We start from the raw sequence: 72,089 nt of genomic DNA, 5'->3' as shown, positions 1-72,089 counted from the left end.
CACTATAGAATATCTGCAACCAGATTTAACCACCTTGAGGCATGGTAGTCAGTATTAAATAGCAAACCTGTTGCTACTATAGCAAGGGACTGGAAAAGTAAGTTAACTATCTTGACTTGATTGTTGGTTTTCAGATCTATTTTTAAGAATATAAATGATCAGAGAACACAAGACAAGTGAACTTGTTCCATCACTAATATTCAGAGGAGCCCTTAAAAAAAAAAAAAAAAGAAACAGGACACAAGTTTGGCAAATTTTTTTGTGTGTGTGCCCTTACAGTAATAGTATCCCATACCTTAGTAACACAGCTCCCTCCTATTCATTATTGTTCTGCTCCCCTTGTAGTAGACATTGAACCATTTTCCTATTAAGACAATAGGCTCTGAATAACAAAGATGAGATCACTTTCCGAGGAGGCTGTGGGAAGGATGTGATCTTCTTCAAAATTTAACTACTGAGATGTGAGCCTGCAGTCCCTCAAGCTCCTCAGTGTTCACACCTCGTTCCCAGCATGGAGCTCCCTTTAGAAGATTTCACTGGTGCAACTCAGACCAAATAACATCACGTACATAATGAATCCTTAGTACACATATCGTACTGAACAGAGTGTTCTTGATTAAAAATTGATAAGGGTCTGAACCACCTTTTGTGGTCTATACTAAATTGACATAATGAATTAGTAAATACACAAGTCTTAACAACATACCTGTGCAATGAAAGCAAATGGAAATAAAAGCTGTTTTTTAGTGTTGGTGTTAGAGAGCGCAGCTATGTATTCATCACCTGCAGTGAATTTATTAGACCCCTCCACAGATGAGGTCAGCATGTTTTTGGCAAGGAATATGCTGGGTATTTTAGAAACTAAAATACATTCACACATGCCAAAACTATCTATACAAAGATCTACTGGCATGTTTCCATGACTGAATGCCTAATCCTCACCCAAATCCTAACATTAACCATAAAACTAAACTTTAACCCTCATACAGTCTTTTAAAGGATTGCAGAATGTCCTCACTTACCACAAATGTTTATAGCTCTCATCAGTCCTCACAGGGGTGAACGAACAAATGCGCACACATGCACACAAAGTATGACTCAGGCCAGCCGAATGTGTTTGCAGCCTGCTCGCTTCTCATCTGGAAGCTCCAGACATGCGATAACGTGGATCCAATGATGAATGTCTGCCTGACCAAAAGGAAAAGACCCCTTGGGCTGAGTTCTTGTGCCTACTCTGGTGCATACACACATACACATACAACTGACACAAAAACAGATGTACACAAACAACCCCCAGCCAGCTTCGTGGCAATGTCCATCTAATCCCAAACAATTACATGAAGCAGTGTGTGGGTGATCCGTTGCATATGGTGGACAGGAAATTTACACACACCATCCATTCATTTACTTAGCTGTTTATCTATGATTAATCAGGGTACTACATCCTGTCACCCACCAGAAAAACAAGTCATACATCTACAGGCTAATGGTCCAGCACAGTATTGCGTAATGTTTAATGTCTGAGCCAATAGATTTATATATATATATATATATATATATGTATACTGTATATGTATAGTGTGAGGATCCCAAGTATTCTTCATTTCACAAGAATGAATTCGTACCTACAGTTGGTGCTTCAATAATAAGATATTTGCTCCTTCATGAAATGCACTATGATTTCAGGAATATTTTGGATTTAACTTGTGCAAGTAGTGCCTCAACTGCCACATGCACACAGATACAATAAGTGCCTTTGAGAGGAGTGTATTGCTAGCTATATCTGTGGGATACAATGTAAGCCTTCACACAGGAACATGTGTTCCTAAATCACACACTTACAGTAAGCAAGTATCCCATTACAGATGTATATATGTTATTTTACCCCTTTGCCATTTTCCTCCTCAGCCAAATGCAACACAGCTTGGAAACTCCACATGGACCAGTTCCCATCATTGCCATAGTTGCCATTTTCATGGTGTTGGATTTTTCCAATGTGGAGAATTTCAATTTGTTTTTACTGCTACTGTCACACACTCAGCTACCCTGCAACCCGATTCATTCTGCTGAACCTGACAGAGCTCCTTTGTATCATAAATGCTGGCACACAAAATTTACATAGCCCACACTCACACACAAATACACACATTTCCAGCGTTTATGTTAATGTGTATTGTTGTATGTTGATGAAAGACCACAAGCGCATCTCCTCAAACACATACACACACACACACACACACTCTTGACTGTAAATAGGTAAACAAGTTATTTTTCATTTTTTTCCTTCATCCTTCCTCGTTGGGGAATAATAATTAATAGCCTTTAACAGGCACAAGGGGAAATGAGAAGAAGGAGTGAATAACAAGGAGAGAGCACCCACCATGTTCGCTCACACAAAGAGTGTGTTTGAGTGCCAGCGTTGCAGATGGATGGAGCAAGTGAGTGCGCAATAACAACGCTGATGACTGATATTTCTTTAACACAGGAGCTTTTTCCTCCACATGGAAAAAAGAAGAGAGGAGAAGGGGGGTTGGTCAGTGGCTGAGGAGAAGAAACAAAAAAAAAAGAGGCAAAACCACTGTATTCACCTGATGCCAGACCATAACATTATGACCAAATCCCTGTTCTATTTACTGGTGGGGAACGCTCAGTGGTGCAGGAAGCTGCCATAACATTGTTTTTCCCTCCTGTTAAAAAATCTGAGTTCTAGTAAAATTTTGGGGGGTTTAAACCAACAGTTCCCCTCTATCTGCTTCCAGGGGAAAGCTGAGTCACCTGAGTCCTCCTTTGTCCTGCAACTCTCTCCATTTTTCTGTTTTTATTAATATTTTTTGTCTTCAAGTATTCTAACTGTACTAAACAGAAAAGTAAAAAAAAAGGGGGGGAGGGTATTAACTTTACTAACTCTTAATTAAGACTTAATGTTACCCAGAGGGGAATCTGCTTTCACACAAACATTAAGTAGGCCAGATATGTACAGTATATAGCACTGAAATACAAGCCAGGGTCTTTTGTATTTTTGCCTATTTAGTGCACTTATATAAGAGACTTTAAACACTTGGAGACTGAGGTCAAAAATAATAGTGTCCTTTTGTGAATCATTTAGTGGGTCATGGGCTGCCTTCTCAAGATGTCATCAACACAACAGAGGGATCTTTCTCCCTCACACACAGGCACAAACAAATATTATGTTACAGGAACAACTGAGAACAGAAGGGGAAGCAAGGCAAAAAAAACAAAAAAAAAAACAGGCCAAGATCATAACAAGACCAAAGCAAGATGGATCTTTTGTTGTCTGGGTGAGGACATCACAGAGCAAAATTTTTAATTACAAATAGATTAGACCACTGTGATGTTGTTGTGTGGTCTCTATGTAAACTCCCAACTATTTTGTTTTGAGTTGTGGATTCTTTCCCTTTTGTTTGTCTTCAGGAGACCCAAGAATCTCTTTCGTTACAGAGAAGAGAGAAATGTGGGGAGGATGGTAGCGCTAAGGTCTGCATCCACATGTGTTTTAAACTGGTGCATGAGAATGTCTGCCTGAATCAACTGTGTATTTAAGGTGCCAACAGAAGTTCCAGTCACTTTCAAAGCAGAGTGTTGCACTTGAACAATGGCACACAACATTAACAGGACATCCAGCCTCCTCTGGCCTGCCTCTGACTTGGAAGGCTTGTGGGCTGATGTTGTTATTGTTGTTTTCGTGCTGAAAACAAGAGTCCTGGCCAAAACACACGCCTGTTACAATAACAAGACTTGGAGGGCCCCTGTACTGCTCTGCGCTGGGCTTTATTGGTACAGGGAAGCACCAAAAATGTCTGTGGACAATCAACAACCAATTTGCTGAGGGGCTTAGTGGAAGATCAGCCAAAGACTGTTCTTTTTCTTTGTCTTTTCACAGGCAGTGAGTCTATGTAACTGATGACCACTACCGCCGCTCACTTGTGTGTCATTGACTTCCAAAAGAGACAATACGGAGATGTATGAGACTAAAGCTCAGACTGCACAAACACTGACCGAGTCAAGAATTTGGATGTGGGGAATTTTATGAAAAGACAACGTGCATACAAAACACATCACATGTGCATACTTAAACATGCACTCTATGAGCCTGTAGGTCCAACACAGCAAATACGTATGCCAACATCTTTAAGTTTATGATGTAGGTAGTGTTTACCACATATGAACCTATTTGCATCAAACATCTCAAAGCTACGGGGTGCTGTTTTTGTATTTGTGTGTTTTTTAAATCACAAAACTTTGATACCAGCAACAACTTTCAACAAAAGTACTGAGACAGAATATTATCGTCCAAAGTTAATGCTGTTTTACAAATTTAGTGCAAATAATCCTGATCTGTACCCAAATGTAATGGATTTGTCCTTTTTAGATACTTAATAATTCAACCAATGTAAAGGATGCATGACTCTAATTTCTGTATCTGAACTGAATGTAGGTATAAAATACTAAAAGTGATAAACATCTGGCTTGATGCTGCTGTGAGGAAACAATATCATGGGGATTCATCTACACCAGGAGCCAATCCACACATCCATCCATCCATTGTCTACCCTCTCCCCGGCCACATTCACCAGCTCATCCGGGGGGATCCTGAGGCGTTCCCAGGCCAGCCAAGAGATGTAGTCAGTCCAGCGTGTTCTGGGTCTTTCCCGGGACCTCTTATCAGTGAGCAGTGCCTGGAACACCTGACCAGGGAGGCGTCCAGGAGGCATCCTGACCAGATGCCCGAGCCACCTCATCTGGTTCCTCTCAATGCGGAGGAGCAGCGACTCTACTCTGACCCCCTCCCGGATCACAGAGCTTCTCACCCTGTCGCTAAGGGAGAGCCCAGCCACCCTGCGGAGAAAACTCATTTCGGCCGCTTGTATTCGCGATCTTGTTCTTTTGGTTACTACCCACAGCTTGTGACCATAGGTGAGCGTAGGAACGTAGATCGACTGATAAATCAAGAGCTTTGCCCTTTGGCTTAGCTCCCTCTTCAACACGACAGGCCGATGCAGCATCCCCATCACATCGCTCCAGTGAGAGCTGAAAATCACGGCCAGATAAAGCCAACAGAATCACGATATCCTCAAAGAGCAGAGACCCGATCCTGAGGCCACCAAACTGGATCCCCCCAACATCTTGGCTGCTCCTAGAAATTTTGTCCATGAAAGTTATGAACAGAATTCTAGACAAAGGGGAGCCTTGGCAGAGTCCAACCGTCACGGGAAACAATTCTGATTTACTGCCAGCAATGCGGATTAAGCTCTGACACTGGTCTTACAGGGACTGGACAGCTCGTACTAGGGGGTCCAGCACTCCAGACTTCCGAAGTACCCCCAACAGGAGTTCCTGGGGGACACGTTTGAACGCCTTCTCCAAGTCCACAAAGCACATGTGGACTGGTTCAGCAAACTCCCATGCCCCTTCCAAGGCCCTGAAGAGAGGGTAGAGCTGGTCCACTGTTCCACGACCTGGACAAAAACTACACTGCTCCTTCTCAATCCGAGGTTCGACTATCCGACCAGGGAGACTGAGGAGTGCGATCCCCCTGTAGTTGGAGCAAATCCTCTGGTCCCCCTTTTTGAAGAGGGGGACCACCACCCCAGTCTGCCAGTCATGGGGAACTATCCCTGATGTCCATGCAATGCTGCAGAGGCGTGTCAGCCAAGACAGCCCTACAGCATCCAGAGCCTTTAAGAACCCCGGGCGGATCTCATCAGTCCCCGGGGCCCTGCCACCGAGGAGCTTTTTAACAACCTCAGCGACCTCAGCCCCAGAGATGGAAGAGCCAACACCAGGGTCCCCAGGCTCTGCTTTCTCATCGGAAGACGTGTTGGTGGGATTGAGAAGGTATTCCCCCCACCACCTCACAACATCCCAAGTCGAGGTCAGCCGCCTCCATCCACATTGTACACAGTGTTGATGAAGCACTGCTTTCCCCCCCTGAGCCGCTGGATGGTGGACGAGAATCTCCAAGAAACTGTCCGGAATTCATTCTCCATGGCATCTCTACACTCCTCCCATGCCTGAGTTTTGCTTTAGCAACCGCCAAAGCTGCGTTCCGCTTAGCCCGCCGATACCCATCATCTGCCTCTGGAGTCCCACTGACCAAAAAGGCCCGATAGGACTCCTTCTTCAGCTTGACGGCATCCCTTTCTGCTGGTGTCCACCAACGAGTTCGGGGGTTACCACCACGACAGGCACCGACGACCTTGTGGCCACAGCTGCGGCTGGCCACCTCAACAATAGAAGCACGGAACACAGCTCATTCGGACTCAATGTCCCCCGCCTCACCTGGGACATGGTTGAAGCTCTGCCGGAGATGGGAGTTAAAATTCTTTCTGACAGGGGACTCCGCCAGACGTTCAGACTCTCACAACACGCTTGGGTCTGCCAGGCCTGACCGGCATCATCCCCCACCATCTGAGCCAACTCACCACCAGTGGTGATCAGTTGACATCTCCGCCCCTTTCTTCACCTGAGTGTCCAAGACATGCGGCCACAAGTCCGATGATACAACTACAAAGTCGATCATCGAACTGCGGCCTAGAGTGTCCTGGTGCCAAGTGCACATGTGGACACTGTTATGCCTGAACGAGGTGTTAGTTATGGACAATCCTTGATGAGCACAGAAGTCCAATAACAAAACACCACTCGGATTCAGATCAGGGGGGCCATTCCTCCCAATCACGTCCCTCCAGGTCTCGCTGTCATTGCCCACGTGGGCATTAAAGTCCCCCAGCAGAACAAGGGAGTTATACAGTTGAGTTAAATGAAAGTAAAATAACGTGAAATAAAATTATGTAAAATAAATCAAGATCAAATCAAATTTAGTTAAAAGCTAAGCTAAAAAGGTAGGTCTTGAGCATCTTTGTAAAAACATCTCGGCAGCTCTGTTGTTCTATAGCAGGCTGTTTCACAGTCAAGCAATGTAACAATGGAAAGAGGCCTCGACGTATGTTTTGGTCCTCACCCTTGAAACAACTAAAAAGCCGGTACCAGCGGACCTCAGGGTCCACAAGGTTTCATAGTTTAAAAGACTTTCCAATAAATAAGAGGGCCCAGCACCATTTATAAACTACTAAAAGAACCTTAAAATCAATCCTGAAATGCACGGGGAGCCAATGCAGCGATTTTAAAACTGGTTTAATGTGATCCTGCCCTGGTTTATGACAGTAGAATTAAAGGACTGAACAAGTTTAGCTAATCCAGAATAATTTCAAGGGGAAAGCCTATTTTCTCTAATATAATAATAATAATAATAATAATAATAATAATAATAACAATAATAATACATTTTATTTCAAGACCCCCAAGGACACTTTATAACATTAAAACAAACACATATAAAAATAAGGCAATCAGAAATAAAAACGACATACAATGCACTAAAAGAACATAGGAAAATAAAGGAATGGGTGAATGGTAAAGTAAAGTTGCCGTTTTAGTGGTTAAAATGATTAAGCAGTTTTGACCAGGTGAGTTTAAGTCTGGATTTGAAAATGACAAGAGTGTCAGAGTTCCTGATGTCTGGTGGCAGAGAATTCCAAAGCTGAAAATAAACATTGCAACAATACTTTGGCGACAAAATATGAGATCAAAGTGGAGATGTTTGATCATACTGGATGAAAACCAAGCACAGCATTTCAGCACAAACAGCTCATACCAACTGTATGTGGTGTGAGGGGGGATGATAATTTAGGCTTATTTTGCATCTGCAGGACCTGTATCTTGTGGTCATGGAATCAACCATGAATTCCTCTATATACCAAAGTATTTCTCAAGTCAAATGTAAGGATATCTGTCCAACAGCTAAAGCTGGGGCCTGACCCTTACCTGGGTCAGGTAACAAAGCAATGATCCCAACAAATTAGCAAATTTACTGCAGAAAGTCTGTGACAAAGAGAGAAAGAGGTGTCTTTTCAAAGTCCAAACTTCAACCCTCCTGGGATGCTGTGAGGTGCATATTTTCTTTTTTACACGAAAGATAGGGTACTCAATAATCTATAAACATTGTTCAAATACTTAACTCACTATATTAGTCAAAGAAATTGGCCTATCCGTTTCCATGTATGTAAATATATAATTGTTAGGATATCTGCTGGCATGTTTTCCGAAGCAGCTACTGAAGCAGAGGGCGGGAAGTAAAAGTGGAACCCCTCAGACCTTGCTGTGCCCCCATATATTGGGGAAAGCCCAGTCATTCCATCAACACTATTTATATAACTGCGGAAAAAATTGGCCTGCAGAAGTTAGCTTTTCCATTCGCACCACACAGTAGAAACGCTGTTACAATAATTGTCCCTTTATACAAGCAAAGCATATGCAGTAAAGTATTTACAGTAAAAAAAATAAAGACCAGCAGGATGGTGAGGGGCCAGAGAGGGGAGGGAAAGAGAAAACTGCTGATTGGGAAAGAGAGAGGGGTTCTATAGATTTTTCCTCCAATACAAACAAATCTTGGCTCTGTGAAGTACAGTAGCTGGTAGAACAGTTAGGTCTCTGATGGTTTGTAGGACTGGCTGGTATGGTCGTGGAGATGGCTTCCTGGTGCCACACTGCATGACCCCTCCATCCTTCAGTGGCAATCCCTGCTACTCTCACATCTGCACTTTCCCCATTCACTTGTCTGCTATTAATTCTCTTTCTCTCCCCTCCAACTTTGTTGAAAAAACAATCAGTCTTTATCCATCTGTACCTCTTGCTTCACCTACTGCCCAGCTGGCATCCATTGTTTGCAATTACTTCCAAAGCATGTTTGACAGCATGCACACTTGTATACGTGCAAACTTGCATGTTCATTTCTGAAGGCATGCGTATGTGTGTCATGGAGCACATGTGCTAAAAATTGCTAAATAAATGCATCTTTTCTGCATTTTATGATTAGCAGAAAATAAGGCAGCCTGGGAAAACTATGAGAGGACCAAGGTCTGAGCAGGTCCAATTATTGAGAACAATCCATCAATATGCAAGCTAAGTCCTGGAGCAGGCTCAGCAGAAAAACATGGCAAAAAGAAGTAAAAGCAGAAAAAATGTGGTTCGTACGAGGAGGGAGAGAAAAATCTGTCTTTACAATCCCCGTGTTTCAGCTTGCCAACTTTCTGCTGGCTGTTGGTAGTGCGGAAATGAGAGCGTGCTAGATTCTCCCCTCCTGAGAATAACACAAACCCCTCAAAGCTCAAATCAAACACACAATCCACGTCACAGGAAACCATTTTGAAGCGTAAAACCTCCCAATGGGAGCTCCATTTGAATGCTGCGGGTATGCACTGCCTTGCCTGCCCCCTGCGCCTCCCACTCCCTCCCCTCCTGCTCTTTCAAAGATTCAACCACAACCTAACCCGAACCACACCACCTCTCAGACGACAAGACTCCCCTTTGTTGGTCCTTTTCCTCACATAGATAGATAGATAGATAGATAGATAGATAGATAGATAGATAGATAGATAGATAGATAGATAGATAGATAGATAGATAGATAGATAGATAGATAGATAGATAGATAGATAGATAGATAGGAATCAGGTAAAAGGTCATTATCCAGCTCCCTCTGTCCTCTGAAGTACTCAATTGACCTCTCCTGCCAACAGCAGCCCCCAGCACCCTCCCCTTCTCATCTCAGACCTCAACCACAAGCTCTCATACCCCTATCCTGCTCTCTTCGTCTCTTTTAAGGGTTGAAACAGTGAGGTCAGGAGGGCATATGGGAGGCAATCACAGTAGTTTGTTTTGGCTCCCTTGCCCCCGCACCAAGACCTCGGCTGTGCAGAAGCAATGCCGCCACCTTGCCTGCTTGCTGCCTGGGAAACAAACACATCCTCAATCACCCAGAGGCCCTGTATCCGCCAAGGCCACACTAGTTGAGCCCTGTCTACAAGCTCAGGCCAGAAAGTTGGACTCTATCTGATGAATTCAGGCCATACAAGTCAAGCTCTGTCTACTGAACCCAGGTCACATTAGCGGCAGCCAAACAGTCAAATCCAGGTCACAATAGTTGATCATCCTTTGTTAAATAGTGTCAGTGAGAACAAACTCTTCAAGCTTTGCGTCTACTCAACCCAAGCCACTCTAATCAGCCTTTGATGGTGAAACTTTGTTGAGGGAAGTCAAACCCTGCAGAGTGAATCCAGGCCAAAACAAGTCAACCTTGTGTGGTTTGAAATCAAGTCAGAAAAAGCTGATCTATCTTTGGCTGTGTGAGCAATTCTGTCATTATGTTAGCTAAGTGATGGCTCACAGTGTCATTTACTGACGTAAGTGCTGCGCAGCTGAGGGCTGGAAGTGAAACGAGATGTAAGACAGAAGCGAGGTGCATTTCAAAATAAAAGCCAACAGCCTGCAGCCCTTTAGGCCAACGATGGATTAGATGAATTGTCTAAAACTACTCATTCTCTCTAATTTCTAAAACCAAGACCAATACATCCGACATCTCACTCCACCTCTAACCAGTTCACCCTCTCAAATACTTTCCAAACCACCCTTCATACTCACTTACTTACAGTTTAACACTTCACACGTTTCAGCCATGTCTTTTGTGTAAAATAAGAATGACCAGATTTTAATAAAATGAACATATTCAAGCCTGTTCAGATACCACTGCTGGTGGTTTCAATATATATCTAAAAAATCTAGGCAGTATTTAAGCATCTCTTCAATGCTGTAGTTCTAACAATGGGAACTAAGGCAGAGCCTCATATCTGTGTTACACTTTAAACCACAACATTCTCAGACCTTGAAGAATCTTGCTTTTGGGATTTCCTAATAACAAGTGTCACACCACATTTTCATTTGTCTGTATCAGGATGTCAGATAATCAACCTCAAGACTCTGCTCCTGGGGTGATATAAAGAAATTAGTGACCCCAGTGTTATTGTGCGTGGTGGGAAGAGGCTTCTGTTAAAGTACATAAGATCTCATTCCTTGGAGGAAATGAATTCACCCAATCTCCAAGGCTCATTGTTCCCATGGTCTCTTCTTTTTTCTCCTCTGTGTTTCAAGTCAGAGTGACCTGCAGGCAGACATAGTGGAGTGATAGAACCACTGATCTCCATTCAGCCTACTATGCAGCCAGGCGGCAGCTGGACCCCCAAGCAGGTACATGAAGTACTGAGACCAGCCGGGACTTCTAGGAAGTTCAGCATCAGGGATCAGTGTGTGTTATTGACTTGGCAAAGCCTCCCGGCAGTATGATTCCACCAGCAGAGGGGTCATTGACAAATGCACTTACATGTATAAGTGTAGACCATGGCTAAGTGCTTTGAAGTCCATATGGGTGGCCAGACCTAGTTGATTTCTCTTAAACTGAACTCATTTCCATTCCCTCCACTGAAATGCATGCATGCTGTATGCATCAGTCCAGCTGCCCTCCATTTCATTGCTCTTTCCCATGTATTTATCACTGTTATCAAGTTGTTTAAAGTGAAAATTTGTGTTGAACAGCTGGCGGGACCAGGGGCCACCCACACAGTCAAGAACATTATGTTGTCAACACATAAGTTGAAATGTTGCTTTGAAATTCATTATTCCTTTTTACACAAAAAGCCTCACACACACAAAAAAAAAAAAAAAAAAAAGAAGAAGAAGCTCCTCTCCCGTGTTTTTACTACAAACTTATCGTTTACTTCCAGCAAGTGGTCAAATTATATTAACTTTCATGTGGCTAATGTGAATTTGCCTTCAACGCATGTATCCACTCATTCTCCTGTAATCACAAACACTGTATCGCAGCAGCCACTTTACCTTCACTGCAGTTGTTTCCGCTTTCATTTTTTCAATCGCCAACCAAGTGAAATAGTGTGGAGTTGATCTGAGTATGTCAAAATATGAAATAATCATTCCTAATGGTTACGCTGTCTCTAGTGATCTAAGTGACTTGACTTGAACTAAGTGACGGTAGAAAACAGTGGCTGGACACGGCGGTAACAAGAAATTGACAGTAATATTAATATTAATATTAATATTAATATATATATATGTGGATAGATATAGATTTAGATATATATATATACACAGTATATTTTTTTAAGTTGTCTTTTAAATAATATTGATTGTTTAAAATGTTAAAGCCAACAAAATGTTAAGTAATTCAAACAAATTCTCTTTAAATTAGCTATATTAATTAAATTCTTTTCAATCTCCAATTGTTAAGATATTAAGCCAAACAAAAAATATTTTATTATATGTAGTATACTTGCTTGACTATAAAATCCTAAAATGCTTCTTAATATCTTAAAGCACGTCATCATAAAACATCCCAGGACTTCAGTAACATTTTGAAAAGTGCTTCAGCTAAAATACCCATAAATTATATTTAAATACAGCCATTCATTCACAAATATATTTCTGCTACTATTTGATAAGAACCCCATTAAATAACGTATTTATAAACAGTATTAAGGAAGTCCAGGTGTTTTCTACTGTGATTTCCAGTGCAGCTTTTTGCTGTCTTCATGATTAACAGCAACATAAAGAGTGAATTTACCATAAAATAATGACACTTTTGTAGAAATAGCTATGTGATATATTTTGACTAAATGTTAGAAAATACTTGTTAAAGTCAAATTTACAAATAAAGCACAGTTCAACAACAAGTTGATTCAAGGTGTTTTATATAAACATAAAATGCATAGAAAGATGTAAACATACATTTAATAAAATAGTTTAAAAAGTTATTTAAAGCCCTGGAATTTAATTCAACTAGTCAAATGCAGTGGCGAACATGAAAGACTATGTTTGTTTGTTTGTTTTCTTTTTTTTATTTGAAAAGAGAAGGACCCTTCAGTTCTCTGGGAGTTTGTTCCAGATATATAATGCATGAAAACTGAAAGTTTAACCTGTAATGCACAAAGATTTTTATAATCTAAGCAACAACATGTCCAGGCACCATGTTTTTTTTTTTTACAGTGTGCTCCTTCAGTTGCTGCTCCTGGCTCAAAGCCAGCAAGCGCATAGATGTGCGTACAGTGCCATATACACAAAGAGTGGCCATATCAGGGTACATTTTCTGCGTGGATGGGTGAATCACAAGAAGCCATGACCACAATCACGTGCTGTTTTTGTGTACAAAAACTGAAGTAAAGTTTTTAAAGTAAAGATGCATGTGGTGCATGGACTTGCAATAAAACAGCCACACACATGCGCATATATGCACACACTTATGGGGTGAGAGAGTGCACTGGCTGAGCTCAGATGAACCAACGGCAACCTGGGGGAAGGAGGAATGTGTATGGCCATGGTCCAAAAGAGGCCGTCAGAATCCTCAGCAAGCAATCCTGGTTGTCTTAGTGAACCCCAGTGTAAGTGTGTGGGAGTCTGTGCATCTGTACAAGAGGCCGGTAGGGGTAGTAACTGTCTAACTGTATGAAAATGTGTAATTTTGCAGAAAGTTGGCAAAAACAAAAAAGGAAAAAAAGTATAATGCACCTTAAATTTTGTATGAATCTTTCTTTCTTGCAAACACTGAAGCATAGCAATGCCCTGACAGCATAGCCATGACAATAAAAAGTCTAATGTACCTTATCAGCAGCATTGCTAAGAGATGCTTAATCGAAATTCCTTAAGGGCTACAGGATGCAATGGAGAATCTGTAGGCTAAGACTCGCCCTGCAAGTGGGAAGTTATTACAGCCAGAAAGGAGGAGATCTGCCCCTTTGGGAAGCTACAGAAGACAGAGATGACACTCATTGTACCGCCACTCATCCCAAAAATACGGAATGATGTCATTCAGATTCCAAATGTGGACTGCAGTGGTAGAAACAGGGTCATGTGTGCACTTGACTAATGCACAGCTGAATAAGGGGGGAAAAAAAAGAGATAGAGGAGTATGGAGAGGAGAGTGAAAGGCCGTTTAAAATATTCAACCTCCCTTCCATTAACTTACCATGTAGGGATGGGAACACAACCTGCAGTGTAGTTCTTAAGAGAAAGACTGAGGGAGAGGGAGGATGTACAAGTACACTGTGGGAGCAGACCTCTTATCCAGTAGTCCTTAAATCCAGCTCAGCATTTTCTTAGTGATGTCATCTCTTCTTCACTCTCACTTCTGTCTTCACTTTCTCCCTCACTTTGGCCTTCCTAAGCTCTCTGGGCCTTGCACGCACATGCTTGCCTTGCCTTCCTCTGCAATTACACGACGTGCTGTGCATTACAATATGCAATGCATCTTGTTCAGCACCCATAAATCCCTATAAATCTGGAGCTGCCTGCAATCATCCTGAGTTCAACTGAACTAGGAAGTGTGGGGCTTGCTCGCTTGTTTCACCGCAGACCTCCATCCTGCCTTTTCTTCACACTTCAACCACACTGCATCCTCTGATAGACAAGGAGAATACTGTATAAACAAACAGGGAAATGGCTGCCAGCTGCACGGACAGAGCCGGACAGAAGGGGGGATGTGTTGTGCGTGCAGCTTTTTATTGGGTATGAAAGGAGAGGCAGTGAGATAACACATGAAGGAAAGGAGGGCATCAAAAAGGTCTTTGAAGCAATTTAACATTATTCTTTATTTAGGAGTGGCAGCTGTTTTGGTTTTATTTGGAAAAAATAATAGTAATAAAAGACAAAAGAATAAAGAGCTGACTTGGGAAAATGATTGGACAGTAGTGCCAAGTCTGTATTCAACACGTCTTTGTAATTTAGTTGAGGCCTTCTGCAGAATGTAACAATATGGTGAGTATTTGTGAGCAAACACTGGCATGGCACAGTCATGGCAAAAAGAAAGGACATCTCATAAATCAGAATGTAAAGGAGAAAAAATGACTGGACCATGACCAGGTCAGCAGCAGGATATGGTGACCAGCCACTGTGCATGCAGTGATGATGAAGAGCAACATGGATGTTTCTCAGCTGACAAAAGAGTTTTTATCCAAACCACTAGGAACCACCTGAAGTCTGAGTTGTTTTAGAGGGTGAATAATTCACCTTTGCTCCACTGTCAGAATTCCTTCATGATGCTCCAGACTGAGAGTTGCTTTCTGAAGGTAAGATGCTGACTACTCATAAATACTTTAAATAATTTGGAAAACCCAGAAATAGCACTGTAAAACATTTTAAACAAAATCCACTTTTGGGTGAGATGTGAGACTTTTCAGGTTTGGTCATATAAAAGATGCTGATGACGAAACAAAGTTGCCAGAATTGATCCAACTGCTCTCTTTTTTTGCATGTTGGGAAATATCCACTGATAGATCAGCCAAAATAAATTCCAGCACAGGTAGTTTGGACCGACTCTCCATCCAACAGGTAAGTGTCTCATTCCCTAAGGGGTCATGACCGAGGCCTGTCTAAGCCAGGAGCAAGGATGCTCATCTAGCTCCTAACTGCTCTTGCTCCTAGAGTCTACCCTGCTTCATCAGGTAATCAATCCAAATAAGCGACCTCAATGATTCAGATTCATCTCATTGGCCACACGAGTTAACAGCAGCTCTCCTTTCGCTAACTACAGGTTTACTATATTAAAGCAATTTAGCAGGGAAAAAGTGGAACAGCTCTAAAATAATTTGTTTTCATATAACCAAAACTTAAATTAATTTCCAATCAAATTATAAAAAATCAAAACAGGTAAAAATCCATCAAAAATCTGTAATTATTATGAATTTACCTATTCTTAATCAAGTGCTGAGGCTGTGTATGTCCATTTAAATCGTGAGGAGAGGTTTAAAAAGCAGTTTGGTTGGAACTTTCTCTTAATCATTTTGTGCCAAAAAGAATCCAAGTCCTTTATACGGTGTGTGGTACTCAGTACAAAGTCTTTAAAATCCACAAGTCTTTGCATTCCATGACATGAGTTGAGCCGGAGAGCATCAAGAGTCTCATTTTAAAGTCTTGGAAATCACATCTGTACATCTACAATTATCTCATATGTGAAGAATCCTAAATCTCAATTACTTCCTCATCATGTTAATTTCGACCTGGTTACACGTTCTATTCTCATCATGATCATTACTTCTTACTCACAGCTAACAGCTATTTTTTATTAAATGTGGCAAAAACAGACTTACTGTGTGAGAGGCCTCAACCTCTGGGAAGACCTTTCTTCCTCTGGGATTGAGATGGCTCTGGGGATCCCACACTGCCACCATTCACCTATCTTTTTTTCCACACTGGCTCCAGTTGGAGGCAAAATAGGCTGCAGCCCTCTAGCTACCAGTCCATCACACCAGTACTTAAATGTAAAGCCATATTTCATTCACCAGTTAACCCCCCCCCCCCCCCCCCCCCCAGTCACAAGGAGAACATACAAACTCCACATAGGACAGTATTTCCTCTGGTTCAGCATAGCTGTTTTTAAAAAGGGGACAACCAGGTGCTCTGCCTCGCATCCTGTGACACTAGATTAGGCTCCAACTGGCTGTTTAGAAAGCAAATGGATGAACAATAATATGGATTAAGGAGTTGAAACTGAAAATTTGTGATTATGTGAGAAGATTTTATCTAAGATCTGAGTCATGCATGGTCTGCCAGTCAGTTCTTTTGTAAGAAAATCTCAAAGGGCCGTGACAAGAAAAAAACATCTGATGATTAACATCATCCGCCTCCCGTGTGTGTGACTCTTTAAAGGCATTTTATTTAATAATAATAATAAAAATAAAATTAAAAGGCATTGATTTTAGTTCAGGAAATTTGATGGAAATGAGCAACACATTTTACTCATTTGAATCATTCAGGTTATACGTCATTACTACCATAAAACATTCTGAAACAAGTCTTTTGAGTAAATAGTAATCACTGCATGTCTCACTCTTGTTGTTTCTGTATTTACTAGTTAATTGTTCATATTTATATTTACTTTGTTTTGTGGAAACTTAAAAAGACTCAGACATTTAACTGAGCAAGAGATGAGCTCTTTAATCAAGTGTGTCTCAATGTTCTTTGTGTACAAATAAAAAAAAAATGCCAAATTGCCACCAGGCCTTAAATAGTGATTTAAATGCCAGTTTAATGAGAAACAGTCGTGCTAGATATGCAAGAGTTTGCGTCTGATTTTTCGGATGAACAGGGTATCCCCGTCACAGAGAACAAGAGGACAACAGGAGACAGATTATTGCTTGGCAAACACCACAACGTGATTACCCAACTTTCATGAGGGGTCTGTTCAGGCCGGGAATGAGACAAAAGGAATTCAGTCTCCCCCTCAGTTGGTTATTCAGCTGTTTCTCTGAGGTCCGAACTGGGCAACAGTGAGAAGGAGAAGAGAAAGAGGAAAATAAGAAGTGAAACAGTGGGAACAAGGCAGAGAGAAAAGCAAATGAGTGACTGTGTGACTGGAGGCTTGTTTTGCTCCAAATCAGATTGCTTTATAGCAACGCAGGGGGCGAGTGGTTCCAGGCAGCAGACAATGGGCCTGCAGGATCAATATTGACATTCTCCTTAGTGATAGATGAGTTGGTTGGGTGAGGTCAGGGACTGGATCTTTGTGTTAGCCTGCCAGCATTAGTGGTCATGGCTGGGGGACACTTACTGTAACCTTGGCCATTCAGCAAAATGGAGGGTCTACCATGCAAACCCAGGAGAGGTGTCCGTTTTATGGGCTTTATAACGGTCTGTCCTTCGCTGGCTCGATTCAAGCACAGATTATTTCTTTGTGAAAACAGCTAACAGACCATGTTGGCAACTGCACAGGCCAGCTTGTGTGGCAAACGGCATCTCAAAGTGCCAGTGAAGTCGTGACAGATGAGGAATGGAGGACTCAAGAAACTGTAAGCAGAACAGTGACCATTTATTAGTTCTCATTAAAACAACTTTCGAGTTCTACATGCTAGGCAAAGATACAAACAGTGGGTACAGTCTCTAACCAGAAGTGCTACCACAAAATACTGTAACATAACACCGCTGCAATTTCCATGTTACTGCTTTGCTGAAACAACATCTCAATTGTTTAACTAAAGTGGTCAATTAATCCAAGGCAAACTCATAAAAGAGGAAATGGTGTGGGTTGTTCAGGTAGCTGGATCCAACAAGCTGGGAGTTGGAGCTTCTAGGGATACCATACTCTACCACTCCCTGGTGTGGCAGTGGAATCTAACAGATGAGAGGAAAAGGGATACAATAGGAGACAAACAACAAGGAATATATATATATATATATATATATATATATGTATATATATATGTATATATATATATATATATCTTAAAAAAAAAACACAAAGAAAGAAGAGGTGCAGAGTAAATGATGCTAAAATGAAGGAGAAAAATGAGAAGGAGGTGCCAAGAACGGTGTGAGGAGGAAGGAGAAGAGGTCATCTGAGGTGATAGAGATTTTGTGTGGTGGGCTGTTTTCATCGAAGATGGAGCTGGGCCACTCTTCTCCTCTTCCTCTGATTCAGTTCTGGCTCGGGTAACTGGACTGAAGCCTCGCAAACACACTAAACACATGTCTGCAGTCTCCCACACACATGCTCGCTCTTTTCTTCGCTTCACACTTGTGTTTCTTACAGAAGTAGAAGTGACATCACAGCAGTTGCATTTTTAATCAATACATGTTGCTCCCAGTCAAACACACACACACACACACACACACACACACACACACACACACACACACACACACACACACACACACACACACACACACACACACACACACACACACAGGCGCATTGAATTCGCGGTCAGTGGGCTGCTTCACAGTCCAAACCACTCGGTGACCCCTCCTCTCCTGGGGTCGAGTTTCTGTCTCTGCTTTTCGTCCTCCATGAACTTGCCCTGCATCTCCTCCACGGAGCCCTCCGCCGGCGTCCGGTCCTTTTCCGGGAAGATGTCAGGAAAGGTGAATGTCTGGCCTTGTGCCTGATGGGGAGACAAAGAAGATAACAGAGAGAAAAATGAGCTGGGAAAGCTTTTGTTTTTCTGTTTTAATAAAAACTGTTTTTTGGAAATAAAAATCATTTCATAAAACAAATTTCATGACGGGAAAAAAAGAACAACCATGAATCTGCATCTTCCTCAAACAAGACAAAAGACAAAAGAAACAAGACACTAATTTGGAATTCAGGACACTTTCTTCTATATTCCTCTTTCAGTTACACAAATCCTCTCTTTTTCCAACTCTCTCTCCCACATTTAATCTGCCTCTCTCCATTTCTCTGGTCTTGATTTATTCAGAGGGAAAGGATTGTATCCATTATTTATTTCATACCAACCCATCTCTGGCCACGGCTAATGGATTACTGGCCCAACTGTAGTCTGTGGCAAGCCGCTATAGTGCACAGTACACTGCACACATTCAAGCTTGCATGCACACGCACACACACACACACACTAAAACAAAGCAAAAAATATATATATATTGCAGATAATAGGTCATTGAGTGCAGGCATGTGCACATATCTGTAGCCTATCCCTCTCAGCCTCTTCCATGGACACCTGGCAACAAGAGCTCACTGTTATTGGTCTCGACTGGAGGAAAATCATTTCCATCCTGAAACCATTCAGCCTCATATAAACCCTGCTTATAACTTTTGAAAAAGGAACTGCTCCTGCATATGTCATTTTTATCACCATGTTTTCAGGTTTTATGCAAACTAATAATTCTTGTAAATGTCTATAAAATTGTTAAAGATCACGAACATTGTAGTTTACACCAGCAGCTTCCACTTCATAACGGCAGTCAAATGAAATTAAATAGAATTAGATGAATGAAATGAAAAATACTTTATTTATCCCAGAGGAGAATTGCAATGTTGCATGTGCTTTGTTCCGAAGGGCGATGGCTGCTGGCAGGAATGATCTCCAGTACTTTTCTGTCCTGCACTGGACTTGACAAAGCTTCACGCCGAACACATACTGTTGTTTCTTCACTGTGTTGTGTAGAACCAGCACAGAACCAGCCTTCTGGATCAGTTTGTTCAGTCTCTTAAGTCTCTGTCTCTGATGCTGCTGCTGCCCCAACAAATGCTCTAAGCTGATTGCACTTTCCATAACAGACTATAGAAGATATGCAACATCTTGGTGCAGACACTGAATGATCTCAGCTTTCTTAAAGGAGCAATAAGGGGAAATGAATCATTTTTAGATTGAAAGAATTTTTTTAAATTGATATGTGAAGAACTACAGGTGTAATTTCATTTAGAGTATAGCATGTCATCACACAGCGTCTCTGTGTTGATCTACAGCCTCGTGTTTACCAGCCGGTACAGTCGCATGTTCATGTACATTCATGTGAATTGCCGCCTCCTCTCTCCTGTTCAAGCCCTTGGTCCTCCCTCCCTATAAAAGGCTTGAGCAAGCGAGAAATGGCAGTGCGTATTTTTGAAGCAGAATGGTGGAGAGTGTAATGAAACATTCACCTGCAGATGACTAGGATCTGACATTACCGCAAAAAAAAAGAAAAACTATGGTTGTTGGTGAAGAAAGGGACATAAGCCGGATTAACACGGGTCTTGTATTTACAAAGAAGAGAGCTAAAGAGGCTACAGTTTGACTCAGAGCTCTTCTTCTCCTGGACAGGTAAGTAACAACACAAACGTTATTTGTCATGTTTCACAAAATAGTGATATTGTTTTGCTCAGTGTGTTTGCACTTTGCATGCAGATGAGGTAAGTTAGGGGTGGTGGAAGAGGTAGAGCGAGGTGTGGTTTAAGACACACTTTCTGTTGTTCTACAGGCAGTAGCACCTCAAGCTCATTCATTTTGCTAGCTAGCGATCTCACGTTACCCATCAGAAAAGTTGGAAGAAATGGTTTGAATTTCTACCATTTTTCTCTCTGCCTTACTCCTGCCCTGCACCCTCGTTACTTCCTCTTCAACTCCTTTGGGATTTAATGTGTTATTTTGGTGATAATCTTGATTTTGGAGAGCTTCATCAGTTGATCCTGCTGGTAAACAACTCTTCCATTGCCATGGAAACTCATTACAGCAAGTCCAAAGTACATGGACAAATCACATGACAGCACGAACCAGCATCAAAAAATCTTCATGAAAAATTGACTTGATGGTAATTATCTTAAGAAAAAGTAGACTGTATTTTAAAAATCATGATAATATGGCTGGAACTACTACAGATGGCTTGCTGCAGGCATTCTAAAAAAACATTTATTTATTTCATAAGTAAAAGTTTATGTGACTCAAACATTTTAACTATTATAGAGAGGCTGTCAATCAACTATTGGTTTTGAATAAGTGAAATATTTTGTTTGGGGTCAGTGTGTAGGCGTTAAGGAATGGTCTGGCTCTAATGTGAATGAGACTTTGTCTGTCTCCAACCCCCAAAATACAGAGAGAAACATGCATATAATTACCACATAGCATGGTTTAATTCCCAAAGGGGAAGACAACATGAAGCCCAATCTGCCAAAGATGCAGAATGGAAAAGACTTTGTCTCCTGTAAAAAGTGCTGGAGTGGAGGAGGAGAGGGTGATGGTGCAGACAGGCATGTATTTTTATCTTCTGGTATGATCATGGCCAAGAAAGAACATAAAAAACATGAATGCATCTTCCAAGATGAAATCCGATTTAAACTGCCTCTTTTCTTTCATAGGAGTCCTAACAGTCCCTCAGCAGGCCCAACAGTGCCTCCCATCCTGTAGTGAGCGACTGGGCAGTTGAGCCCATCCTCTCCCGCCCTCCCACTGACAGACAGCTACTGCGAGTGCGTGCGTTTCTGCAGCCTCCTCCCTCTCAGTCTAAACAGGATGCTAAGAGGGCTACAGTTCCTCCACTTTTCAGTGGTGAACTGAGAGGCACTCACCCAGATAAATGAAATAAAACTTTATTAATAAAGCACTTTTCATGCACAAAGTGCTTTTACATAAAAACAACTGTTTTTGCAATCACACGCCCAAGTTCATTACAAAACAAATTTAAAGCGCACACACACCTAATCATACTCTGTCACACACACACACACACACACACACACACACACACACACACACACACACACACACACACAAACTAAACGGACGTAGTTTAGTCAGAAAAAACTCGTCTCTAACTAAAAGAATATACTGCTGACAGAGCAGTGTTGGAAGAGGAAATAGCTTCACTCATTGGGAAGAAAGCAATAATGATGGTCCCCCAGAGCCTGTAAAAATCTGTTGCCAAAATATGTCCTAGGTGATCCGATCGGAAGCGACTAGCTCAAAGTTACTGTGTTCAAACAGTTAAATGAGTCACCTAACACACCCTAAGTGACCACATGTGACTGCTGGTTGCCCACTCTGTCTGCAAATACAGCTTATGTCAGAGCCCACTGCCAGCCGAGCAACAGAAACAGGACATCAGGAGCCCTAAAAATGTTCCTGATTTATTATTCAAACATTAATACGTTTCAGATTTGCATGAGTTATATTTATTACAGAATTATTTATGAACATTTCAGTAAGCTCAGTTATGTAATAGACGCAATATGAGAGGAGGATAGAATAAATGATTTGTCATCTTGCAGAGCTTTGTAGGTGAATCTCTGCTGATAAAGACACAATCAAAAAAAATATCGCTGTTGAAGAGACTCACCAATAAAGCCTGCTGTTAATCAACCGATCAATTATTTCTTTCAGTAAAAAGTTTAACTCAGTCTATTCCCAAAGTTTTTATGTGTTTTTTTTTCAACCTAAATATCAGTGTGCTACTTGCTTGCAGTAACGTCTGGTAAACAGATGGTCCCAGAACACTCCTTAATAGGGATGACACGATTACTTAATTTCACAATTAATCCCAGTATTAAATCGTTCATATTCCTCATTACCGTCACTTTCCATAAAAGATCATGACAACACTCGTACAAACAAAATCTGTAACTGAGACATCCCTAATATGCATTTTATTTATTTTACTACACGAATGTACAGAAATGCATCTTGGACCTTTTAATAACCTTTCAATATTTTATTTTAATATTGTCTAACAAAATTAACCTGAATGAGTTCACACCTGTGTTTATAACTGTTTATAACTGTGGTCAGATAACCCAACACAGCAGGGGGCTTCTCTGGCGTTTGGTGTATTTTTCATGTTGTAAATTACAAGTGGCTGGTCCAATCTAATACCAGTGACCTGATATCCAACTAAATCTAACTAGGCCTGTCACGATAACAAATTTTGCTGGACGATAACTTTTCTTAGAAATTATCACGATAAACGATAATATTGCACAAAGCGATAATGTTGTATTATTATTATTATTATCTATTTTCAACTAATATAATGACAATGCCATAATAATGCAAGTACACCCTTTCAAAGATAAATAAACTTTCATTTTTAAAGAACATTTTACACTGGAACTGGAAGACATTTTAAATAACAAAACAAAAACAACAAATAAAATGGACTCTCAGTCTCATTAACAATTAATGAAAACCAAACACAACCAAACACAATAAGTATGATGGATAATAAAGTCTGTTCTATAAACAAAATTGCCTTTAAACAGCACAGTGACTACCAGTAGCCTATATATAGACCCACTGACTGATTACAAGCTTGTAGACACCTGTGATGCTAATTAGTGGACACACCTTGTATTAACATGTCCCTTTGGTCACATTATTTTCAGTCTTTTCTAAGGGTACCATCATTTTTGTCCTGTTTCATGAGTTTATTTTGTTAAATAATTCTGTTGAAGCATGGCTGAAAAGCAATGTCTGACTTTCATTGGTTAAATTTCATAGAATTTTATTTATTATTACTTTAGTCAGATTCAAGTTATTTCTGTGGCCATTATGAGTTTTTCTTTCATTAACCAAAGGGTACCAACAATTTTGTCCACATCTGTATAATGTAGTGCAGACCCAGTTAGGTATAGAAAGCTGAGTCAGGCAATGGCAGAGAGCTACCACACACACAAAAAAGCACCTGGAAAAAGACAGCACAGCCAAGGCACTTAGTGTCTCTCCACACTCATACACACTGCCATCGAGGAATTCAGAATCCAGAACACAAACACTGGATCAGGCCAATGGAGTAAGAGGAGGAGTCATGGGCAAGAAGGAAGCAAAGAGAATGACGATGATTGAAGATGCGAGGAGGTGAATGAGCAGAGAGGAGAACATGGGTGAAAGAGGAAGGGATCTACCCCGGTGCTGTAAACACCAGACCTGGCAACAAGACGAGTAATGAAGCAATGACCAAAACAATACTTCACCCAACTTGAACCAATCATTGTCGCATGACAATTTCTAGTTAACAGAGCAGCCTTGGACACCTTGTGTATACACTTGGTGAAGATTAATACTGGCCTCAGAGAGCACGATTCATAAAAACAACAAAGCTCCGAGACTAACATCAACAAAGAGCTGAGACTTGCAAAACAAGTCTTGTTGCTGGCAGCAGGCCGCACCGTGTGTGAGTGTGTAATGTGTGCATGTATGTCAAAAGTTTACTGAGCACATTTCTGTGATTAGAATAAGCGCTGGCAGAGAGCATTCGTATTTTTGTTTGCTCCACAGCAGAGGCAAAGGCCATGTCGCCCTCCATCTTCAAGAGCTGTGGGCTAAAACTATCCTTCCTGTGTGTCTGTCTACTTCTGTGTGTTTACGTATGATGCCGTGTGTACAAGTGCACATTGAGTGATTTATGAAAAAGACCAAAGCCTGGCCAAAAAGGACAAATATAGAGAAAGACGTGCCTTTCTGTTGCCTACCATGCTTTCTAGATGACAAATTAGAGCTGTGGATATTTTCTCTTCCTCTGCCATCACCTTCACTGTGCTCCCAATTAAATCAAGCTGCCATCCAGGGATATTGGGAAGAGAGCCCATACAGCTAGCCATGTAAACATACTCCTCTTACGCACATGAGCAATCCATTTCACCCAGTTTCCCTCTAGATGGGAAGTGCAGGAAAAAGAGTGATGGGGGTAAAGGAATGGAGGATTAAAAGGGAAATGTTGTCATTGACTCTCTACCAAACCCCTTTCACATTTCCCTCATTATTATTGTATACATACATACACACACACACACACACACACACACACACACACATATATATATATATATATATATATATATATATATATATATATAACATTAGGGCTGCACAATTAATTGGATTTTGATCGTGATCACGATTTTGGTGGCCACAATTAAATGAACCTGATCATCAATGATATTTACATTCAAAATGCGAGCTCTGCTGCATGCATCTCTGATCACACATGTTCTCAACCATTAGTCTGCCACCAGGGGGCGAATGCAAGGCCAAGGCTTTATTAAGCTGCCTAAAGGACAAGGGTGCACACCTTCTGCAGTCGGCAACTAGTTGTGTTGCCAACTTAGCGACTTCGTTGCTATATTTAGCAAGTTTTTAATCGCCTCTAGCTACTTGTTTTCAAAAGAGCAACTAGCGACAAATCTAGCAACTTTTTTCTGGTGATATTTACGGTGGCCCAGAGGTGTCACAGCAAATAAAAGCCGCAACACAACAAAATAAGTCACAACACTACAACATAAACCACAACACAATAAACCACAACACTACAAAATAAACCGCAACACAACACAATTAGGCACAACACTACAAAATAAACCGCAACACAACACAATAAGCCACAACACTACAAAATAAACCGCAACACAACACAATAAGCCACAACACTACAAAATAAACCGCAACACAACACAATAAGCCACAACACTACAAAATAAACCGCAACACAACACAATAAGTCACAACACTACAAAATAAACCGCAACACAACACAATAAGCCACAACGGAAGTTGTCTTTTTTTTTTTTTTTTTTTTTTTTTTTTTTAAGATTTTACCACCGGAAGTTAGCTACACCAAGTTTCAGTCCAAACAGATGGGAAGTTGGAGATTTTAGGAGGCAGCCGGAGAAGTAAGTAAAATACTGTTTGTTAATAACGTTTATTAATTTCGGCATGCGCTTTTATGAATGCTTTTAACTTTTTATGTGTAGATTAAGAGTCATTGCATGTTCGATGTATGCACACGGACGAGGTACAGTCCGTTGCGACAAAGCAAAGCTGCAAGACAGTGCTTTATTAAATGTAATTGTTAGTAACTTAAACCTCTGTTTCTCTCCCTCTTAAGATAAGTAAGGCCTTTCCGTTTGGTGTTTGTCTATAGAGGGTTTTCAGGCTGCGTCATCAGCGTGTCACCCAACCGGAAGTCGCCATCTTGGAGATACTCGGCAACATCAACAAACGCGAACGCTGGAGCAAATCGGACTTTTTCCGTTAGAAAAATGGTAAATTATTGCCGTGTTTTCGGCTGTACCAACCGATCAGACCGACAGAAGCACTTGGAGTTTTATAGACTACCAAAGGTTATTAAAAATCAGGGAGAGGAATGCCAGAAGTTGTCAGAAGAAAGGAGGCGTCTGTGGTTAGCAAAGGCTTAATGTTTCCACAACCTTCCTATCATATGCATTCAACATATCAGTAGCCACTGCTTCTAGGATAGTTACTGATGTAATTGATGTCATGTACATTCGTATGAAGCCACTTATCATATGGCCAGAAAGAGAGCATTTGCAAAAAACCATGCCAATGCAATTCAGAAAACATTTTGGGAAAAAATGTGTGGTTATTATTGACTGTTTTGAAGTTTTTATTGAACGACCATCTAACCTTAAAGCCAGAGCAGAGACATGGTCTTCTTATAAGCACCATAACACAGTAAAATTCTTAATTGGTATCACACCACAGGGCACAGTGTCTTACATTTCAAATGCATGGGGAGGAAGAGTAAGTGATAAATACATAACTGAAAACTGTGGCTTTTTGGACAACATAGTTCCTGGTGATCTTGTTCTTGCTGACCGTGGTTTTAACATTCAGGCAACTTTGGGTTGAAGAATGGCTCATGTGAAAATTCCAGCCTTCACTCGAGGAAAGTCACAGTTAGCTCCTGCTGACTTAGAAACCACAAGAAAAATTGCCCATGTCAGGATTCATGTTGAGCGTGTAATTGGAAGTGTGCGCCAGAAATATACTATTTTGGGGGGGATACTACCAATTGATTTCTTGATGTGCAAAGATAGTGATGGATATTGTACTATTGACAAGATTGAACTTGTCTGTTGTGCTCTTGTGAACATTTGCCCGTCAGTTGTTGATTTTGACTAAAAGAATTTGTATATACCTCGTAAATAAAAAATATCAGGATGTTTGGACTTTTGTATAGCCTAAAATTATTTATAAATGATTGTGTTTTTACAACTTGGTAATTGTATTATTATTGTGAAAGAGAACACAGCATAATACCATCATCAGAGCAAATATTTATTTTAAGAAAATCACAAAACACTTAGCTTATAAACTTAACAGCAACATAAATTATACAGTATTATGTGCCACTATAAAATGCTAAATTAACTATACACATATACTACAGTGAAGTCAATCTTTCGGCATTCCTTGTATTCCACCTTTGACAGTGCAGTAGGTAACAGCCAATAAGCCTTTTCTTGCGTCACTGTCTTTGAGTCCCTCAACTTCACTGTTTCCTCAATGAGAAACAATAATGCAGCAACATGAGTGCACGTCTCTCCGAGGCCAGCTTTACATGTGCAGTGGGCTCCAAGTATCCGTCCAGACTTCTCAGCAATTATCCAGGGTTCCAGTGGTGTTTCTCGGATTGACTGAGAATGGAGTACCTGATTTAAAGACAAGACAGCCAAATGAGACTACAAGAATAAGAAACTATTAGAATAAGAAACTATTTTGTTATCAAATAAATAAATAGACAGACTGTAGTCTATGGACTCCATATCACACTGAGGAGGTTGTAATGAAAAAAGAGCTAAGAATAACTTGGTCTACAGTCTGAGTATTGAAATTATAAGAAGAAAGATTAAATATGTTATTGCATTACTTACTTTGGCCTTCACAACACATCTGTCGTTGATGACTTGATATTGCAGCTCTCTCACCCATCCACACACCATTTGGTTATATGCCTCCAAACCTTTGTAGGATTTAAGATCTTCTGCTGTGTATGGGCTTGGCGAGAAAACCAGGTAGTTAACGATGTCGGGGTACGCAATCGAAGGAAGGCTCTCCGGATCTTCATTGCTCCAAGACGTGGGAGCTAACTCATATGGATCGGCACCACCAACAAACCCTAGCTTTTCTGTATATCTTCTTTTTGCTTGTGGATCGAGTCCTTCTCTATATGTCCTCTCTGCAAGACATTTTGAAGAACTTTGCTGTGGTTTGTTCATCCTTAATCCGCAAATGTTTGCATTGATACAGCGCTGTGTTTACGTCGAGTATCTCCAAGATGGCCGCGCATCCGGGTTACTGGCGAAAACGTGACGTCAGTGAAAACTCTCTATTTATAATGCACGTTAACGTGAAAAAAATATTTAAAACAAAAACACACCAAAAAGAGAGTGAGAGAAATATGTATTTATGCAGACTGATGCGAGCCCCCAGCACTGTCTTGCAGCTTTGCTTTGTCGCAACGGACTGTACCTCGTCCGTGTGCATACATCGAACATGCAATGACTCTTAATTTACACATAAAAGTTAAAAGCATTCATAAAAGCGCATGCCGAAATTAATAAACGTTATTAACAAACAGTATTTTACTTACTTCTCCGACTGCTTCCTAAAATCTCCAACTTCCCATCTGTTTGGACTGAAACTTGGTGTAGCTAACTTCCGGTGGTAAAATCTTAAAAAAAAAAAAAAAAAAGACAACTTCCGTTGTGGCTTATTGTGTTGTGTTGCGGTTTTTATTTGTAGTGTTGTGACTTATTGTGTTGTGTTGCGGTTTATTTTGTAGTGTTGTGGCTTATTGTGTTGTGTTGCGGTTTATTTTGTAGTGTTGTGGCTTATTGTGTTGTGTTGCGGTTTATTTTGTAGTGTTGTGCCTAATTGTGTTGTGTTGCGGTTTTTATTTGTAGTGTTGTGACTTATTGTGTTGTGTTGCGGCTTTTATTTGTAGTGTTGTGACTTATTTTGTTGTGTTGCGGTTTATTTTGTAGTGTTGTGCCTAATTGTGTTGTGTTGCGGTTTATTTTGTAGTGTTGTGGTTTATTGTGTTGTGTTGCGGTTTATGTTGTAGTGTTGTGACTTATTTTGTTGTGTTGCGGCTTTTATTTGCTGTGACACCTCTGGGCCACCGTAGATATTGGAGACTTTTGTAGACTGACGTGAAAGAGCGCATAGTTTACTCTTCAATGAGGAGGGGGTGCTGCGCCGACCCCTCCCCCGTCCAAACCACTCAGAAGAGGCTTATTCCTCACGCGGCAGAGCTGCGTTCAGAGCAGGAGATGATCACCTCTGTTTCATGACCAGGCTGAAAATGAAACGTACATAGCTGCTGCTGGCTGATCCCCCACTGGCTTAATGCCAGATATTAATGTTTATTAATGAAGAGTGTGGACATAAATATTTAAAAAGTTAAAAGTGTTGTGACATGTTGCACTTAATAAAATTAAACTTAAAAAACAAATGTTGACTGAAGAATTGAATTTTATTAATTTTTTTGCTGTTTTAAACATTTTTATGTTGTCTTTTCATCAATTCTTGCCTTTCTCACATCCCTCTCCATGGTAGCATCCATTACAACTATACTGGTGATGGGATGTTCGGTTCTTTTGGCTCCCAATTGGCTCTTAATTTAGCATCTTTTTTAGCCCCATAATTTATATTAACTTCTCAAAAATTAATGGTAAATGTTTTGTTCTTGCATTATTTATAATCAATTCTAATTTAAAGTTTAAATTTTCACTAAAAATTGTTGTTTATAGGCATAGTTTGTTTATAATTGGTGCAATAAAAGTACATGTTTTTCAAACACGGTGAATGATCGTGATTATTATTTTAGTATTTCTACTATTACTATTACTACCATTACTATTTCTAAATATCTGTAATGCCTTTGTTTTATGTAAAGCACTTTGAATTGTCCTGTACATGAAATGTTCTATACAAATAAACCGCCTTGCCTTGCCTAATATACATATATATATATATATATATATATATATATATATATATATGTGTGTGTGTGTAAGGCAGTCAAACATAATGTGTTAACGGTGGTAACTGATTTGTAAGATATTTGTCAAATACATATATTTCCTTGCTGAGCTTGAGTGTCTTGTTCCAGGAAGTGTGCATTTAGCATGCCGGTCTGCCCTGTGTCACATATGGGAGACCACTGTTAGACTTTTAACTATTTGATTGGGGACAGCTGTCAAATTAGGCGAAACAATTGGTGTCTCCATATTGTTTTCATAGCAGTTGCGATACAGCAGTAACTGAACTGCTTGCATGTGGTTAGCGTAAGCCTCCCAGGCACAAATACGCTTGAGAGAAATGTCTTCAAATCTAACATGGGTTTGTGTGTTGGAATGCAAACGCATACAGAGTCAGGCACATGGCCTAAGTAATCCTGTTTGGAGCCCCAGAGGGAAAGAGGAGAGTGAAAAGGGAGAAGGCCAGGTGAGACGTGGAAAGAGACAAACACAAAGGACAACTGTATTTGCTCTGATTGACCAACCAAGCAAGCAGTTAAAACTCAAAAACATATGCAAGAGCAAAGTTTTGATGTGTGCCTTTGTATTTTCTTTTTTTTTATGTAATAATTTTCCCTTAAGAGAAGAAAAAAAAAATAAAGATGTCAAAACAATGGACAAAAGTCAACCTCAGAATACATGTGAAATCAATCCAGGAAAAACTGAAAGGCATGACTTTTATTATTCATAAGAAAGATTAAAGTAAAAAGTCTGAAAGCCATAGTTGTTCAAGCTTAACGTGTTAAAATGCCTTTGATGAAAACAGGAAGGTACACTGGGCTCCCTCAGACCTGGTGCTGAATAGAACATTATGACACATTCACCAGCAACAGACCCAAAAGGCTGATTCAACCCGCTTCTCTGAAAATGAGAACAAATCGAATGTGAGCATGCTGAACCAAACCAGGGCAAAACAAACATTATCATCATGCCTTTGAATGAGCAATGCAGGAAGAAATAGCATGAATATGCTCCTAATATTAAGAATAAAAGAAAAAAGAGGCTTTTAGAGATGATTACTCAACCCTGCTGAAACAGGTTTAACTTGATTGTTCAATATAACCAATACAAAGGATAGCATGAATGCTGGACTTACGACTTTTAAGTCTCTTCAAAACACAGAAAAACTACTTTCCAGGTTGAACTGTGGCCTCAGTTAAGATAATAAGAGTAAACTTCTTTTTTTTTACTTGTCATGTCCAGCATCGTAGCAACAAGCACAATGCTGACTGCTGGTGAACAAATTTGTTCAAATAATTATACCTTTATCTAAACCTGACTGAATGTAAAGATCAAGATGTATTGATGTATTAAGACATCTGTGGTTACTATATGACGATGCGGTGAGATACTGTGGCAAAAGCCAGAAGCATCCTGAGTACCGGTGGAGAATGTGTGTGTTAGTCAGAGAAAGTGATGTTTACATTATGGTAGGATCCACTATGACCACATAGCAGGAGAGTCTGGTGGATTAACCAGAAAAAACCCCTGTGGTACCAGGTTTAGCGTTGAGGGCAACCCCCTGTAGAGTATGTGGGACATCTGTGAGTGTGTGCGTGCTTGCAAAGTCGACTTATCTATGTTTACTCAGCATGCATAATGCAGTAAAACACTCTGACAACTAAGTAATGTGGAGCTCGCCGCTCCACCAAGACGAGCCAGTTCAGAGGTATGTGTGCCGTTTGTTGGTTTGTCGGCAACAGTTGCACAAAATCCACAGGACCTAATTTTATAAAACTTGGTGAACAGATGGGGCTTAAGTAAAGGAAGGACCCATAAATTTGGGTACATACAATGACCCTGGCTCTGGTAGAGGATTCCCTCTCCATGCACCCCTTCTGTTACAAATCTTTTATTTTGTGTTTTTGCAATCATTTATGGAAATCATACCAGCTAAGAAAGAACCAGCTGACCACAGAATTAATTCTGGCTGCAGATTGCCCCTAGTTCATTATGGTAAGCTCAGTTTTCCAAGTATGGGTAACTGCTGGTCATCCCATGCCAACGTCTGTTTTTAGGAAAGAAATCCATGGACAACACTTTAGGACCAAATTGTACCTCAGCTGAGTCTGGTTTGCTGCTATTTGTCGTGATTGTATCTGGCAAACATCAATGCAGGGAGGTGTCCCCTCCCTACAGAAACAATATTTAGGTTGTGTATGTTTGGTGAAGTTTAAAAAAGATGTGGTCTTGTGTCCACTTAAAAAAAGGGTTATGTTTTGGTTCCAGCAACCTGTGGTGTGGCACAAATGTGACGTGATACAATAATAACTGCAGCAAATAAGAAAATTATCCAAACTGGCTGCAAATACAACAATTTCACAAAAGATTGTAGCATTCATTCAACAGGACTGTATCTCTGTATCCAAAGTACTGATGTGGACATGCACTGTAAAGAAAAGGAAATGTAACTAATATTTGATAAGATATTGCTAAAGATTTTGCTGTCAAGAAAGAAAACAGACTATTTCAGTTTCTATAATCTCTCCTGTTCTGCACTTTATCTCTGCTGTGCTGTTTGTCTTTGGAGAGAACAGAGAGAAATAGCGGAAACTGTGGTTTTCCTAATTCATTAAATGCCGCTACACAAGGGGCAGCATCAGCAGGCTCACTGCACAGTAACGTCATCATAGTAGATGATGCTACATCACATGCAACTCATTGCAATGTAGACTCAAGTCAATTCATAAAAGTTTTTGCTAACCATTAGAAAAATTATTTTAAGAGACTAATACAGTTGTTGTTGCAAGCCTTACTGAAAAGTGACAAAGTCTCTAATTATGAGTTTCTGTCACCTTTAAATAGGAATGTGCCCTTATAGATCACATGTAGTTAATAGTGTCATATTGCATTATCATATTGCATTATCTAGAAGGGCTCACAGGAGTGAAAAGAAAACTAGGAGAGGCAGGAAACGCTGAGGAGGGTAGGAGGGGAGAAGAGATACAGCCTGATGATTGCAAACAGCCGACATCGCCAGGCCCCAGGGTGGGTCACACATTCACTCTCACTTTATCTCATGGACACACAAACGCACACTTTTCTGCCCAGTTGTGCCTGTGTCTAAACTTTCTGACAGAATAAGAAGAATGTTCCAGGAAGGGATGAAGAATTTCATCACCAAAAGACAAATTCTGCACTTTTGTTCTCAGAGAAAATATGAAATATGAATAAAAATTCATCTATTTACTAAGTATGAACGCTACGTTCAGGGAGCTAAAATTACATTCAAGGATCAGGGGTTCGAGGCAAACTCTTGACATGACTAAAAAACATTTAGAAAAAAATCATTGCTGAGAGGGAAGGAGAAAAGTGAATCATCTCTCTGTAAAAGACCAATAAGTGGCAGTGAAAGTCACCCGCTAACCAATAGCATCCTGTTATGGGTTCATTCAGGGTCATGACACCAGCACTCCCTACAATTACAAAGACATCTCTACATTACACCAGTGGTCAAATATCTTGGTGAGTTCTGGCAAGAAGCAGAAGCAGATTCACATCCAAAACCAGCCCACTTCATATTTATGTGCAGGAAACTGGATAAATTAAACTGTCCTGTTCTTATGATGCTACATATTTTATTAATATACCTTATTTAAGTTTAAACAAGTTTTACTAGTGGCCCTTTCGCACTAGCACCCACTTAACCCTATCTCAATTCAGCCGACACCACACCACACTGGTTTAGATTGTTCCCATTACGGTAAAGAGCAATTGAGGCCGCATTCAATGTGGACGGGGTCGTCTTAGCAAGGCGGCTAGTAAGTATCGTAAAGTCATTTGTTTGTGACACACATGGAACAACAATGGAGGACGAGCTTACAATTTTTTCGTTGGCCAACAAGTAGAAGGTGGTCTTCATCTCTGTGTTGGATCCATAGTGATTGTTTTTGAAACACCATCTCTGCTGCCGCTGCTGCAAGTGTTCTTTTTCACAGTCGTGGCTTCAGGGTTTTAAAGATGGCCGGTTGCTCTCATGACTCATCCCATGACGTTAATTTCTAAGCCAGTAGTGGACTGTTACCTTGACATGTCACGATTTCGGCTCGGCTCTGCATCTACACAACCCCGATGGAGCAGGTGATAGAAATGTATCTACTCGCCCCGGGAAAATCCTGATGGGAGCACCTACAAATTGGGCTAAGTGGGTACTAATGGAAAGGGCCATATTTCTCCACCACTCTAGTTGCTGGTTTCTTTAATTTCATTGTCTGATTGTCAGTGGACATGATGGTTTCGTTTTCAGTTATCGTTAGCATGATAGCCTCTCAGTTCTTGGAACCAGTGAGATTCAAACAATTTAAAATATTGTTTAATGTTTAATAATATATCAAAATTTGCAATGCATTCATACTCTTAATATTTATAAATAAAACTGAATGGGCTGGACCTCATGATTCATTTGCTAAAGCTCTGTCCTCTCCATTCAATCGCCACATTAACATAGAGTCTGAACATCTACATGACACAAAGCTGTGTTTTATGGGGGCATTCTCCTCTGATAGGGTCTCCTAATCAAACTGATCTTAGGGAAAGATTCAGATTAAGAGCAATGTCCATACAGCCATTTTAGGCAACTGCCATAAGACCATCCATCCATCCATCCATTTTCTACCGCTTATTTGGAGTCGGGTCACGGGGGTAGCTGCCTTAGCAGGGAAACCCAGACTTCCCTCTCCCTGGCCACATTCAACAGCTCATCTGGAGGGATCCCGAGGCGTTCCCAGGCCAGCCGAGAGATGTAGTCTGTCCAGCGGGTCCTGGGTCTTCCTCGGGGCCTCTTTTCGGTAGGACGTGCCCGGAACACCTCACCAGGGAGGCGTCCAGGAGGCATCCTGACCAGCCACCTCATCTGGCTCCTCTCAATGTGGAGCTACTCTGAGCCCCTCCCGGATCACCGAGCTTCTCACCCTATCTCTAAGGGAGAGCCCGGCCACCCTGCGGAGAAAACTTATTTCGGCCGCTTGTATTCGTGATCTTGTTCTTTCGGTCACTACCCACAGCTTGTGACCATAGGTAAGGGTAGGAACGTAGATCGACCGGTAAATCGAGAGCTTTGCCTTTTGGCTCAGGTCCTTCTTCACCACAACAGACCGATGCAGAGTCTGCATCACTGCAGACGCCACACCGATCCGCCAGTCAATCTCCCGCTCCATCCTTCCCTCACTTGTGAACAAGACCCTGAGATACGTGAACTCCTCCACTTAGGCGAGGACCCTTTTGCAGACCAGGAGAGAGCACTCCACCCTTTTCCGGCTGAGGACCATGGTCTCGGACTTGGAGGTGCTGATTTTCATCCCAGCCGCTTCACACTCGGCTGCAAATCGCTCCAGTGAGAGCTGAAGATCATGGCCCGACGAAGCCAACAGAACCACATCATCCGCAAAGGGCAGAGACCCAGTCTTGAGGCAACCAAAGTGGATTCCCTCAACACCTCGGCTGCGCCTAGAAATTCTGTCCATAAAAGTTCTGAACAGAATCGGTGACAAAGGGCAGCCTTGGCGGAGTCCAACCCGCACTTGCCGGTCATAAGACTAAATAAGATTAAATAAAGTGAGTAAATGTTTTACTAAAGATGATTACAAGAGAAAATCTGACCAATGCATTGGTGCAAGTTTTAAGGCGATTAAATCTAGTCTTATATACGACAAATATAATCTAATAAACTGTCTAATAGGTCTCGGTGACTCAACAAATGTTCAAGTTTTTTTTGGGGGGGGGGGGGGTAACACCAAACTAAATCAAAGTATGCCCTAATAGGAACTGCACCCGCATGGCACTGCCTGCACCATCTTGTCTATATTCATTTGTGAGAATCCTTTTATCATGCAAAAACAATATCAATGAATGTTCCAATGCATAAAAAGTGGAAATTTATAGCCCCATAGAAGAACAGTGTATCACACAGAGTTTGCTTCCCCAAAGCAATATGCAGTCCTCACTTACATATGCTTTTGCTGCATGCAGAGGAATTATTTACCTGATGTCATCAGACTCTTTTACAGGCACTTAGCCTTTTCAATGATAGGTAACTGGTTTGCTTGGATTTTTGGGCTTACAGGTTGTACCTGGTTCCAAACCAAAATAATCCCAGAATTAGAATTATACTGATACAGTCTAAAAAGACAGAAGTTTTTTGTCTATAAAAACAAAATTTGTGCACACTTTCCTTAGTTTTTTAGCTGATATAAAAAATGTTTAGTTAAATATCTCTAAAAACCTATTTTCAGTAATTGATCATATAAACTTGAACTGGCAGATTCATTCTTCATTTCTTAAAGACAAATTTAACACATACCTTTTGTCTGTTTTGTCCCAGTCTTGAGATTTATCAAAGGAGCAGGGGTATCTAGATTTATCAAACATCACCCTGAGACTAATGCTATCAAAGGCCTAGCTAAATTGGGTCATCAAACAGATCTTTCTGTCAGTAACATGAGTCTATGTCTTTATATTCTCTTCTTCTGCAACATTAGCTTCTGCCTGTTTTCTCTCTGGAACTGTTTGTCTTTGTAGGGAAGAAAAGAAAAATGGTGGAAACAAAGTACGGAGATGGTTTTATATTAATTTATCACGAGATAGACGAGAGACAGTGTTGGCATTAAATGGCTCGTCAATGGCAAATGTATTGGACTCCTACTGTCCTGGATACCTGCTCCATGTAGATGCTAACAGCTGCAGCACTAGAGAACATGGACTGAGCATTTTTAAGGTGGAAGGCAACAAGAGGAGCGAGCAAAATATGGATGCAGAAGAACTTGTGGCTAAACCAAACAGCATGTTAGTTATTAGGAGTTACGCTGGTTAGAGGAGAGATGATGCACTACAAACACAGGTACTCTGCAAGACATGTAGAATATTAGTGCCAACTAATCCACCGTTACTGATAAGGACATCTTATCTGGTGTTATCAAAGTTGTTAACGTAAACTATGAGTCATTTGAAAGAACATGACTATCCACACTAGAATATAAAACACATCTCCATATAATTTATCAAAAGTTGGTAAAGAAACAGCTTCAAACTTTTGCAAAGGCTGTCAATTTTCTATTTTATCTCTAGAGACTTTATACAAACTTTAACGCTTGCCACAAGCTATAAAGTTCAGCAGTCATCTGTTTATTCGAGTTTTGCCAGTGGAGCTCCGTATGAGAAAACATCAAAGTGGCAGATTTATTTTATTTATCACTGATCACATCGTCATCGTAACTTTCAACTGTGTCATCGCATAATGCATGTTTTCCTGATATTGTGCAGCCCTAGCCACAAGCACATGCTGCTGATTGTAATTTAGACTCAAGTAGCTGCTGATTAAAATTAGTTGCCAAGTAGATTTTTTTATTGCAGCCCAACCTAAACATGAGCTTCTTCACTGACATTCATAGCGAATCACATATAGTGCACATATGGACATACAATGATGACTTCTCTTATCTACCGGTGAGTTACCACAAGATCCCAGTGCTGGTATCCACATGATTAATGAGAAAAAAAAGCAGGACTTAGGGAGATGGGTAAACACTGCCTCTGCTGTTCGACTGAAAATACTTGATGATGTATCACAGGAATCCCCTGACATATTAGTGAGGGGCGACCAGTGGTACACAGGCACATACTTCTGCCCAGAGACAAATGGAGGGAGTGAGTGAAAAAGTGTGTGAGTCCAAGTGTGTGTGCATGTGTAGATTTCATGTCTGGGCATGCCTGATCCCAGCCTGCTACTGGAGACATTGGACCCTGGTAACAGAGCTCTCAGGAAAAGATCATCACCATCTAAATACACACCCAGCCACCCACAAAGACATTCACATCCATCTGGTCTTGAACTGGACACACAGAGGATAACAACAACAAGCTGGCAGGAGCAGTCAATAATAACATGGACAAATCTATCTACATTGGCATAAATGACCAACAAACTGTAAACATACTGCCTTCAGTGGTACTCATCCAGCCTTGATACCTTAAAGCCGAATCCCACCTAAACCTAGTCTGTCTTTTCAGTCCATCCCCATGATACACATGCATAACCATATACATAAACAGCTGTTCTCTATCATTATCCCCTTCATGTATGTCATTCACCCCCACAACCCCCACAATGTACCCCATTTCCCTCTTGCCAACGCATGTAAACAACCCTCACATTACCCTCCCCCTCAATTTCAGACATCCCCTCCACCATCCCCTACCCCTCTCTCAGCTTCAGACCCAAACATCTAGGCTACCAAACACACACACTGTTGTATCCTTGCACAAAATCTCACACACTCAACCCTACATGCTCAAGAACATAAACATCCAGGCAATGCCCCTGCCCCCTCCCCGACTCTGAGAGGAATGCGAGGACCAGCTGGTGGTGAAAATAAAAAACGAAGAAGCATACCAAAACAGGAAATGCATCAGCAAGGGCCTATCAGAGGATTTTATCAGGCCAGTGGCAGCCCTGCTGAGAACATGGGTGGCGCCGCATGCTGATTGGCTGATCAAAGTGGCAGCTGTGTCAAAAGGTCAAGAGGTCACGGGTAATCAAGAGGAGGTTACATGCATGTGCGCTCGGGTTCGTGCGCTCGCCTTGATGTGTATGTATGTGCCCTGCCATCACTATGTAAATAATGGGAAACTGGAGGAAATGTGGGAGGAAATGAGGGTGAGGATAGAAGATGCTGTAGACAGAGATAAAACGAGAATCAATAAAAAAAAAAACAAAGAGGAAAGATGAAGAACGTATGGAGAAAGACGGAGACTGCAAGACTCCTGACTCCAGCAAATGGATTGTCATCTATGGCTTTGACATTAAACTGCCTTTTCATACTTTTCTGCAAGACACACACACAACTGCCTCAGTTTGTTTGGTTTGTTTTTTCATTAACAATAAAAAAATTTATAAATATCTGCAGTAGAAATATGTACAGCATGGTGATATCCCTCCAGCCTGAAATATATAAACAAAATTTGAAGTAATTTGACAAAGAGTCAAAAAGTGTGAAAGAAAGGAATGCAAACCTCCAATGAATCCATTGAAAGAAAAGGTTTGCGTGTGGGATTCCAAGCAGGATGGTTAAGACCCTGCTCTGCTCTCTATAATTCATGCTCTCTCTCCACCAAGCCTCTTTTGAAACCTACACACACACTGTAACACAGCAACGCACACACCCATACACACACACTACTGCACAAAAAAAGAAAAAAGAAAAAAAAAAAGCATGTAACATAACTTCAGAGTAGAATTTCCAAATGAGGAGATACAAAGACTAATAGGGTGAGGGGCTTTCAGAGAAGCTTGATTACCAGGAAGAGCTTCTCTTTTTATTGGCTCCACTACCAACTTAAAGACATACATACATGCACATTCACTCATTTGTGTGTCAGCCCATTCCTTCCTTCCTAAGATTTACACACCTTGCATGCTGACAGATACATCTGAGTGAAAGTCGGGCTGAACTGCAAGATTTATTTTCTTTTTGTCTTGTGTTTTTGAGCTGTTATCACATTTCTGCCTCCTGTTTGATCAGAATAATTCTTCCCAGAACAAGAGAAATAAAGTTGCAGCTTAGTTGCTTGTACAGGAGTCTTCACAGCCCTTCTGCTGGCCCCATCACCTGTGCCTCCCTCCCTGCAGCGAGGATTGGGCAGTTGGGTCCATGCCCAGCCTCAGTTACTGATCACTACCCAGATTTTGTTTTTTACAACCTACTCCCTTCTATGCAACACTCTCCTCAACGTCGTAGGGTGAAGAAATAGCTTTACTTCTAAATAATAATCACTCAGAAGCACAGCAGAGCTCTCTTCTCTTTGTGTATGGTGGTTTAAAACAAACTGTCAAACATGAAAGGAAATTATATAAAACCATGTCCTACTCTACAAAATCACCCCAGTCTTTCTAGTGTAATTTACATTTTCAAATAAACTTATTAATGTTGTCTTATGAAAATCTCTGTATTTATTATCATAAACTGCAGAAAAATGAAATACTTCAGTTTTTCTCAGCTCTAGAATTAGTTCTGTTGGTTGCTTTTAGAAACATGACACAGCTAATTAACTCTGAGTTGTGTTTTACAAAATTCTATAATCAATGTTATCTTCTCTTTATTTCAAGCATTAACTTGGTTTATTTGGCAATGTGACCACTACAGATGTGCCTATTCAAAATATTATGCTGGTCTACACTGCATTGCTTAATATTATATTATTAGAAATAATTTTTACTGGATATGAGCTTTACTTTTTGTACACAACTTAGCTAGATAAACAACAGTCTACTCATATAAAGACATTAACATAAATATATGTTATATATACCTTCAACGTGGTCCCTGAACGAAGTCCTTACCAAGTTTAAAATCATCTGCTGGACATTTGACAGCCCATCCATCTTTTTCTCTATTTGTCTTTTAGATATACAAATTTTGTAAAAATTCTGTTAATTTTTTTTCCTTTTTCTGGTTTCTGGGATTAATTAAATTTATTAAAAAAAACATATGATTAAACATTTAGATGATTCAAGTACTGATATTCCTTTCTTTCACTTTTGTTCCTTAAAACCTTTTTCCAGGTAGTCATAATGCAACATACATTCATTAAATGTAATCCCTAAATGAACAGAGGTTCCGATCATGTGTTTTTATTGTTAATGCTATTCATGCAACTGGGTGGTTCATTAAAATAAAAACATTTGAAAGTTTTTTTCAATAAGGCCACCAATTTGTCTGTACTCAGAAGTACTTTTTAAATATCAGTTAAAGATTTAAGGAGTTAAAGATTCCTGGACAGATAAATGGCCCATTTAAGTGCATGATCTGACTTTAACTCATGTACTGTAAAAACATGTTTACTAATGTTTACGGTATATGAATTAAAGTTAGTCATAATGTTCTAGGTGACTGAAAAGTAGTATTTAACAGAAGAAAAAACACTTGAGTTATGATTTAAATTTTGAATTCTAACAAGATAAATAATTCGCCCTTAAGTAGAGGGGAAAAATAGAGAGACACTGACGGGGAGGGGGCACACAGAAAAATGGCAAACAGTAGAAATGTTAATTGTTGTGATAAGCAAGGGTGAGGCAGCAAAGGGAAGGGAAGGAAGCAAAGCGGCAGACAGGCAAGTCTGTCTGAGGAAAGCCTGTGTTTGCGTGACAAGGTGAAAAGGGAAAGGGAAGAGGGAGGGAAGGAGAGCAAGAACGACTATGATCCAAATAGTTGAAAATAATAAAATTCCACACAGATAAGCAAGATTTCCCGCTCAGCCCTGATTCAGCACCTCCAGCTTTACTTCCAGCGGCCTTACTCACAGCGGAGATTAAGAGCGGGAGTAAAGAAGTGTACTGGAGGAGACAGGGGTTTGTAACCCCTCTCCATCATCACCCTTAGCCAGCCTAGCTAGATACCCAGTCACACATATCAACTACCCTTGCATGCCTTTTGTTAGGCAAAAAGGAGTCAATAACAGATAGGAGATGAAGGGAGGCTAGCAGAAGAGGCTATAAAGCAAAACGTTGCCATCTAGTGTCAGTCAAACAGAGAGGAGAGCCAGGCTTGGCTTCCCTCTCATAATCACTCTCCCAACAGCTGTTTTTTTTTTTTTTTTCCTCCTTTTTTCCCCTTTTCAGCTGTGTCACAACTCCTCCATGTTTGCCATTCAGCCTCTAACACTGCTTGTTTGTCTCCTTTTCTCCTCTCCTGTTCTCCTTCGCAACAAGTGAAACCATCCCTGTGGACTGAGCGGGGGTGGAGAATGCAACAGAAAGAAACATGGGAAATGAGCAAATTGAATGAAGCTACTACTTATTTTACATGTGTTGGCCCAACCCTATATCTTGTTTTGTTCTGTGGTTGTTGGGTCAGGACATTGCTTAGGGGCAGAGCGAGTGTGACTCGTGCATCTGGTCTGCTGTACTGCTGTCAATGATCAGGGTCCCGGGAGAAACCTTGACACCTTAATAATTACCTCCCTGCAATCGGGCCAGCAGGCACACAGGAGAGACATTACTGGCAATGTAAGTTGGTTTTAAGTAAGAAACACCTCATATTTTAGATTGTGGCTATTATCAGAATAATGACATCACTAATTTGTACAAACAATCCAGCTCCTCATTTCATGACAACCAAAGGTCAATATTGTGATAATACTCTTCTTTTTTCTGAAAAGTCATTTAGTTCCACTTTTTTTGCCTTATGCAGACCCTCCATTACCTGTATGAAGAGAGCTTTTGTCTACAACAAAGCTGAAAATTGCACCTTCACACACACAAAAAAAAATCACTAAGTTATCAGGCTGCCACGATGATTGAAGATGCTGATGGAGGACTAATGTACGACTTGATTGGGTGTGCCGTGTAAGGAATAGCTAACAGCAGGTACCGAGAAAGGGTGTAACAGACCTTTGAACTCAGATGGCCGATGCAAATGCAAAATGTAGAGTCTGTAAGTGTTTAAGGCCATAAAACACAGAAAGGAATTTGCCTGGAAATCAACAGGTAACGCTCTAATATCAGCGTGGTTAATGCACACCCGTGTGTGACTTATCAATAAAGGACAAATCAATAAAGTTAAATAAATATGGTTAGGTACAACACAAAGGCTGATTTTCCTATCCCGTCAGTAAGCTGTCAACAACACTTTGCACTCATCTGCTAGCTCACCACCTGGTGAAGCAACGGAAGCAACACAGAAAAGCAAAAGTTATCTGGCTGCCTGCTACTTGGAAACTTAACACCAAGATGAGGTTTACAAAAAAAATCACAGATGAGACAACCAATTAATGCAAAGCAAATAGTATGCCTTTTTTGTTTGGAGAGGTGTTACAGAAACACATGATGGAGAATAATATTGGGAATAATATTAATTTGTGGCAGTTTAAATATATTTAAAGAATGCATGTGTCATTCTGAATTGGACTGTTTTGGAAAAGGCCGCAGCCCTACGACACATGCATAAGTATAGCATACGCTCCATGAGGTGCCAAACAATTAAAAAACAAAAATCACTGCTATTTCCTTAAGACCGACTGAGAGAATCATCTTGGAAATGTTTAAAATCATCTTTTCTAAAATTATCATTACTATTTCAAGAAAATAGTGGAAGCTTGACTTTTACAGCAGGCAAAAATTTTAAATTTGATCTGATCTTAAGTATGACATCAGGGTCCTGTTCATTTTTGTTTTTATTTATTTATTGGATGATTGGTATCAGATCAATGATCACACTTCAGTTTCAACCTATTGTTCCTTTCCAGCTTTGCTGAAAAGTTTGCCGTTTATTATGAAGCAATTACCACATGGCTAATTGGCATATCCATGTAGAAGCCTTTCATGAAGCCATTTCTCAAAGGCTGTTGATGTACTTAAATAAAGACTGTCTAGCTATTAGGAATAACACATTATTACATACTCTGGTTATTCTAAATTAATTTCATAATCAATTTTTGCCATTTCAAGCGATTAAACATTTAAAGTGGTTAAGTCTCTAAAGTAACCACTCATTGTCAATGTTTGTAGAAACACCAAGGTAACTGTGGCTGCTAATATTAATCCAGTCTATACATACATTTGGCTCCAGTTACTACGGCTAATGTTGCTTTCTGTTCTATGAAATAGAACTGCAGGAGGAAAAAAGACCTAGGTGTCAATGTGGGGGGCGACTCGCCAGCCTGTAAAGCAGGACATTAAAAGTTGCAGAGCGAGAAGAAAATACATCAAATACGTTTCACCACCTGCATGATAACCAGCAGCTTTTTATACTAAAGTAAAGGTTTGGATAAATGATGTTAATGTTCATCTAACTAACATTGAAATGAAATTATTGTTTAATTTCCAATTCTGTAACTATGTACGACTGGCTGGGTTTGCAACATGACTGGTTTAACAGTGTTCACTGAACGGTACATTACACAGATGAGGAAAAACTAAATACGTCTTTGTTGAGAGTTTAAACATAACCGGTTCATCATGAGGTCGACGTTTATGAGTCGTCAGTGTTCAACAGTCTGAAGAAGAAATGGCATTTATTTCCAGATAAATGGTCTGTTTAACTTCACAGTCACAGTTTTATTTATGTCTCAAACAGCAGCTTTTCTGCTAAATCAATTAATCAATCAATAAAATTTTATTTATAGGGAGCTTTTCATGCACAGAGCAACACAAAGTGCTTCACATCATGAAGACAAATCATGCATATTAAAAACAAAATTTTAAAGCCTTCACACACCAGAGTATATAACAGAAAATTAACACACCTCATAGTAGTCTCTTTCACAAAAAGAATCACACACACGCACTCACACTCATACGAACAAAGCGCATGCACACTCCCCCCACCCGCCCATACCCCATTCTGTACAAACATGAGCTCCCATCCCTAGTTACTGTCTCTTAACTGAATGTAGGTATAAAAATATCAATAGAATGAAAACATCTGGCTTGGTCACCCAGGTCAGGGCAGACCAGGGTCCACACCACAGCCACAGGGCTGCAGTGCAGGACCCAGACAAGGGCAGTAACCATGGCAACAACCCAGACAGCTGAAAAGGACGGCTGGAAGTCAAAGCTAGCTAGAGTTTTTTTTTTTGCTGAGTTTCTAAATTCTTTACTTGGGTTCAAAAGAAAGTTCAAAACCATTTTTATAATGTAGTTTACATGAAGAAGCCTCCCAGGTCCAGGTAGAGCTCATGAAACCTTTCTCATCTGTTTTCCTAGAGATATCCAGAGTTAATGTGTAGTACTAATTTATTGTTTACAGAACACAGGGGATTTAGTTGTTTACTTTACTTTCTTTCTATATTGATTTGTGATCTTGGCATCAAAAGATGGAAATAAATAAAACTTAAAGACCTATAAGGAGTGTTCATGTGATTTTACACATTCATTTGTAATGGGTTATTGTAAAATCGTGATTATTTCTTTGACAAAAACCCTAATCCTGACACAACAAGTTCTCATATGAAGAACCGGCAAACTGTAGACAAACCTCTTAAGATATGGTAACCTGTGTCTGGCTGCTAACATAAATACAATGCAGCTATCAGATGCATTTTTTCATCCTGGAAAAGGCTGACAACTACTGCATTTATTGCTCAACTCTTGAAGTAAACTACCAAGTAATAACTTTACTGAATGAGACTATATGTGAATGCAACAGATGGTTCTACAAAAAATTCTGACAAGTCTGTGTGGAAAAAAAACTTTGTATACTGATACTGATGTGTTTTTCTTCCTTTTTTTTATTGGTTTAATATTCTTTTATAGTTTGTTCTAGGTTTTAATATTCCTTTTGTTATGGTACGTTATGGTATGGTATGGTATGGTATGGTATGGTATGGTACAGTATGGTACGGTATGGTATGGTATGGTCCAGACCTAAATCTTTGTACATTTCCAAAAAATTCTCTGTGTAAAAACAGCTTAGCTAACATTCATAGTAATATTACCTTCGCCAAGGTGGAGATTAAGTTTTCAGTGGCATAGGCTCGTCTGTCTGTCTTCGTAGCAACATTACCCAAAAAATTATGGACGGATTTATTTATTTCTTTAATAACTTCAAGCTTATTATACCCATTTGCTTTAGCTTGGTGTCTAAGGGTATGTTTTCTAGGTTCAAGGATTTAAATAAGATGTGGAATCATTCCTGATGATGAAAATAGGTGAGTGTTGGCATGGGGGTGATAACTGGGTGGGCTGTTGGGTGTTTTGGGGGTGTTTCTCAGGTGAGTGACTCTATGGCTTGGAGTGCTTCTAGTATTAACCTGGAATGATGTTAATGGTCGCAAGTTCAACATACACTCTAAGTTCTACCATTGAGTAGCAACTGCCTTTAATTTCCACTTTGAGTCCTCAACCCACTGATGTGCTCCAGCTGGCATCAGCCAGGAAAGCTTGCTTGCATACAAACTGCCACTCCAAAGAGAAAAAATAACTCTGCCTCCACCAAAACTCACCACAACCTTTTCATTTACATGCCAGGCAGATTGCTTAATTGTAAATGTGCAGCTGTTGCAGAACAATGACAGAAAACAATAAAAAAATTACTATAATTTGAGGAGTTGGGTGCTTTCTCCTGTATGTGGTGCAACCAAATTGTGTTTACAAAAGTTTCAAATAGAAGCCATGTTGAGCTGGAAATGGTGGCATAGCATATTTCCATCAGTGAGATGGGTAAAAATTTACAAGGATAAAAGAGCAGGGCTGACATATCATGAACATTTGAGGATTCAAAAAATTTTTCTAGTCTAAAAGTTACATCACAATCTTAATACTAGTACACTTAAAATCACGATTTGCCAAACAAATGCTATAAAAGTAAGCTAAAAAACAGAGATGCTGTTATCTTTTTAAATAAATGTCACAGTTCCTAAATATCCAATGAGAATTTTGTTGCACAAAATACTGCAAACCAGACAAGAAATCTAATTACACCAACTGTACATGAAGTAATGTCTACAACTGAGGTCAAAAAGTGCAATCCAGAATCAGATTTTCCAACATCCACCCTTTACAGCATCAGACGGAACAATATGAGTTGACTGCGAAAATCTGAACCAAGTGTTACCATGAGCACAGCGGTGCATAAAAGCAGTTTGAGTAAAACATACTGGTCCCACTGACAGGAAGTCAGGCCTAAAAGCAAAGGGATAGACTCAAGATTATTCATTTTCTTCAGCTGTTTTCTTCACCCCAACATCAGCACAACCACCCGTTTCACACGTTGCCCCCACACAACTGATTGCTTTGCCCCATCTCTGGACCTCCCTGCTCTGGCATGACTCCATCGTGGCCTTAGTCACCTCCTTTGCTTACCCTTCTCAGTCCCTCACACACATATACACACTTTCCCACACACAGAGCACATTTCACACATACAGACACTATCTCTTCTCCACCCCACCCAACCCCTGCCAATACTGGGGTCCCCCTAAGCCTGAGGAAAATGGTCGTCACGGAACCCCACTAACGGGAGGCCTCCCCTCAACCACAAACCAAGAGTAAAGAACAAGAGAAAGAGCACAAATGTATTACTGCTGCAATATTAGCTGATGGAGGGAACAGGGGAAGAGAAAGGGGGAGCGGGAAGGATGAGGGTTGTTGAATGGGGGGGACCGCAGTGTGAGCATCTACCCACAGAACACTCTCCCACATGTGGAGTCAATTAGGAACAATCTTGTTTTCTCCCGACCACTGCAAAAGAAAGGAGGGTTTTTCTGGGCCTCTGTGTGTGTGAGTGTACATAAGAGAGAGTGAGGTAGGAAAGAGAGTTGAGGGAGCATGTTTTTCTGAAAATCTGCCAGAGAGATAGGCCGGATATTCGGTTTTATATCAACCCATTTTAAGCACAAAGAGCCTGCATCTCAGCATGTCTGCTTGTTGTTTATCGTTAAATAAGCATGACTGGAGAAACTTGTGACATGATGGCAAACAAGAGAGCAGATGACACTAAGGTTCAACATCAATGAATGATGCACATATCTCAAGTGTGTGCGTGGGTGTGTCTGCTGTTCTGCATCATCACACCTATCACTGTTGTATGTGACTGGTAAGACAGGAGCAACACTGAATCTGCTGGGAAATCTAGACACACACAAAATCACAAGCCACTTCCTTGGTGTCAGACAACAGGAAGTCTCCCCTTTAAAAGATTCATGATTGGTTCTATTATTTATCCTCTTTCAAATTGTCGTGTTTAGACAGTTTTCATTATTCATCCGCTTCAAGATTGATGGCTCCCAGTCGGCTGGGCGGTGTAGTGTAAACAAGTGTCTACATCACTGTTGATTTATAGGAGCGAGATCAAAACGGCAGGCGCAAAACAAAGGTCCTTTGTTTTTCAAGTTTGCTTACTTAAAAAAGTAACTTTTTTTTACACTTTTGGAGGACGTTTGTGTGACTGTCAAGATTGACATGCTTTAACCTTTAGTGTAATGTGCAGGAATTAGTCCTCCTCACACAAAGTCCATCTTAAACACAGATGTGAAGGTAACCGTGATGCAAAAGAGTCTGAGTTAACATGCATTACAGTATGTGCATTACAGTGCACATAAATGTTCCCAATCCATCTACAGCATAACGTGCAAGCACAGAAAAGAGAACTAAACCTGATAATAACCATATCTCAATATTTGCTGTAATAAGTCTGGCATGTAACCAAGAGAACCTTTCACCCTCAGGCTCTGCAAGAACCCAGACTGCTGCTTTCACAAGAGGGCAGCCAGAGTGCATGAACCACACAGGAGAGAGATGCAAAGTGAAGATATGTGATTGTGTAAGCAAATAAACATGCTTGTTAAATTTTATGCTATGTGTTCAAGGATGAGTGAGTTTGAGGCCTCACCATCCCAAAGGAAAATTTTTGACTGGAAACTGGGTTTTGTCAGAACATCGATTTACCAGTCTCACCTACAAGACGCTTCGTGGCACCAAAGTAGAGGGTTAATGGAAAATATATTTATATAATCTAAAAAAGAAGGGAGTTCTGGGTGTTCAGAAGTGTTATTATGGTGAGGTATCTGCTTCCCACTGTGTACTAGACAGGAGTTGGTGAGAAAATCCTGTTCACACAAAGCACCAACCAGACAAGGATGTGTTTATGTGGTTTGATTAAAGGTGGACGGAAAGTTGGGACTTTTTTCTTTTCTTTTTTTTTAAATTAACATTAATTTGTGTTGGTAAGGATAAAGTACACCACTCAAAAAAGTAAAGGGAACAATTAAACAACACATCTTGGCTCTTAATGAATAAAATGGATCAATGGAAATCAAAATCATTGACCCACGTAGATCTGGATTTAGAATCGTATTCAAAATAAAGCGGAAAAATCACAGGCTGACCCAATTTCTGTGAAAATTCCTCAAGACAATTCAAAATGTGTGACCTCCACGTGCCTGTATGCATTCTCTACAATGTCTGGGCATGCTCCTGAGGAGACTATGGATGTTGTCCTGAGGGATGTCCTCCCACCCTTAGATCAGGGCATCAGTCAACCCCTGGACAGTCTGTGGTGCGACGTGGCCACTGATTTCAGAGGTTCTGGATTGGATTCAGATCTGTGGACAGGCAGGCCAGTTCATAGCATTTATACCTTCATCAAGCAGGAACAGCTGACACACTCCAGCCACATAAAGCCGAGCACTGTCATGCATCAGAGGGAACCTGGGCAATACCATTTTTTTCTGTCCGCTATCGATTTCGATACCTGCCAATACCGCGTACTGATCTGATGACTGTGTTATTTTATTAAGCGATCTATTAAATTTATAATTAAATAAATTATATTTATTATTGACTTTGATGTTTAATATTGTTACTGTCATTCAATGGCCTAGCCTAGCATAGGTTAAACTATAAAAAATGAAATTTATATATCAGATTAATCACAGCTTCATATTAATCATGATTAATCACCGTTCGTGACTGTGCCAGAAATATGCCCATTTTTACTGTACTGCATCAACACAACGAGCCAATGTTTACAAATGTTAAATGTTAACTAACCTTTACTTGGGTTTTTCTTCACTGTTCTACATGAGATTATCAGTTTAGCTGTAATAATAAGTACAATATTTCATAAAGTCTATACCTTAAAAAAACTCATTTGTGCCCCTTATTTCCTGGTCAGTGGTCTTGCCTGGCCCCCATCAAAACTCTTCTAGACCTGCCCCTGCATAGCTGAAATATACATACTTTCTGCCACCTATCAACCACTTTGTTAGAGACAGACTTAATATTTATGCATAAAATTCATGTTTATTAACACATGAAAACCATGATTGTCACAGAACTTTTGTAATTAAAACTCGAATCAAAGAATTTCTATTAAAAACTTGAAGTTGGATTTACAGTGAATGTTTTCCACAAAGGACAGGGACAACTAATCCTAAACTAGTCCTTTTCCAGCTGGTAGCTCTAACTATTCTTTTGTTGTGAAAATATGGACATGTATTTTGACATGATGTCCAGACACACTAGCTGGTGCATTTCAGAATAAAATTTCAAACCAAGAATTATCATACCAGTTTGTTGTATGTGCTAGTGTAAACTGTCTGGCTACATATTTTAAGTTCTTTCATACAATATAACTTAATTTAATTGTTAAAAAGGATTTTGTTTTGTTTTGTTGTCCAAATTTACATGTGCTTGGGAGTTCAGAGCTGTACAACTAATCCTAAAAGAGTGAAACCCCTTGAAAAACAGAGAGTGGCTAATTCCATCCTCTACAAACAGCTGCCGCTAAAGCTTCCTATAGTTTATGAGCAGAGGTATGAAGACATGGTTGAAAAGATGCTCTTGAACTGTATTCTTGCTAAATTTTATCAAAGCATGTCACAGACATTTCATTAGGGCCTCAAAAAACTGCATCTGTGAAAAATCAAATAAATTCTTAGTAGGTTGGACACGCCTACATTGCAGTTACATTTGCAGGAAGACATGAAGAGTAATAGTGGCTAATAATTTTGCATATAATCTGCTTCTGAGGGAATCAGATGTGAATAAATGAATAAATACAGTTAAAACATAACAATGCTGCCAAAGACTTCCTTTCACATTTTTTTATTTATGATACTTACTACTTCGTGCAACCCCTAAGCATGTTTATCATAGTGTTTGAACCAAAGGAATGAGAGGAAACTCTGTTTAATTTTCACAATAAAGGCCCATTTATGCTCCCTTTACGTACATAAACAGGGAAGTCCATTTAAGCATTTTCATATGTTGTTAAGGATGAACGTGTAATTTACTTGCCATGATTGTTAAGTTAATTCATCAACTAGTGGGCAGTGCTGAGTTCAGAGTTCACTTCTGCGATCTGACATCAGTTTCAGACACCGGTTGGCAGACCAAATTAGGCGAGTAACCAACACAGGAGACAGAAGAAACTGTCCGTCCGTCTGCGTATCAAGAATAAATGTGCCTTAAGATGTACTGTACAAAATGTGCTGTGTCAGCATCTTCTGCCCTCTTACATCCTCATTCTCATACATTCACCGAACTGTAGAGACATCAGTGAAGACAGTCCCCCCAGGTGAAATGAAAGATTGTGTTTTTTGTTTTTTTTAAACTGAGATCTAGTATGTATGTAACTGTAGTGCAGTTCAAAGTAATGATACCAAAAATTGGAGCTCTTTATCACACAAGTGAATAAATTTAAGCATGAAAAACAGTGATTTTCAGCTGATCCCACCTACCTGACTGATGGCAAATACAGAAAGAGCATCTTGTCTTTTACTGTCACAGAGAAAAATATCTGACAAATGGACTGTAAAAGTAAGTCAGTATGTGTGTGTTTTGTGTCTTCTCACCAGCTGAACATAGGCTACTTTATAGTCAGGCTGCTTAACCTTCTGGTTGAGGTGGTTCCTCTTCTTGTTAGAACCTACAAAACACAAAAACAGCTAGTTTTACCAAGAGAACAGACAAGAAATGTTATCAATTTGTGGCATCAGAGGGATGATGTCATTTATGTATAAATTGGAAATCTGAAAATATAATGTTAAGTCAAAAGACAATTCCAACTTATCTCTTTTATTTTTAGTAAAATACCTTGTTATTAAAGATTCAATGAATATAACTGAGCAATGCTGCAAATATCAAAGTTATTACGGTCAGGTTATTAACATCAGAGCTGATTACTGATTACTCCTCAAAATTAGAAAGCCGATAAAGCTAAAGCACAATCCTAACATCCATTTACCTGCATAAAAATTACATTACATTTATTATTTTTCTACACGTTGTTACTATTATTCATCTTCTTTATTTCCCTGTAGAACAGAAAACACTTGGTATGCATGCCTGGTAAAGCAGGACCTGATTTGTTTAATGAAGTAGTGCAGGTTAACCTCATCCCCACCTGGAGATGATGATTACATCATCCTCTTTCCTGTCAGACCTCTCCAAGTCTGGAAGATGGGGGACTTGGGGAGCTGTTGTGTGTGTATGTCTGTATGCACATGTGTGCAGGTCAGGAAAGAAGCTTTGTTTATATCTAAATCAAGAGGAAATGTTTTAATAAATCTTGAGGCACTTCATTCAAATAACTAAATCTTTATGTTATGACAACAGCTACTATCGACGATTGATAGGGACACCGCATCAAACGGTCCGTTTCTGGCTGAGACACTAATCTCAATAAGACCCTGGTGGTCAAGTCAACAGGCCCTCCGAGTAACTGCCATTGCCATGGGAACAGTTTATGACATGAAAAACAAGGGAAACATTCCACTGTAATGACTCATTTGTGTGAGTGTGTGTATGTATATGTGTGCGTGTGGTACTCATAGCTAGCACTCACTAGCCAGGCAGCCCACTGCTCAGGGAAAGCCCTAAGCGGGGCTGTAAAACACCCCCTCCACACCACCATGGGTAAGTGGAGGCCCCTGTGTGGGTGGGAGACCGAGGTAACAAAGTGTAAGTGCCAGAGTGGGTGTGTGCATGCGTTTGTGTCTTTTGGGTTGTTGAGGAAATCCATGGGGAAATGCTTCAACCTTTAAAAGAGCAAGGTAAGAATATGACATGTCAAAAAAAAAAAAAAAGACACACCCAAATAGAGTACACCTTAAAAAGAGTTTAAAAAGTTGTGTCTCTACTAGTTTGCATAGCCCTTCCCTAACACAGACTCACAGACAGAGCATTCATACAACACTCGCAAACGCAAGCACAATTTCTCCCACTTTGAGATTGCGGTTTGGCAGCAAGCTATCACGTTACAAATCCCAGACTGGAAAGGTAGCCATGGCAACACCTTCCAAAATACCCCTGCCGCACAAGGAGGAAAGAAAAGGTTGTTTGCACCCCTCACTCTCCTCAGCCTGTTCCCGTCTTTACACTGCCAATGGAGTGGAACTCCTGACGCAGACAGGGATACCTTCTCTGACGCACCTCGGGATAACCAGGGGCCCAGAGCCGCCCTTTCTTCTCTAGCCCACTTTATCCCCCAAATACTCACTGCTTTCCTCCAATTCACTTTACCAAGGGGCATTCCTTCCTCCCCTAGACTCTAATGACATAACCCTAATAAACAATGGTAATTGGTTCTCCACATTGCAGGTTAGGCCATGCTAGGCGCCTCTCTCCCACTTCCTCTCTCCATGACACTTTCTCAGTCTCTCCTCCAGAGGTAGAGGGGGGTCCTCTTCGTCCTTCAGGCAAAGCATATGAGCACCTTCAAGTCACTCAAATGTCCTCTAACGGAGTCCTGCCATGAGTTTGCAAATTCCCAGCGCTATAAGGAGCCTCCAAGTTAGCCCATGCAAACCTTTACTGTTTGTTCTCTCATAAAAATCCAGGAGGATTATTATTAAATCAAGAATATAACACAAGTCTTGGCTCTACAATTCTTGACAAGGGAGTAGGAACAGAAATTTGGCTTGGGACGACTGTGAAGGAGATGAAGAACTCGGGGCCCTGAAGCTGCGAGCGATTAGTATGTCCTTGTGTGGAGGGAGCATGGGGTGTTCTGGGACAGATGGAGGCTGGAGTGCTGTAGTAGCAGATTGTAAGATGAGCAGCTGCATGTGTTAAGGGAAAAGAAGAGCCAGGCGTGCTAACCACTACCACAACTAGCTGCTGGAAAACACTCCTGCATGTCAACTGAAGACCGTCTACATCGTAAGCTGAAATTGCTAATTGCTGCTAACCCCCACTGACAGCCTCCACAACAGGTAGACTTTGACTTTGTTTCTCAAAACACTCCTTTGTGAACTCCACACAACAAAACCAAAATGTCCTTGCCAAAACTAAAAAAAACTAGATTCAAGTTGCTCTAATCTTAAAAATCAGTGTCGGTGCTTTTTGAAAAACTAAAAATATGCAAACAACTTTCCAATGATTGCAACCCTGTTATATTGCGGTTTGTTCATTGATTCTTATGCATTCAGTTTTGTCTTCAATAGGACTAAATTTCTGCATTGGTCTGCAACAGAAGTGTAAAAACCCACTAATTATTTTATGCAAGCTACAAATTTTAATTTTTTATGGCTTGCCATGTGACCTTATATCAGGTCCAATCACAAAGACCCACACACCATCAGCACCAGCATGACTGAACAGAGGGAGGGCACCAGTCCTGGCAGCACTTTGATGGCAACCACCTCAAATTTGTATAAACGGTTATTATCTCTCTGTAAGAACTAATGCAAAGCTGTAAGTCACTTACCAAACTGTATCCTGGTACGAACAGCACCAACAGGGACGTTGTAGATCTTCTCCAAGTAGTTCTTGATGTCAAATTTCGTCATTCTGCCCAAACGTGTCCAGATAAAGAAAAAAAAGAGAGAAGCAGCTTTCAGTATTTGGGTTTCTGTGCCCTAAGGAGTCATTTAAATGCATTTACAGATACACACTTTCAAATTGTGTGGCTACAGTAGATTCAGGGATAATGTTTAAGGCTCCAGTTGAGTACTTGTAATGTTATATGATGAATCAGTACCCATTTAACACAACACTCATGTATGACATCCATACTGAAAAGATGCAATCCATTTCCAAACAGTATTCCCATAATCTCTAGAATTATATCATCTACCGTAAAGGACAAGACACTGTAAAAATTCACACTCAGCTCTTGTTGTTTGGACCATAAAGTAGAGAGGAGGAGAAATGTGAGTGTTAGCATTTATCCAATTAGCTGTCTGCGAGTATTGATCGCGCCCGGTGAAACCCTACACAGGAAGTAGACCTGGCACCAACTGATCTGGCGGTACAGCCAAGCAAAGGGTAGCCCACAGGGTAGCACTTGGAACAGATTCCTCTGCCCAGAGGAAGCAAGGCTTTTAACTTCTAATCAATCTAGCCAATTGGATTAGCCTGGAAGAAGGCACTTCTCAAATGCGTCAGACAAAGTGCTTAATAGCGACGCTGTGGTCTGACATGAGTGCCTCGGATATGGTGTCTTCTATCACCTCATATGTTTCTTTGACAGAGGAGGGGAGTGGGATATTCACAGTTGGTCAAAGTAAACAGCACAACACCTTGAGTTGTTGTAACTATGTTAAAGTGTGGCAAACATTTTCATGAGAAAATCCCATCTGTGAAAACAAAGACTCTTTGTTCTGAAGAATGATGTAATAGATGTTTCCATGCTGTACAAACAATTGCTCCTTCCTCTGAAACAGACTCTGGCAAAGCTGACAGTCATGTAGAACGAGAAAAGCTTCTACGTTGAGTGAGAAAGGTAAACTAATATTTATGATACTCGAGTAAGAATTTCCACATTTGAAGAAGGATAACCCTAGAATACGACAGTCTGCAAAACAACAACTTCGGACTTAAGAGAACTGAGTTTTCAATAAGCCATTTCTTTCAAAAGTGGTCCAGGGCAACATTGAAGAAAAGAGCTTCCTTAGTTTCCCTTTTGAGGTTATTTTACTTTATAATCGCTTTAATATTGAGTCATAAAGGTTAAATAAGGATTTAGATTCAATTTTTTTACGCTGCTAGTGACAGTAGTTCATCCTCAATGCTCTAATGACTACAAATGGTGGTCACAACCTCCCAGGAGAAGTAAAGCCAATGACCACAACAACATGAAGATGGCAATACATTAAAACCTGCTGGCTTTGTTGGAAGACAGTTTCTAATTAACACAATTCCCTGAGATAATTAGGTTAGTTTATCATAATAAAATGAACCGTGGGCATCTGTTCCACTAAGCAGAGACATCTACAGATGATACAATTAATCACCTTTTTCTCTTTCTGACGTTAAGTTGTTGCAGTCAGTTTTAGAGCCTCCATGTGTGATGTTAAGGTCTTGAAATGTGGTCCATTTTTGTAGTCCTGACTGTAAAAAACAATCTGCAACTGCTGCAGAGTAATTTGATGTAAATGCTAGTTGCACACTGGCTGATATTACAGGGTGTTTGTAGTTTTTATGTAATTTTCTTTGCATTAAAAAAAGGTAGCAAGAGCTACGTCTAAACCAGTAGCCAATATTCATTTTAAGCTTACAAACAAGAGGAACAATATGTGCATTCAACAAACTGCATGTCCTCGATTCCAACTTATTTGTTTTTCTCTGCCAAGTAAAAAGAAAAGATGTGTTTTCTGAGATGTGGCATGCAAATTAGCCTTTCAGCTCCATTTGCACCAAGCTCTCCCCTTAACCACCGTCTCACAGTGTGTGCCTGAGGGAAGTGAAGCAGAGCGGAGTGACCGGGGTACTTGAGATCATGAGGAAGAAAGACTGATTGCTCTCAGAGACGGGTTTTCCTAGAAAGCAGTGGCAGGAAACTGGAAGAGAGGAAAGTGGCTTGTGGACTGTGCAGAGTCATGTGGATCATTAGCAGAAGGAACACTGATCCTGATTAATGAGAAGAGAGTTTTCTAAGTGCATACTGCTTTTAGCACTCCAGTTATCCAGCAACCACAAACCAAGAGATGACATACATGAAACAAACCCAGGCACAGTCGTGTCTGTTTCTGTGCTTAGAGAATAGGTATAGCTTAAAGCTGACAAAACAAATAAATGGCAAACAGAACAAATGGGAAATGAAAAACCATCATGCGCACATGCAGACTCCATGTATCTACATGTGAAAATGGTTTTCATTTATAAATCATATTGTTTCTTACTTTACAATATCTGAAATACACGTTTGATTTGCTTTTTTCATTTGTAATAGAGACTTTATTTGTAATGGCAGCAGTGTGTTGTTTTCTCGCTGTTTAAAGCAAAACGATGTCAAGCCGTGCTTAAAATCAAAGTCATGAACTGCTGTATCTCAGCCCCCGGGTGCTCCAGGGCAGTTTCAGGCCCGTAATTGTGCGTAACAAAGATTGGTGTAGTTCAAAAAGAGTCTAAAGCAAAAAGTTTTCAGGTTCACAAACTTCCGTGGTGTTGCTTTGCCCTGTTAAACCCTAGGGTTTTTAAAGGTGTGATTCACCTAAACAGACCTACCCAAATTAAATCAACGATATCTCCACAGTTATCAGGTAAATATGCATAATATTGGTCTCAATGGAAAGCTAGGACCACACAGAATATAATTCCAATGTCAGAATCATTGCGAAAGGTCATATGCCTGAGCAAATTGTGATAAACCAAAGGAAAAAGAATTTTTTTTTCACCTAACTGTTTTTGTTTATTTTTTAAGTTTACACCGTGGAAAACATGATAGAAATTATTCTTTCCATAAAGACGCCCCTGCATGTATTCAGCAACAGCTTGACCACAACTGTACCAAGTTACATGAGAATTGCACAAAGCTCATAGATTTTATGAAGATTTTAGTGTGGATAGTACCAGGCAGACTATTTGGCCACTGGGATACCCAAACACTGCCAAAGCTTGTTAGGGTTTCTGGCTACAAAATACTGTGTGCATACAATTCATCATTTGTCCCTGGCATTTACTCACTAAATCATCAGTTTCTACCACTGTAGACAGTATAAAATCGATTAGTATAAAAACTGAGTCATGGTTAGTATTAGCAACGCTGAATATAACTACGTCTAAACCCCATTACTTCAGTAACTTTTTACACACATGAACTGGTACAAACAGCTGGTTTACCTGGTACCAAAGGGGTAATAACAGCACCACATACACCGGCAGACTGTGTTTTAAAAGGAGATAATTTAAATATATACAATTTATTGAGTAATTAAAATTTTAACAGAATTACTTTGCAACACTTTTTCTTCAGTTCAAGTTTTACACAATATTGTATGATCTATTCATAGAATCTTTCCTACACACCTGTTAGTACACATACATAACATGCATCCCAGTTATCATATCAAAGTGTAGTTTTCTCTGAACTCAGTCAACACACAAATCCTATCTTAGCTTTAAACTAAAACCTAGTCTGAGAGAAACCCAGGGTTGAAAGCTGGGGAGAAAATGTCAAGTTGAGAATGTACATAAACAAGGCTAAAGTTAGGCAAAGGGCGTGGTGCCTCCAACAGTGATGCAGGCTGTATATGATCATCATCCTAGTATAAATACCCATCTGACTCCACAAGCTAACCTTTCACACTTCAGCCTCTCAAGAAGAATGAAAACTGTCTCCAGCAACTGCTAATGCTAAAAGCATCGTTCCTCAGCAACTGGTATATATTTATATGCAAACACACATGCTGCAAAGATTCCTTGGCCTGGATGATGAAAGAACTCCAAACACAAAACCTAGAAGGGCATCAGATGACACAGATGATGGATTAAGTTCAATGATGGTCCGTTGTTGCCAAGCAGGTTTATGTCCGCCGCAGTGTCAGCCACACTGGCTTCATTGTCAGAAAACAGTCTTTAAAAAAGTGATATTGTTTTGCGATATTAAAGGAGAAAATGCAGATGGAAGATACAACACTTAAACGCATTGTGTGTTGAGAGAATAGATACATGGTTAGAATAAACTTGCCATCTCAGTTGTGCCTTGCTTCCGCACAGCCAACTCATCAATCTACAGATATACCTGCACAGCTCCATTAATTGCTTTAAAATGTAATCCTTCACCAGCAGTGAACCTGGATATTTCCTATGGGCTAATTCATCCTCAGCCAAGAAGATTATAAGTTATAAGTATCATTTCCAGTAGTTTAAGATAGTCCATTTACACCTGTGAGTATGAAAGCATGAGAGAAATAGGTGAAAGGGCACAATTGGGAGGGGGGGGAGAAAGCCAAAAAAAAGAGTGCAACAAAGGAGAACAACAGCGTTGGAAGTACTTGTATTGCAAATAAAGGATCCCCTTTATAGCCATAAAACAATACAAATATTACACAAGGAAAATTGACTCAAACAGATTTTGTACACATGTATGGTTGAATGAACATTTATAGTTGCTGAAAATCCTCTACAGGTGTTAAAAACTATGTCCCAGTGCCAGGTTGTTTGGCCCTTATTGAGAGAGGGGATATGTAAACAGCATTATCCACTAACAGATGCTGAAGTTGGATGTCAAATGTTGTAGGATAGAATAATAACATCTTAAAGTTGACTGCGAGGGATTAAAAGAACAAGTCAGCAATCATGAGTGTATGTGTAATGCTGAAGGGTACAAATCAGCACAGATCTGACTCAATAAAAATATTCTCAGAGTGGGAAGTCAAAATGATGTAGACCTTTTAATCTTGTTGCAACAAAACAAATAGTGTAGCAGATGGAGAGTGGGCAGCTGAATAAATATTGTGTGAAACACTATGTTGTCGATATCGTGTCTAGTTTCACATTTTGGTGAAATTACTGGACATAATGGTGATTCATGCTTTAAGAAAGATGTAGGCACTTCATGTCAGTCACTGCATATTTATGATCACTATGACAACACCTTGGTTGCAGCTTAAGCTTAATTTACACCTCCTCATTTAAGTCTATGATGTAATAATGGTATGACGGTGTGTCCTACACTGTAGCTCACATGCACCTGCTACGAAATTTAACTACACATAGCTATGACACACACCATAACAACTGTGACTGTAACTAATAGCCCCATTTAGCTCTGTTTAAAGATGGTGTTGCTTTAAACAAAAATCAAAACATGCAAAAGGCTTTAATAGTACCTACATTGGTGATAATATTAACCAGCCCGTTGACTCTGACGTCCCCTTATCACTTTGTCAATTTAATCAATTCAATTGTCATTCGCATACCACGGATGCCAGACCTATCTTCAACATTAACACAACTTTATTTGAAGCAACAGTTTTGCGACAACTTGTTCCCCATGTTTTCATATAGCTGTAGTAACCTACAGGATTTCCACTGTTTACAGTGGATGAGGAAACAAATTTGTGGCATTAAAAACCCTGCAGCCAAGAAGGGTGTTAGCATATTTATTACAGAGCAACAACACATACACATAAATGTGTACAATGGTTTAAGTCACAGCAGTCTGCTACAGATAGGCGCTTTGAAGATTTTGAGTATAAAATCAAGCCTAGTGCAGATCATTATAAAGAATAAACATGCAAAGAAAACAAAAAAAAATAAGGGTTAGCTTTTATCACAGTTTCCTGGCTTAAAAATTAGCTTTACTTTCAGTAAAGATTTTGAGTGACAAGCTTCCCCTTTGTGTTTACAATGAATCCACTTTAGAAAAGCTGCATCTTGTAGCAACCCATCTTGCACTGGCAGAAAGGCTTTTTATGTGGTTCTTTGTTTGGTATAAAATGAGCTACATCTACTTTGAGACTTTCTGTATTACCTTTTTGGGTTGGTGAATGAGGAATAAGGATTACCATAGAGTGATAAGGAAAAGGATGCAGCAACATAGAAATGATGCAGTTTGTAGATGGTAGGTGTTTACTGCATTCTGGAGAACTCATATTTATTTATTACTACATCAGTCACAACCTGGCCCCCTCTTCTTTTAGGTTGTGTCATGCTACCCCTGAAAAACCAGTTTAACAATGGCAAACTCTATCAAAGTTCACACGGACATTAATTTATTGACAGAACTCACTGACTGAGATGCTCTTGCATTAGTTAATTTGTTTTTCTTTTTAAAAAGTATATTAAAAAAGTATTAAAAGAGCATGCTAAGCACAGGAAAAATTCTAAGACAAACAGCAGCTTTTTATCATCACAGACTGAAAAATAGGACAACTTTTAACTATAGTCGTGGTTTGAAAAGAGCAGGAACACTCCTCTGAAACTGGTAAATTTGTTTCTTTGACATGTAATATTCTTTCTTCTAATAAATCTTGCAGACGTCACGTGCAACCTTTGTAAACACACTATGCAAACATATATAAACACTGAGGGCACACCGAATACTGCATACACATAAACAGCATATGCACACACACAACATCAAAGTACACTGTGTCAAGAGTGGCTTAGTGGTGAGAATGAAACAGGAGAGTTGTGTTCTGTGCAGGATGAAAGGCAAAAGAAAGCCGCTCCTCATTGTTAGCCTACCCATTGTCAGGTTGGGTTAAGATATGCATACTTTAACCCTCCCATATAAGCAGACAAAGCATCCACAGAAGTTGTGCAATGCCAAGTATCAAGATCATAATGGAAGACTTTGTTTCGAGGGAAAGCCATTAAGGAACCTGAGATTTAAGGAGAGAAGAGACAGTTGAGAGAATGAGAGTAAAAGAGCAGCGTGTGAAGGAAGAGATTTATTGTTTGGGTTTTGATCCTACAATAAAACAAAAATAGATCAAAGACCACGGGCTTCATTTATAAAGCTAAACGTACAAAAACCGGTGTACATCAATTACAGTCCACTTTTGGGGTTTATAAAAACAATACTTGGTAGGAGAATATCCCGACCTCTATGGCAACTCTAATCCTGCCGTACGCATAAAATCTGGAAAAATGGGAAACTATGCCACCAACGGCAGAAGAATAAAACCAAAGAAGTTATGTGACATTTGTGCAAAATCAAATATTACTTTTCACATTTCGTGTTATATATTAAAGCTATTTATGAAAAATAATAAAGAGGCATATTTAATATTGATACTACTGGGACTGCATGTGGTCACACACACAAAAAAAAATCTTGTTGTCGTTAGGAAACAAAACATACATGTTATTTTGGAACCCATTCACATAGCACGTGGTCGCTGTCCAAAAGTGCTCGTCACTTAGGCTACGATCAGAGTATTTGCCCCACCTGTAGCTGTTCAAAAAATTTAGTGACAGTTGGATTAAAATAAAAAAAAAGGTATGCACCCAATGCATAATGATGCAAAATAGTTTAGGCACATGGGAGACTTCAGAGTGAGCAGCTTTTCAGAGACCAGCAAGACTTATTGGCTCACGATGATAAATGAGCTAGTTCCGACTGCTCCGTGCTCTGCTCTTGGACCTCTGTGATGCTTTGCTTTCGGCATTACAGAGACAAACCAGAAGCAACCACGCTGAGTAAGCCCTCTGAAAGTGTTGACAACACTGGGTTTTTGTCATCCGGCACCTTCCAGAGGGAAATCATAGCCAACGTTCAGCCATATTATGCCAGATGTGTTCAACGGTATTATTCAATTCAACTTTTTTTGTATAGCACCAATTCACAAAAACATCATCTCAGGGTACTTTACATACAGTCATTTCAAGCCAATCCATTGTCACCCAATCATACAAGCCAATTCATGACAAATAAATTATAGCTAGTTAACAGACTGCATCAAAACTAAACTTCAATTCAGTTCCCCATATTGAGCATGCCAGAGTGGAAGAAGAAAAACTCACTTTTAACAGGAAGGCAAACCAGCCTGGTTTGTCACAGCAGTACATTAATTTTCCTCACACTGTAGGTGAACAGGCAAACAAAAAATGCAAATTTGCAGCAATGTCCGGCTTCCTCAATGTAATTGGTGCTATTAACTGCACTCATGTTGCAATAAGGACACCTGTTACCACAGTATGAATCTGCTGTCATTAACCGAAAGTATTATCATTCTCTAAATGTCTAAATCATATGTGATGCAAACATGTTGCTCACCAACGTAGTGTATCGTTGGCCTGGATCTGTGGGTGCAGACTCGAGTGTGGAGCTGTGCAGGATGGCTGGCTTCTAGGTAAGGACTATTCATGTAAAATGTGCTTTTTAACACTACTGCAGTACCCGTTCTCCAACCTTGCAGGTGACGGTCAGGAAATAGTGGCTGCTCACTCCTTTTCCCAACTCGCAGAGAGCAGAGGAACAAACCTACGCCGTTGCACTAAAGAGGAATGTGCCACAACCACCAGAGCCTAGTTTTGTCCCTGACCTCGAACCCCATCCCCTCATGTTTGAGCCAAATGCTGCTGCTGTATGTCAGTGTCTAGAAGTGATGCAATGCTTTTGAAACACACAAGTGGCAGAGAATTTTTTTTTTATTTTTTATTCACAATGGGTTTTTTAAGTGTCTTTTTTGTGTCCGACACGGCAGTCTTTATTTCCAGCAACTCTGGCCACCTCTTTAATGGTGCTGATTGTGTCCCTCTGCACATGCTCACATCCTTGTGAGAACACGGCTGATACGGCTCACCCTTTCCAACCACAGCTGCAGCACTGCTGACCCAGCTGGAACACCCAGGAACTATAAAGAAGTAGTATTTAACACTAAATAAACTGGAGTCATTTACATCCCAATTGTGTCTGTACATGTTCATTTTATGATTTGAAACAAATAAATAAATTACCAGCATTATTTGGGGCCTCTGGCACATTTGGTTTCGGCATGTCCTGCCTCCATCACAACTCCACTCAAGAGGGACTCCCCAACTATCCCCGCCAGCTTTTTGTCTGTGGGGGTGAGCTGCAGTGTTCCCCTTCTTTTACCTGTGATGCACACTCCTCCTGTGGAGAGCGATGCGCGTTTTGCTTCCACTTTAATGTCTGACAGCTTTTTTTTTTTTTTTTTTTAACTCTGAAACCCTTCGGCCCTCTGATGACAGGGCACTTACAGCATCTGCCACCGGCTGCCACTCCGCTGCCTTGCTGGATTTGGTGATGCCCATGCCGTGACCACCAAATAAAACCTTTTTATATTTTGCAACATGGTCCATCAGGATATCAATCTTGCATTCTGAAAATTTCTCCTTCTTTGCTCTTTTCTCCTCCTGAGCCATCATGGAGACAATATTGATGAATATTTATCAACGGCGCTCAGCTGACCTTTTATAGCCACAATATGGGCAGGACAAGGCGCTCTCTCATGTGCGCCAACTTTAGAGTTGATTCTGATTTATAAACGGAAACAGGCTTAGGACGTGTGTGCACACTCTTGTAGAACTCCAGAAGTGTTTGTGTGCTGCATTTCCTGTTTAACCTATATTCACCACCTTTAATGATCTTTCCTACACACAGTTTTATAGATGAGACCCCAGCTAATAAGGAGTCACTTAACTTCTCTCAGAGAGGTCAGTAAGGCTAATTACACTCATCTAATGGCTGTTTAAATTACTTCAAATATGATTAATTAAAGTTTATTAGCTTTATCCAGGAGTAGGCAAGCTCAAGCCTTGAGAGTCGCCGTCCTGTAAGTTTTAGAAGTTTCAAAACATCTGATTCAAATGAACAAGTCACTGAACATAACTTAATAAGCTATTGGATCCATGTAATTTGAATCAGGTGTGTTGGAGCTGAGAAACATCTAAAACCTGCAGGACAATGGCTCTCCAGTACTGCCTACTTCTGACCTAAACGACCTAGTTTCTTTTATTAAGTAGCGTGCTGAAAAGAAACATTGAAAAGTATGTTTTTACACATGTTCTTAGCAGCTATGATTCATTTTATTTGTGCATCGCTGCGCTATATGTAAAATACTGAGGCATGTGTATAAGGTATATATAGCATTGCTCTAACCGAGTGATCCTAAACCCTTGTCCTCATGGCCCACTATTCTGCAGGTGTTAGATGTTCCACTGCTGCAACGCACCTGAGTCACATTAAATGGATCTCTGTAAAAACGCTCCACAAGTCTGCTATTAAGCCGTTAATTTGAGTCAGGTGTGTTGAAGCAGGGAAAAGTGGAATGTCTGCAGGACAGCAGGCCTTGAGGACCGGGGTTGGGGATCTCTGTTGTCCTTCAGCTGATCTGCACACGCTGAGCAGCAAGACTCCTCTCGTCTGTATGAACTAGCAAAGAAGGTGGCTGGAGCGAGTTTGCAAGGACATTGTTTTGGTGCAACTGCAGTTTGTAAAGGGCTTGTGCCATTGACAATCATGGCATCGTTTGATCAAACAAGTAATGAGGTGTAGGACAAACACAAAATTCAATGGTGTGTTCTTTCTTTGTGTGCGTCAGTAATGGCCTCTAACCCTGCCAGGTGAGGTCCAAGAGGTGTGCGTGGGTGTAAACCTAGAAATTTGATGATGCTCTAAAACAGAGAGGAAATGCTTGCATAGCACAAAAGGTTCGAGAACAATCATAGACAAACAAATACTTCCCTCCAGCAGGTAGAAACAGAATTACGAGATAACGCCGGCCAGGTGGTTCAAAGAACAAGCGCCAAAAAGGGATTGGTTTTGGATGTGTAGCAAAGCGTTTAAGAAAAGCACAATAAACAGCAGAGCCCAGGGTGGGACAGAAGAAAAGGACAAAGAAAGTTGTGCAAATGCCAGAAAAGAGCAAGTCTAAAAATGGATGAAAAATAGAGACGAGCAACACAGATCAAGGCGAACCGCTGAGGATATCTAGCTCTCAGGTATCATTAAGAAAAAGGCCAACTTGTGTTATTGCCCTGACAAGACAGCGTTACCACTTCTCATTAACAGCTGCTCAGCCAAAGAATCCACCCACGCTTTCACCGCCTACCATCAAGAAATTCTAACTACAACAGCTTTCACTGCCATTATGACTCAGACTTATCAATAAGCTGGGAGTGGGAGTGATATTTAGTTTGTGTCATTGTCTCTCTGCATGTGTCCTCTTACAACATTATTTGCAAGATTAGACAAAAACAACAATGTTTTAAGCACACACTGAGGCCCCAGCATCCTATCAATCAGCTGCACACCTCTCGCAGGCATCAAAGACTGCAAGAAAAAATAACCTTACACACCCTTATAAAACACACACGCACCCTGCACTTACCCACTTTTGTGGATGAATACACAAAGGCACACACCATTCTCACAAACTAACTTACCCACACTGACAAGTGTGCACACATACATACACACACAATTACATAAGCACCCTAGGAGTTTGGCAGAGATGAAGCAAAATTCAGAGTGGGAGGCCAAGCACCTGGATGAACAGATTATGGTCTAAACCCCACCAGAGACACATAGATGATCTGCTGCAAACTTCAATTTTTCTCCTCGGAGTGAGTTCTGGGCCTCTCTTCGCCTGAGGAGCAATGCTAACCCCAGTAACCTTGGCTCACAGATGTGGTCCAAAATCAGCTCATCACTGCTGGTGCTGACTGATAAGGACCTCCTAAAGTGCTTCATGATGACATCTGTATCGTCCAATCTCATCAAACTAACACTAGACATACACATTCACCAGGACATATTATCCAGGCACATTCATCAATGGAGCATTAAAAGTTATGAGGTAGTCAAGTGGTTGAAATATTGCATGTACCATTAGAGTTTTGGGGACTGATCAGGAACATTTTGCTCTTCTCATCACTGTAGATGTTAATATTGGCTCCTTTAGGTGACTGATGTTTGACTTCTTTCTGTCTACACCTTCATCTGAATTTCAACTACAGAGCCAAATAAAAAACCCTTCAGACATCACCACCTAAATCACTCCCAAAGACAGCCTCTTATATGTCATCACTACAGCTTCAAAACATAAAAAAACAACAGTCAGATGTCAGTACAAACTGTCTACACTACTTAAGACTGAAATCTGTTTTCCATTTTTGAGGCTGTCCCACCACCTGGTGGTCATAATATACAATTCCAAGTATGTAATTAATGTCAGAGCCTGTAAAAACAAATTATAGCGAACTAAACGGTAAAACATGTGTTTATTATTCCATTCGTTTGCTTGAAACTACTATGCTCCAACAGAAGCAACAACCTTAAATTAAATAAACTGGTAGACAACACAGAATGATGCTTATTAGATTTGGCTTTTAACTTTTTTTAAGAAACCTTTGCTTTTATAACTGGTGTAGAATAAATAATAAAAATAAATAACAAGCAGCTTTAAGCTTTTGTGTGTCACTTGCATTTTCCCGACCTCACTGCCCACCTGATACATATTGATCTTCTGTTTCTAAAAGGTGGTGTTGGAAAATGTTTAGAAAAGTGTTTTTGCAGAACATTATGATGTCACAGTGAAGCTGACATTTGAGCTTTTGGGATACAACATGTCATCACTTCATCATTTTTACCCTGTTAGACATGTGTGTTAAATTCTATCTTGAGTTATGGCACACAGTAACCTTGATCTTTGACCATCAAAATGTAATAAGTTCATCCTTCGGTCTTAGTGGATGTTTCTGGCAGATGTGATGACATTTCCTCAAGGCGCTCCTAAGCCACTGCGGTCATGAAATTGGGAAGGATAAACTGATGGACCAACACATGGATGTACTTACACAAACAACCAAAATGCATACAGCATTTTGCCCACAGCTCTAGCTTATGTGTAAGAATGAAAACAAGGGGGCAAGTATATACCAGATTACTATATACCTGTCTTTTAACAGCAAGACGGCAAAAAAGATTAACATATACAAATAAGGTACATAGCATTCTGTTCCCTGTCATGAAGAAGGAGGGGAGGAAAAAAACATATATAAGTCACACAGGACTATAAGTCACATTTATTTAGAAATTTATTTAACAAAATCTGTGTTGTTAAATAAATTTTAACATGTATTTTTTTGTGTAATCCTAACACTAACAGTTATTCAGCTTCATAATAGCATAAAGAACATACTTGGGAGGCTGAATAGTCTAAATGAACATAACAAGCCAGCAACTCCAATAAGCAATTTACCAGTAAGCAAGTTAACCAAGCTCCCGATCTCATTTCAAATCACATCACATACCACATCCATCAAATTCTTCTTCCTCTGTGTTGTTTCTGACTACTCTGCCAACTGCTGCTTGATTACTATCTTCGGCTGAGCATTTTACTACCTGCCGTTTGTAATCTGCAGAATAGGATTTTCCTCTTGGGGGCATTTTGTTTGTGCTCAGTCTCTCTCAGTTATCTTCAAGTTAATGTACGTACATACGTACCTACACATATACATACATACATACATACATACATACATACATACATACATACAAGATAAAAATATGTGTTTAGCCAGATCATCAGTTTTATAAGAGTTTCTTCATCAGTGCTGATTGTTTAACTTCAGTCATCAGATCTGGTGGTTTTATAACAGATAATATCACCATGGAGACGTATGGTAAGATGATGCTGTATAAATTCTGCATCATGATCTAGAACATGGTTGATATTATGCAGAAGAACATGAAGTATATTACATGCTGCATTTACTGACCACTGGACATCTGATGTTTACCCAAGGGAAGATCAGTTAACACTAAATATTTGTAAGCACTGGCTATTCTGCTGATGAAATACAGTAAAAACAAGCAGCTTTCAGGAATAGTCTCGAATGGTGATACCCTATCAGAACAGAATATTGAGCATATATTTTTTTTTATACAATGTCGTAATACAGACTCGTTTCTTTCTACGCAGGTCTCCCACTATTGTTTGTCTCAGACCAGCAGCTATGTTTTGCCGGGTGTATCCTGAAAAAAAGGAGTCTGGAGACATTTCGTTTTCACATTGAAATTGGCTTCATATAGGGCTCTATGGTGCGGCTTGACCACAGGCCCGTCATGGTGGCGAAACATTGGATCTACTAATATGGGGACAAGGTGGCACTGATACGTTTGTCCAAATTGTTGATCAGTTTCTTAAATCCCTGGTTTTTCACTGTGTTAATTGAGCACTGGTCTTTGGCGATAAAAAAAAAAGTTATGTTTGTTTATAACGTTTGTTATCGCTTTGTGTCTCTGGGAGCTGGTGGATTATTTAGTCGCGACTCACAAAATTGATTTTTCTATTCTCTTGTGTCGCGTCACAAGCAAGCCCCCGTGTGCACGTCTACATGAACGAACGCAACGTTTCACATGCACTAATGTCGCCTGTCGCTTGGCTGGAGGAGTTATTAGTTTATTTCACAAGCTGACGAACGCCTCACAACATGGAGGTACCGCTGTTTGACACAGATTTTAGGGTAACGTGGATTTATGGGCATGAGCTTACTACACTGAAATGACGTTTTAATGGCATGTGCATGCATAGAAAGCAAGGTTGGGATGTTTCAAAGGGTAAGATGAAATGTTAGAACACAGGCTGTGCTATGTATCTTTATCATCATCATCATCATCCCAGTATTGTGAGATAGATTTTTTAACAAAGAAATGATAAACTAATAGACCATCTTGGTGAGAGCTGAAGGAAACAATTTTATGTCTCAGTAAATTGTCATGTCACCTGCAAACACTGCAAATGTCATAAAAATGCTTGAAGGAGTAGGAAAATTTACAGATGATAGACTGACAAATAACATTTTTTTGGTTCTTTTTCTTTGCACATTTAAGAAATATAGACAGATGTGGAACAAACAGCCACTGCTGGGATCAAATGCAACTCCGGGAGAGTATGACTTCATCTTTTTAGGGGAAAAGCAATTTTTCTTAAATCCAGGCAGTTTAATTCGATACAACACAGATACCCATTAGCCACACTGGTGCAAAGTAAACTTGAATCCAATTACCTAAAACATGCATTAATAATTTAGAGCAAATATACTCTGCCAATAGACCTCCGGCTCATTCGAGTTGAGCCAGACCTCTGCAAAATCTATCACTGGCAATGGGTGCACAATGCATGCCAGTTAGATTTGTGTCCAACTTGATCCTGACTTGCTCTGACATCTTGACGACGTATGCAACGGTAATTTTGTGAGATCAAGGCAGCTGCACTTCAGGCGCCAGTTGTGGTCTTCCAACTGCGTAAATGATGGGAAATGTCTGGCTCTCGCCTAAACTAACAGCTGATTGGTTTTGATGTCAGGACACAGTAATGTTTATTTTTTTAAAAGAAATTTCATACTTGCTGAATAGGATTTTTTTTTTCAATTACTTACTTAAAAAATTGCTTGTTTAGTCACAGGAACATTCACTGCATACATTATAATTGGCTGTACAGACCAATTTGCACTGATATTAATATTGTTTTAATAATCCAATTAGGAGTTTAAACAAAATACTTCTATTGATTTAAATTTAATACAATATTGATTCATATCGATTCACGGACACACCTGACTTAAACTAATGAGTTATTGTGCAGATCCTTATAGGCTGTTGGATCCATTTAATTTGAGTCAGGTGTGTTGGTGCAGGGATGCATGGAAAACCTGCAGGATTGTGGCTCTTGAGGACCGACGTTGGACACCCCTGGTCTACACCATTGTCAGACTTTCTGAGTCGTATTACAACTTTAAATGGATCCAGCATTCTTTGTAGGTTTTAATAACATCAACACATTATCTGAGATCTGAACTTTAAGAATATTTAGTGATTACACTGAACGAAATGGTTTCACCTGGACATATAAAAACTTTAACTTTTTTTCTGTCCTGAATGTTTTATTGGGTTTTTTTTTGTAATTCTAGTTAATTTCTGAAGTTGAGGGAACCGGATAATGCATTTGGTTACAGAATTTTGTTTTCAGGAAAATGTTTTTACCGTCTTGTGCCTGCTCTAATTTCTTGCAGTGGAAAAGCAGCTACTGATGATTCTACGGTTAGGACAATGAAAAGGAATATTTGTGAGCAATAACTTACTCCATTGGAACACGAAACTGAACAGTGTCAGGAGGCTGTTCTTTTCCCGGCCTCACCAAAGTCAGGAACCAGTTGGGTCTGAAGATCCTCAGCTGGGGATTGCCCAGCTGGTAGAGAGGGTGTCTGAGAAAAGACAACAATAAAAAATAACATTCACAAAAATCCTGTGATACTTAGAACAACACTAGTGGTAGAGAAAACATTTCAGTTGTGCGGGTGTTTATGTTTTGTTGTGTGCTTTCATTCATTTGCTGTGGGCTAATGTTGATATAAGCACAGATTTAGAAAAACAAATCTGAATAAATTGCATAAAATAATATCTCACAAGATATGATAATTACCTTTGGTTGCTACATACCATTTAAAACATGATGGGCAGCATAATGTTTTTACCTAACAAACTACATGAATGTAATGGCTGTTGCACAGTGGTTTCAATCCAGTTTTCCCACCCAGTCAACACTGAAAACAGTTCATGTGTCATTGTATAAGTGTAAAGTGTACGTTATTTGACAAAATGATTTGTTTTATTACTTTATTGTATGCATTAAAAAATGCATGCTATGCTGTATATGATCAAGAAGGATTACTGGAAAGAAAAAGGCAACACCTTCAAAGTGTTTGGTAGCTAATAAAGAAAGAACCTGATAGCCCATAGAAAAAACATAAAACTACCTTCAAAATTTAATAATAGATTACATGCACTAAATTCTGTCAAACACAAAGTTTTATATTGACCGAGTTAACTGTGTACTTATAGTCCATCTAATCATTCTTTGTCTTACGTAGTTTTTAGATGGTTAGCATGACATTTTTCTATATCTATATTAAAATACATTTAATCTGCAGTGCAGTTTAAGTGAACACAAGGGGTAAAATAATATTAGTGTAGCTTGTTGAGATATAAAAAAATAAATAGAAATATGACTGAGTTTACTGTTAATTCCATTGATCCACACCATTGTAGCACCTAGCAACACAAATCCCTGCAACAGTACTGCCAGTAACACTTACTTATAAACCCTGCTTAAATTCAGACGTGAGAATAACATTTATGCTCTCGAGAATAAATGTAGATAAATCTGCTTTGCATCACTTTTACTGACATTAACAATTCCTGCAACACAGGGTACCACTACACTAGCTGCATGCTAAATGCCGATTGTTTTTAGCATAGTTTGCTGTTGTTTGAATAAATAAATATAATAAACTAGTTAGAAAGTAAACATAACCGCGTCAATTTGCGTATAATAAACACGAAAACTGCATGTGTTCAGAGTCACAATGAGACACAGAGGACAAGGTCTAGGAACCTTAAACATGCTAGCCTTAGCTGGTTTTGCTAGGTTATTCAATACAAACATAGAGCCAATAACTATGCCGAACTAAAGTGTCCTTTCCCGTTTGCATGCTTGATTTAAAAAAAACTCTTGTTACTTACAACAGTCTCGTTACTGGCATTACTGAAGCGGTTTGTTTGGAGACATAAGCTGATGGCTCCTTGTTTTGTAGCTGCTCAAGGTTGACAAATGCTACACGTGCATGGATCTACTTCCTGGATTTTTACAGTGCGCAAGCGCGCTGCACTCGTTTTGTGTTGTGATCGTACAGTCAGTGGTTGTGATGCAGAATGAGGCTACTGCGAATAATGGATAATTATATCTTATGTTATCTAGCTGAAAGGTGGGGAAGTTAATTCTGTTTCACATGCTTGTCATATTCCTTCTAGTTTAACGTATGTCTCAGAGTCTTGTATTACTGCACTGCAGGGATGTATAGACTATTTAAATGAATAGCATTAAGTTTTCTTCAAATATCAGCCCATCAGGATTTCTCCATGGGTTTATCTTTTTCTGGCCAAATTTAATCCATTGCCAGTCATGTTTCCCAAACAATAATTGCTCCATATATATCAAAAGTTGTCAAAGATAG

The 72,089-nt window shown here is 40.0% G+C and overlaps 1 protein-coding gene across 3 annotated transcripts; it reads right to left on the bottom strand.

Annotated features, from left to right (window-relative positions):
- Positions 1-18,134: 18,134 nt before the first annotated feature.
- On the bottom strand, positions 18,135-71,734 carry mrpl23 (mitochondrial ribosomal protein L23). Of its 3 annotated transcripts, none has more exons than XM_041997733.1 (6): positions 71,599-71,734; positions 70,158-70,280; positions 54,082-54,164; positions 51,227-51,300; positions 18,599-18,794; positions 18,135-18,530 (listed from the first exon to the last, which is right to left on the bottom strand). In XM_041997733.1, the coding sequence occupies exons 1-5, from the start codon at positions 71,616-71,618 to the stop codon at positions 18,630-18,632; spliced, it is 465 nt and encodes a 154-aa protein (XP_041853667.1). In that variant the 5' UTR covers positions 71,619-71,734; the 3' UTR covers positions 18,135-18,530; positions 18,599-18,629. The 3 variants fall into 3 exon arrangements, with proteins under 3 accessions (XP_041853667.1, XP_041853668.1, XP_041853666.1); XM_041997734.1 differs by having other exon boundaries at positions 18,135-18,514; XM_041997732.1 differs by lacking the exon at positions 18,135-18,530 and having other exon boundaries at positions 18,539-18,794.
- Positions 71,735-72,089: the final 355 nt, after the last annotated feature.

The sequence above is a fragment of the Melanotaenia boesemani genome, chromosome 10 (assembly GCF_017639745.1).
Source record: "Melanotaenia boesemani isolate fMelBoe1 chromosome 10, fMelBoe1.pri, whole genome shotgun sequence".
NCBI classification, from domain to species: domain Eukaryota; kingdom Metazoa; phylum Chordata; class Actinopteri; order Atheriniformes; family Melanotaeniidae; genus Melanotaenia; species Melanotaenia boesemani.
Note: the sequence above shows the minus strand (reverse complement) of the source record. Positions and strands in the feature narration are given on the sequence as shown.

Coding starts and splice junctions, on each gene's coding strand:
- mrpl23 (XM_041997733.1), bottom strand. CDS start 71,618: ATGCCAGTAACGAGACTGTT. Junction 51,301..54,081: donor TCGTACCAGGATACAGTTTG/GTAAGTGACTTA, acceptor TGTGTTTTGTAG/GTTCTAACAAGAAGAGGAAC. Junction 18,795..51,226: donor AAGTAGCCTATGTTCAGCTG/GTGAGAAGACAC, acceptor TCTCCCCATCAG/GCACAAGGCCAGACATTCAC.